The sequence below is a fragment of the Mustelus asterias genome, chromosome 4 (genome assembly GCF_964213995.1).
Source record: "Mustelus asterias chromosome 4, sMusAst1.hap1.1, whole genome shotgun sequence".
Classification (NCBI taxonomy): domain Eukaryota; kingdom Metazoa; phylum Chordata; class Chondrichthyes; order Carcharhiniformes; family Triakidae; genus Mustelus; species Mustelus asterias.
In genome coordinates, this window is record NC_135804.1 from 53345589 (window position 1) to 53417677 (window position 72089).

General features: G+C 47.0%; 1 protein-coding gene across 1 annotated transcript; it reads right to left on the reverse strand.

The window, feature by feature from the left end:
- Window positions 1–6258: 6258 nt before the first annotated feature.
- On the reverse strand, window positions 6259–46375 carry LOC144492288 (Golgi-associated kinase 1A-like). The gene is made up of 4 exons (XM_078210278.1): window positions 46180–46375; window positions 40233–41576; window positions 23140–23216; window positions 6259–7544 (listed from the first exon to the last, which is right to left on the reverse strand). Exons 2-4 carry the CDS (start codon window positions 41283–41285, stop codon window positions 7340–7342), a joined length of 1335 nt encoding a protein of 444 aa, XP_078066404.1. The 5' UTR covers window positions 41286–41576; window positions 46180–46375; the 3' UTR covers window positions 6259–7339.
- Window positions 46376–72089: the final 25714 nt, after the last annotated feature.

Consider the following 72089-nt stretch of genomic DNA (forward strand, 5'->3'; position numbering starts at 1 on the left):
TGCAGGCTTGATGGGCCAAATGGCCTCCTTCTGCACTGTAGGCATTCTATGATCAGATGATTGGACAACCAGGCCTTCTATATGTGCACAGATATTTACAATCCCAGCCTGTTGGCAGCACAACAGAAGAGAGGGATTGTGTACAATTGAACATAAGAACTAGGAGCAGGAGTCGGCCATTCAGCCCATCGAGCCTGTTCCACCATTCAATACCATCATGGCTGATCTCTAATAAAGGAAGGAAATGCACTGGCCACTATGAAAGGAAGGTCTTGGGTCTAAGAAAGGTGCCTCCACAGGACACTTCAAATTACTTTATAACCAAAGGATTACTTTCTGAAGAACAGTTACTCTTGTTATCTAAGCCCAAGTCCAATTTGCCAGTGCCAGTGTTGGTTGAGGGAGAAATGCTGGCCGGCAGAGAATCTCCTGTAGTTTCTGAATCATGCCAGGTTGACGTAAGTAATCAAGACAGGGCTGTGGCTGAACGTCCCATCCAAATAACTGTGCTTCTGACAATACAGAGCACCCTTAATATAGCGCTGAAGCACCAATCTAGATTACTTTGCTCAAATCCATTGTGGGGTTTGAGGCCGTGGCCTGCTGACTCCGAGGCCCCTACAATAGACCTTGTGTTGGAAGATTGACAATTCATTTCTCCTTGAGGGGAAGTCCTAGTGGAAACATCAGTCGGAATTGAACTTGGGTCTTCTAATCCTGCAGCATCAATTGCTAGGCCACCTATTTTAAAGCTGTGCTGAATGTACTTTTAGCAATGTGGCTTCTTTATAACCAGCACCTTCTCTCTTCATACAGCGTTGTTCATACAGGATGGGGAGATTGCAACAAGTGTTGAATTAACTGCTGATCCAGTACATACCTCAGGATACGTTGAATCATGGCACAAGGTAAGTGTGCAAAGCACAAACAGGAAGATCCGCTGCGGCCTTTGAATAATGTAGTGAAAACCTCGTATTTTGAGTTAACCTGCACTAACCCTTTTGAAAAGCATTAATCTGTGACCTATGGGTGCAAATACCATTAGCTTTCGGAGCGCTGCTCCTTCGTCAGATGGAGTGGAAATCTGCAGATTTCCACTCCATCTGACGAAGGAGCAGCGCTCCGAAAGCTAATGGTATTTGCTCCCAAATAAACCTGTTGGACTTTAACCTGGTGTTGTTAAAACTCTTACTGTGTTCACCCCAGTCCAACGCCGGCATCTCCACATCTATGGGTGGCACAGTGGTTGGCACTGCTGTCTCACAGCGCCAGGGACCTGAGTTCAATTCCAGCCTTGGGTAACTATGTGTGTGGAGTTTGCATGTTCTCCCTGTGACTGTGTGGGTTTTCTCCGGGTACTCCGGTTTGCTCCCACAGATGTGCAAGTTAGGTGGATTAGCCATGCTAAATTGCCCCCTAGTGTCCAAAGATGTGTAGGTTAGGTGGATTAGCCAAGGTAAGTGTGTGGGGATTATGGGAGTAGGGTGGGGGAGTGGGCTTTGATAGGCTGTTTTGGAGGGTTGGTACAGACTTAATGGGCCAAATGACCTCCTTCTGCACTGTAGGGATTCTATGGAAACAAAATACTGAAGGGCCACAGATTTAAGGGAATTGGCAAAAAAAATGTGACATGAGGAAAAACCTTTTTACATAAATGGTTAAGATTTTGAATGCATTAACTGATTGGGTGGTGGATACAGATTCAATTGCAGGTTTGAAAAAGCATTAGATAAATACATGAAGGAGAAATTAATTACTGGAATAAAGGGAAGGAGCGGGAAGTGGAACTAACTGGATTGCTCTTTGAAAGAGTTGGCACAGACTCGATGGGCCGAATAGCCACCTTCTGTGCAGTACTATTCTATGATGCGAGAATGTTACCCTTCTTATGGACCAAGTTGATAGATGACAATGAATCTGATCAACAATCAGCGGCATTTTCCTTCGCAACAGCAGAAACTAGGCAACTGACATCAAGAATGATTTAAAATTCCAGTCTTTGCTTTTTAAAAAAATCGGATCAGATGAATATGTTCAGAAAATAGATCAGCTTCAGCTGAGTCACCTTGAATAAAGGCAGCATTGAGTAGAGAAGTCTCTGGATGTCACAGCATAAGAAACAATCTCAGCAGAAATAGCTGAATCCGTGCAAACTGTAACACATGATAGTTCAAAGTGTTTCACAATGTGAGGATAGAGAGACAAAGATATGTTTTTATGTAGATATAGACACACAGAAACAACTTGTTTTTATACAGCATCTGTCATGTTCTCATCCCTCACAGGAAATGCAGTACTTATTGCAGTGTAGTTACTGTTGGAATATAGCAGAGTGGCCAACTGGTGCATTGTAAGCTCCCACAAACAGCAAGGAAATAAATGACCAGGTTATCAATTGTAGGTGCTGCTGGTGGGATGGATGTTGATCAGAATAGGGTTATCCATCCTCTCAGAATTCCCTAGAGCCTCCTGGAATGGGGAATGAGGAGATCTTAGAGCTTCACATTTTGAATCATAGCAGCGCCCTCCAGAACCCTGCTCCACAGAGTCACCAACCAAAGGTGGCACAGTGGCTAGCACTGCTGCCTCACAGCACCAGGGACCTGGGTTTGATTCCGGCCTTGTGTGACTGTCTGTGTGGAGTTTGCACATTCTCCCCGTGTCTGAGTGGGTTTCCTCCGGGTGCTCCGGTTTCCTCCCACACTCCAAAGATATGCGGGTTAGGTGGATTGGTCATGCTAAATTTCCCCTTAATGTCAGGGGGATTAGCAGGGTAAATATGTGGGTTACAGGCCTGGGTGGATTGTGGTTGGTGCAGACTCAATCGGCCACATGGCCTCCTTCTGCACTTAGGGATTCTATGATTCTAATCACCATTGCAGAGAAAACTCCACAGGGGGGCGCACAACTCCAGGACCTCACAATATTCTCAACCCCACCAGCACAGGGAGCTGGAAAGAGTTGGAAGTCAGGAATTTGGGTTGGGAACTTTGCTGGGGAATTGTGAGGTTGTGGAAGTTGTCTAAGACTGCAGAATAGGATTTGGAGGTCAGGGGGGAGAGGATGAGCCAGGGAATGGGATAGACTTATCACAACCTGCAGAGCCAGGAGTATCAGCAGTGAGCAGAGCGGGAAATGGAGGGATTGAGGGGGATTAAGATTCAGGGGTCAGGTCATGAGGAAGACTGGGAAATGGGGATTAGGGAGAAGGCGACTAGGGAATGAAGTCAATAGTTGGGTAATTGGAAGGAGGACAGTAAAAAGGGATTCTGGTCTTGGTCAGGGAGTGGGAGGCTGCAGGATCAGGATGGGAGCGAGGGAGAGTGCGGAATGAGGGTGGGAGAGAGGAGGAGTGCGGAATGAGGGTGGGAGAGAGGGGGAGTGGGGAATGAGGGTGGGAGAGAGGGGGAGTGGGGAATGAGGGTGGGAGAGAGGGGGAGTGGGGAATGAGGGTGGGAGAGAGGGGGAGTGGGGAATGAGGGTGGGAGAGAGGGGGAATGGGGAATGAGGGTGGGAGAGAGGGAGAGTGCAGAATGAGGGTAGGAGAGAGGGAGAGTGAAGAATAAAGTGCGTCCCAGGATCAGCATTTTCTGCAAATCTTGGAGCAGCAACAATGAGATGATGGCAGCAGTGCTGAGAGAGGAGAGGCCAGGAAAGGGAAGTGAAGCCTGGAGGCTGTGGGAGAAGAATGAGTAACGGTCTCCACTGGGAAGCTCATGGAAAAGGAGGGGACAGAGTTTCAAAATTCTCACTAAAAGATACAGTGAGGAAGGGAAAAGGAAAGTTCTTTCATTGAGGCTACTAAGCGATAGGATGTTTTATCACCAATTGCTACTAAGGTGAAGATAACCCCTTTTTTAGCAGGGTATGGGATAAATGTTAAATAAGTGTCCACCATCATTCACGACTGGATGTATCACACTGTTGCTTGACTAGTCTGTGAGACGCCTGTCCAACTTTGGTGCTGGCCTCCAGGTGTTAGTAAGGAGGACTTTGCAGGGCCGACAGGGCTGGGTTTGCCATTGTCATTTTTAGTGCCTAGGTCCATGCCAGGTGGTCCATTCAGTTTCATTCCTTTTTGACTTTTCTGTGGTGGTCTGATACAACCGAGAGCCTTGCTGGCCTATTTCAGGGGGCAGTTAAGTGTGAACCACATTGCTGTTGGTCTGGAGTCAATTGTAAGTCAGGCAGAGTAAGGATGGCAGATTTCCTTCCATATTGATATCACTGAACCATGACGGCTTTTTATGACAATCGATGCAGGTTTCATGGTCAACATTACTATAACTAGCTTTTAATTCCAGATGTATTAATTGATTGAATTTAAATTCCACCATCTGCCACAGTGGGATTTGAACCTGTCTCCCCAGAGAGCAAAAGCTTCGGTCTCTGGATTACTCAGTAAGCGACATTATCTCTATGCAACCACCTTCCTTTAAATCTCCAACGGTGCTAATGTAGATTATTTGTTTGAACCTCTGGATTGGGGTTTGAACCCACAACCTTCTGACTCGATGAGATATTAAACTGAGGCCTCATAGTCCTGGGCAGTACAGACACCATGTCTTAGTTGTACTTGTCAGATCAGAGCTGTTGATGATCTGAAGGGTTGATCACAGTGAACAGGTTAATCTTGCACCATTTGCTCAGTCAGAAGTCAAGGTAATGAACAAAGTTAGCAGCAGAATTTCAATGGATCCATCCATCTATTGTTGGCTCCTTCATCTGTATATTGGATATTTCACCTGGGACTATTGTGATACGATGTGCATGCACCTTTAAGGATGTGAATCTTAAATTGTTGTATTTAACTACTCCCACTGACACAGGATATGAATCAGTAGACGCATAACTGCAGCAGGGTGGAGATTAGATGGACAATATTTTAGGTGCATAATGACGCTATCTGTATATAATTTTACCTTCAAATAAAGAACCTATGTTAATGTGCCACCAATTCTTGTGTATGATTGGTACATTTTGGAAAAAGTGAAGAACGTACTAGGGGTCAATCTCTCAATTGGTATAAAAAAGAAAGACTTGTATTGATATAGCACCTGTCATTTCGAACAAAGCTCGGCACAACATCGAGGGCCGAAGGGCCTGTACTGTGCTGTACAGGCATAGTACAGCACAGTAATATGGCCGCATGACATTCCAAAGCCAATGAAGTTCTGAAGCCAATGAGGGTGGCACAGTGATTAGCACTGCTGCTTCATAGTGCCAGGGACCCGAGTTCAATTCTGGCCTTCAGTGACTGTCTGTGTGGAGTTTGCACGTTCTCCCAGTGTCTGCGTGGGTTTCCTCCGGGTGCTCCATTTTCTCCCACAGTCCAAAGATGTGCAGGTTAGGTGGATTGGCCATGCTAAATTGCACCTTAGAGTCCCAAGATGTGTAGGTAGGTGGATTAGCCATAGGAAATGTGCGGGTTTATGGGGATAGGGTGGGGGAAAAGGGCCTGGATAAGATACTTGGTCAGAAAGTCGGTGAAGACTCAACAGGCTGAATGGCCTCTTTATGCACTATAGGGATTCTATGATGCTTTTGACATGTAGTCACTGTTGTAGTGTAGGAAACACAGCAGCCTATTAGTGCAGAGCAAGGTCCCACAAACAGCAATGTCATAATGATTAGCTAACCTGTTTTTTGTGAATAATATTGATAAAAGGATAAATATTGAGCTGGGCACCAGGGAGTGCTATGGGATCGATTATGTCCACCTGGGAGGGCAAACGGCATCTTGGTTTAGCATCACATCTGAAAGGTGGCACCTCCGACAGTGTAGCTCTCCCTCCGTACTATATTGAAGTGTTAGCCTAGATTTTTGTGCTCAAGTGCTGGAGTGGGACTTTATACAATGGTGCAGTACTGTTTGCAATAAGGCAGTCAGTAAACTGCTATATAAGGGCATGAACATTGATGTAGAAATCAGTCTTGGGCAGTACCATGACATGGGAGGTTCAATGGTGCGGTAACGTCCCTGACTCTGAGTCAGAAGCTCCAGGTTCAAGTCCGACCCAGGACTTGATGGCCAAGGAAAGTGTGTGCATAACGCAGTCAAACAGGTTGACTATCAACCTGAAAATCTTTCCGAACATGCCAATGGCTGCTGGTGAGAGCGGGAGAGACTCCTGGTCAGCCATGTTTGATGTGGAGTGGAACCCTCAAGCTATAAGCCTCTGGCGACAGGCTAGTGACCTGTTCTAGGAAAAAAATCCTCGGTACGGGAAGAGAAAACATGACTGCGGCATGGTTGATATGGTGAATCAGCATAAAATTTGGGCGATTTTATTAGATCCTATAACGGACAATAAATTCGCCCGATACTTAAATGTTTATGGTTTGCTTTAAGACATTTACATTCTTGAAGTCATTAGTCAAGGTCATGTACAGATCTGACTGATTTTCTCTCTTTTATCAAATATTAAAGAGCGCAACATCTAACTATTACATAACCAGGCTAGGATTATTCAACTAAAAAGAGAAAATGCTGGAAAATCTCAGCAGGTCTGACAGCATCTGTAGGGAGAGAATAGAGCCAATGTTTTGAGTCTAGATGACCCTTTGAAGGGGTTTCAGATTCCAAGCTTCCGCAGTATTTTGCTTTTATCGAAGATTATTCAAAATTGGGAGATTAGTGGGAATGCATTCCCCTTTTTACTGAGATCCGAACAAAATAAGAAAACAAATGTTTTGTAAACAACATGGTATCTATCTCTAAACGACACAGGTGATTATGTTTAAATATTGGGAAAGCTGGAATTCTGTTGGGGGAAGACACTGAGTGACAGACCTTTACTCTGGTGGAATTCACATTATCTTTACTCTCAAACAAGGCTCAATGACTATTATCAAATTCAGCAGGATTTTCCATCTTGTTCGAGTTTTGCGATGTGAGGTATTTCTCTGCCGGTAGCCAACTGAGGTCAGAGGACTTGCGTGTTCCCCTGCCCAGGTAAAGAGCAGGATATTTTATTGATAAAAATCTTCACACTACATTCTCTCTTTCATATGATATCTTCCCCTTCAGCCCTGAGGGAGTCCTTGATATCTCCGCCAGGTCTGGCTCTCCAGAATGATGGCAAAAACAACCTCTAGGTTTCAAACTCCAACTCAGTGCATGTAAACTTGTATCTCACCCCGGAACGCTTTGTTCAGTTTTGTAAAAATTGACTGCAATTTGCTTAGTCCCGCGGCGTTTACTGAGTGTTTGACATGAAGGTAAAATAAATCCTCTTTACCATTGAGATCACCACTTCAATGTGATGGGTTTCACTCCATGAAATCAACCAATTAGTAATTAACCACAAGTTCAGGTGGAGTTTTTTCCTGTTAAATTTCACACCAATGTCTTTTTAGGTTTTGGTCGGTCTTCTCGGATGTACTTTAACAAAGCCTGAGCTCTTTTATTGACTTGCTCCACCAGTTTCAATATTGCACTCAGTCCCTTGCTTTGCCAGTATTCATGGTCTTCATACAACGAACATAAGAGCATCTCGGGCAAACACTGTGAGGCAATGGTCTTCATTGTGCTGGGAGGTAACCTAAAGCCAACCAAAAGTACATTGCATGCCCATTAAAATACGTATGTTGATGTATAAAAGCCATTCTGATCACAACAACTTGCATTTATGTAACACATAAAATGTCCCACAGAAATCTCACAAAAAGGACATGGGCGGAATTTCCGGCCACGCTCACCCCAACGCCGAGATCCACAGACCTTTGCATGGTGCGTGGCAGGCAGCAGGGAACATTCCGCCCATAGAGTCAAAGAGGGAGACCCCAGGACAGGTGACATAAAGCTGGCTCAAAGAGGTAAGATTTAAGTTGAGCATTAAAGGAGGAGGGACAGGGAGGGGTGGAGAGGGATTTGCAGAGCTTGCAGCTCAGACGCTTAAGGCACGGCCATCATTGGGGGAGCAAGGGAAGTGGAGGATTCACAAGAGGTCAGAGTTGGAGGAGTGTAGAGTTCTCAGAGGGATGTAGAACTGGGAGAGGGCTGCAGAAATAGGAAGGAGTGAGACCTCGGCGGGCTTTGAGAATGAGGATTTTAATATCAAGGGTATAAATTAAAATTATTGATAGGAATGAACACCATCCGTGTGGAGTTTACACATTCTCCACGTGCCTGCGTGGGTTTCCTCCGGGTGCTCCTGTTTCCTCCCACAGTCCAAAGATGTGCGGGTTAGGTGGATTGGCCATGCTAAATTGACCCTAGTGTCAGGGGGATTAGCAAGGTAAATGTGTGGGGTTATGGGAATAGGCCTGGGTGGGATTGTGGTTGGTACAGACGCGATGGGCTGAATGGCTTCCTTCTGTACTGTAGCGATTCTATGAATGCAACTAATTTCTAAAAATCAATTTCAACTACATAAAGGGAGAAATTCATTCAGCTGCAGAATGACTTTAATTTCCCAGGGACAGGCAGTACCCTGGGTTTGTACCTACACAGGCCAAGCAGCGCTCTTCAAATGATATCGATGAAGAAAGTCGCGTGGGAGTCACACAGCTAGTGGTCTGTAGTGCTACCTGTCTCTGGGGAATCCAAAAATCTCAGCCCCATAGTTTTCAACTTCTTTCCATTAAGCATCAACCAATAAAAATGTATAGATATGAAACATGAGCATGATGAAGTATGACTATAAAAATGTCATAACATTAAATTCCCTCTAATGTTCTCAACTATTCTGCCAGATATGGAGACCCTCTTTTCTCAGTTAAGTTCCCAAACTTCTGCAGGGAGTCTAATTATTTAATGTTATGGTAACCTGGATAGAATCATAGAATCCTACAGTGCAGAAGGAGGCCATTCAGCCCATCGAGTCTGCACCAACCACAATCCCACCCAGGCCCTATCCCCATAACCAAAAGTATTTACCCCAGCTAGTCCCTCTGATGCTAAGGGCAATTTAGAATGGCCAATCTACCTAACCCGCACATCTTTGGACTGTGGGAGGACACCGGAGCACCCAGAGGAAACCCACGCAGATATGGGAAGAATGTGCAAACTCCACACAGACAATGACCCTGGGAATTGAACCTGGGTCCCTGGTGCTATGAGGCAGCAGTGCTAACCACTGTGCCACCGTGCCGCCCGTGGATTTATATGGAAGATTAAGAGGGACATCTCAGCTCTGCCCAACCACCTTACTTTCTATGTCATTCATTAATCTCAAAATGCTGTGGTTTCCAACCTAACCCTTCTAATTTCAGCACAGCTGAGATATACAAGCTGGGAGCATGGGGTAAGATTTCCAATTCTCGGAAGATCAGAGTGATGAAAAGTTCCACAATCTTTTCCAGCTCCATTTGTGAGTGTGTTTGATGACACAACCCTCGTGAGCTCTCCTCCATATGAAGATCACACTTCAGAGCAGCATCATTGTCAGACTGGATTCAGACACCATTCTAGTCGATAAGAGAAAAATACTGCAGGTACTGGAATCTGAAACAAAACCAGAAAATGCTGGAGAATCTCAGCAGGTCTGACAGCATCTGTGGGGAGAGAATAGAGCCAACGTTTCAAGTCTGGATGGCCCTTTGTCTAAGTTCCTCTAAGGTCCTCAGTACAAGTGACACTTTTAACCTGCCATTAAAAACAAAAAATGCTGGAAGCAATCAGCAGATTGGACAGCACCTATAAGGAGAGGAAGTTAGTTTAACCGCTTCATGTCAGTGATGTTCCAGAAGAAAAGTTCTAATGAAAGATCATCAAGCTCCAAAGATTTCTACTATCTGCAGCATTTCACTTCTTATTGGTGCTCACCACCACCAGCCCTTATCCATCGTAATCACATCGAGAGGGCAAGGTAACAAGTTATATATAAATTTGAATAATATCATAAAATTATTTACTACATTTTTCTTTCAGCCGTCTCAAAAACAACTTATCCTCTGCCACATCAGGACAGAAAAGCCAGAGGTAAGCGCTGCCTTCAGTTGAACGCAGGGGAGTTGATCCTAGCCGGGGTTTTCTGCTTCTATTTGCATCGAGTGGGTTTGGCAACAGGAGTGGAAAATATTGTGAGAAGTGCAAAGTCTCATGTTACGTTGGCATGAAAGCTTACCATGATTGTCCCCTCCCTTGTCAGTTGGCAGACTTCTCGCTGTTCAACACCGGAACCTCATCAGAATACATTAGCATCTCATTATCAAACCCAGAACTGGGTAAGACTTGAGGGAGACCAGGTTAAGATTCAAGGGAGACCGTGGTAAGACTCGAGGGAGAACAGGGTAAGATTCGAAGGAGACCAGGGTAAGACTCGAAGGAGAACAGGTTACGACTTGAGGGAGACCGGGGTAAAACTCGAGGGAGAACTGGGTAAGGCTCGAGGGAGATCTGGGTAAAGCTCGAGGGAGATCTGGGTAAAGCTCGAGGGAGATCTGGGTAAAGCTCGAGGGAGAACTGGGTAAGGCTCGAGGGAGATCTGGGTAAAGCTCGAGGGAGAACTGGGTAAAGCTTGAGGGAGAACTGGGTAAGAAATGAGAGAGAACTGGGTAAAGCTTGAGGGAGAACTGGGTAAGGCTTGAGGGAGACCGGGGTAAGGCTCGAGGGAGAACTGGGCAAGACTCAAAGGGACTGATGGTTTACAGACTGATGGTTCCACTCAAATCCTGGGGAGGCGCTGGGGTGGGGGGAGGCAGTGGGAGTGGCTTCTGGAGGCAGCATGTTGCCAAGGGAATGGCTAATGGAAAACCTGTCATTCATCAGTACCTCATTACAGCTGAGGTCATTCAGCTGTAAGTCAATTAACATACCTGGAGTCAAACTAGTCACACAATTATTACCATTCAAGCATCACTTACGTGTGTGAGTGTCACTGATTGCTGTTCAGCATTTAACCCTTGGTGGACTCACTCCCAAAATCGATGATTGCCATGGTGTGCCTGTTCCATTGGCCCACTGGGTAAGCAATGATATCCTCTTACAGAATTGGCAATGGTACACTACCCAAGGAGAATGCTCCTAATCCTTGGCTGTGTGCTGATGTGCATATTGAAAAGTGCCCTCATGGAACAGGTTCAGTGCAAGGCCTTGGACTGAAGCTTGGGACAATCCTGCACCTGAGATGAAAGCTCAGGATTCTGTAAAGCAGCTAAAGCTGTGACCACTCGGTCATTTGGTGTGGGGCAAGGCTGGTGTGGGGCATGGGTGGTGTGGGGCATGGGTGGTGTGGGCTGTTGTCAAAGCAGAATATGAAGTAATGGCTGAGCATCAAAATTGCAGCCAGGCAGGAATAAGTGGGCTTTGAGAGATAGCTTCCAATGGGTGGTCCTTAGCAGACACATGCTAACTGTCATGTTTCTTTCTTTGATACTGCAGTGAGGACGCTATCAGGAACATGGAGTCTGGCGATCTTGTGGCATTCTTCTCACTCATAGGCAGGAGAGAGGAAGAAGAAGAAGATGTCAACTGAAGCACCTGGCTTGCCAAAGGCAGGAGCAGAAGTGTAAAGAGGAAGGGGTGGCACGGAGAGGATGAACCTTATAGAGAGCTGTTGCTCGGAGGCACCTCTCTAGAGCCAGGGCCTACAGACGGCACCTAACATATCCACAGATGTCCGGGAGCCAGTGCCATCAAAGATGGCGCATAACCTGGGAACTGGTTGGTCACACCTGCCACCTTCTGCAGGACTTGGCGCCACAGGGACTTGGGAGGACATCCACTGCCAGTGTCACTGAAAGTTACAGCGGCACTCCATTTTTATGCCAGTGACTCCTTCCAGAGCTCTACAGGTGATCCCTGCAGCATTTTGCAAGCCTCTGCACACAAGTGCACCCAGGATGTGACAGACGCAATCTTCACAAAAGCACATGACTTCATCCATTTCGCCCAGGATTAGTCAAACCAGGTGCAAAAGTGATGGGCTTTGCGCAGATACCTGACTTTCCACAGGTGCACGGTGCCATCAACTGCATTCACATGGTGCTCAGATCTCTGGGGCATCAAGCTGTCAATTATGTGAACCACAAGGCCTTCCACTCACTGAATGTTCAGCTGCTCTTTGACCACACTAAATACACCCTGCAGGTGTGTGTTCGATTCCCAGTGAGTGTACACTCCTACAGCCTGAGCCAATCTCAGATCCCTGACATGTTTCAGGACATCATGTTTCAGGATCCACAGAGGCTGCAGGTTTGGCTTCTCAGGGACAGGGGATACCCACTGAGGATGTGGCTGATAAAGTCTGTGTGACAAAAACGGTTGATGAAGGAAGGGCCGTGGATGTCGTATATATGGATTTCAGTAAGGCATTTGACAAAGTCCCACATGGCAGGTTGGTTAAGAAGGTTAAGGCTCATGGGATACAAGGAGAAGTGGCTAGATGGGTGGAGAACTGGCTTGGCCATAGGAGACAGAGGGTAGTGGTCGAAGGGTCTTTTTCCGGCTGGAGGTCTGTGACCAGTGGTGTTCCGCAGGGCTCTGTACTGGGATCTCTGCTATTTGTGATATATATAAATGATTTGGAAGAAGGTGTAACTGGTGTAATCAGCAAGTTTGCGGATGGCACGAAGATGGCTGGAATTGCGGATAGCGAAGAGCATTGTCGGGCAATACAGCAGGATATAGATAGGCTGGAAAATTGGGCGGAGAGGTGGCAGATGGAGTTTAATCCGGATAAATGCGAAGTGATGCATTTTGGAAGGAATAATGTAGGGAGGAGTTATACAATAAATGGCAGAGTCATCAGGAGTATAGAAACACAGAGGGACCTAGGTGTGCAAGTCCACAAATCCTTGAAGGTGGCAACACAGGTGGAGAAGGTGGTGAAGAAGGCATATGGTATGCTTGCCTTTATAGGACGGGGTATAGAGTATAAAAGCTGGAGTCTGATGATGCAGCTGTATAGAACGCTGGTTAGGCCACATTTGGAGTACTGCGTCCAGTTCTGGTCGCCGCACTACCAGAAGGACGTGGAGGCATTGGAGAGAGTGCAGAGAAGGTTTACCAGGATGTTGCCTGGTATGGAGGGTCTTAGCTATGAGGAGAGATTGGGTAGACTGGGGTTGTTCTCCTTGGAAAGACGGAGAATGAGGGGAGATCTAATAGAGGTATACAAGATTATGAAGGGTATAGATAGGGTAAACAGTGGGAAGCTTTTTCCCAGGTCGGAGGTGACGATCACGAGGGGTCACGGGCTCAAGCTGAGAGGGGCGAAGTATAACTCAGACATCAGAGGGACGTTTTTTACACAGAGGGTGGTGGGGGCCTGGAATGCGCTGCCAAGTAGGGTGGTGGAGGCAGGCACGCTGACATCGTTTAAGACTTACCTGGATAGTCACATGAGCAGCCTGGGAATGGAGGGATACAAACGATTGGTCTAGTTGGACCAAGGAGCGGCACAGGCTTGGAGGGCTGAAGGGCCTGTTTCCTGTGCTGTACTGTTCTTTGTTCTTTGTTCTTTGTGTGGAGGCCACAGAGAGCAGCTTAGAGCAGATATAGTGAGGCTCCTACTGCAACCAAAGGAATGCTGAAGATGAGTTTCCAGTGCCTGGACTGGTCTGGTGGAGTCCTGCAGCATAGTCCGCAGAGGGTATCACGCATCGTGGTCACCTGCTGCACCCTGCATAACCTGGCGCTGCAACAGGAGGAGGAACTGCCTGAGGAGAAGATGGAAGAGTGGCATGTTTCCTCTGATGAGGTGAACATCGAAGGAGCCGAGATTGAGAAGGTCCTTGAGAGAGGATGAGGCAATGTCCAGACGGGGCAGACAAGTTTGAGATGTGCTCACTGCTGCTGGATTCATGGAGAGTGATGAGGACATCCAGTGAGGCCATCCCATCATCTCCACATGGTATCTGTGAGCATTGCTCTCCCATGGGACTGCTGGGAGTGTACACCCTCGCTGACACAGCTTGTGTCGTGCTAATGCAGTTGCCCATAGTCCCTACGTTGCAGGAGGATGATGATTACTTGCAGTGGGAACATTGCATTGGTCCTCAAAGAGTTACTGTGAATGTCTGACTCCTAAAACAAAAAAACAGAAAATGCTGGAAAATCTCAGCAGGTCTGACAGCATCTGTGGGGAGAGAATGGAGCTAACGTTTCGAGTCTGGATGACCCTTTTATTTTACTTTTATCTTAACGTCTGACTGATGGCAGCTCACTTACTCTCAATGACCAGGTCACATCATGGCGATGCCACAGGGAAAGTTTCACCTCTCTTGATCTTTCTTCATCCTTTGCGAGTTGTACCTTTGAGGTTCAGTGTCACTGGAGGCTGAGGGATAAGGGATGGGGGGACCATCCAGAGCTCCAAGGTGCAGAGAGCAGACATTGACAATGACTGGAGTGAGTCATGCTCACACTTTACATTGTGGGAGACATCCTCATTCCCTACGAGAAACAGGCATGTTACCATGAGGGGACACTAATGAGCTAGCAAGCACAAATCACATGGAGGGAACCCTGGACTCAGCATCCCGTCTTTACCATGTGCAGGAATCAAGTTTTCAGATCTGAATTACAGGAACAGCTCGTCAGAACAAGAAACCTTAGAGGGTGCAATAAGTGAGAGTTTATTTACAGAGGTGGACACTATCAACTAGTGCCTAACTCTCATACCCACGCCATGCAACGAGACATTTTAACCTTTCTAACACTGCTGCTATGTCTTGGTGCAGCCCCAGCATTCACAGTGGAAGTGGAGGCAGCCTGCCATGTCCTGTTGTCTGTGATACTTAGTGGGTGTCCTCTGGAAGGCTGAGATCTGGAGGGCACCGGACTTTTTTTGGAGTCCTGTGGCAGTGCCACCTTCCTCAGTCTGTGGAGCTGGAGCTGAGGCAGTCACAAGAAGAGGGGATTCGGATGGGCAGGACACTCCCGGAGTCAACCGGGTGAATGGTCCCAGGGTGTGTACCAGCTGATTCTCCTCCCTATGGGTGCCTGAGGTCCCCTGGCCTCCTCATTGGGGGAGCAGGAGTGAGCTTGAGAAGCTCCGCATCCTCTGGCTTTGGCACTCATGGATCCCAACCAGTGCCTGCACTATGGAGTGTGTGTCCTGCAGCAGTGCAGGACAAAGATCTTGTACCAAAGAATCCATGACAGCTGCCACCCTAGCTGTGTTGGTCTCTGAAAAGCAGTGTCGGCACAATCACCTCGGACATGAGGTAGACGGACTCCTCCATGCAGCCTTTCAATCCAATGAGTGTACCAAACATCCCTCCCTGGTTTTCCTGAGTTTACCTTTTGGAGCTCCAGCAACTGAGACATTGACCGCGTCCAGAGACATGTCATCTGACTGCGACTCAGCAGATTCCTGGACTCCGGCAGTCTTCCAACTGCCGGCATCCCGGGATATCCCTGCCTCCGCCTACTGTGGATCCGAAAGTGTGAATACTCACCAGCTTGTGACCCGAAAGCTGTTCTAAAACTAGTGTGTATGTGTCTCTGCACTGGCGGAGGCTGTGGGTGAGCGCTGTGATGTATGTGTGTATGTGTCTCTGCACTGGCGGAGGGTGTGGGTGAGCGCTGTGATGTATGTGTGTATGTGTCTCTGCACTGGCGGAGGGTGTGGGTGAGCGCTGTGATGTATGTGTGTATGTGTCTCTGCACTGGCGGAGGGTGTGGGTGAGCGCTGTGATGTATGTGTGTATGTGTCTCTGTACTGGCGGAGGGTGTGGGTGAGCGCTGTGATGTATGTGTGTATGTGTCTCTGCACTGGCAGAGGGTGTGGGTGAGCGCTGTGATGTATGTGTGTATGTGTGTATGTGTCTCTGCACTGGCAGAGGGTGTGGGTGAGCGCTGTGATGTATGTGTGTATGTGTGTATGTGTCTCTGCACTGGCAGAGGGTGTGGGTGAGCGCTGTGATGTATGTGTGTATGTGTGTATGTGTCTCTGCACTGGCGGAGGGTGTGGGTGAGCGCTGTGATGTATGTGTGTATGTGTGTATGTGTCTCTGCACTGGCGGAGGGTGTGGGTGAGCGCTGTGATGACTTTTCAATGTCGGGTCCTTGAATTCCTCTTCTGCACTGTGCTTGGGCTGGAGTCAAGGGCCTGGCTGGTGGACTCACTGGGCTGCTTCCCAAATCACCATGGACCATAAAAACCCTACAGTGCAGAAGGAGGCCATTCAGCTCATCAAGTCTGCACCGACAACAATCCCACATTTTTACCCCACTAATCCCTCTAACCTATGCATCCCAGGACACTAATGGGCAATTTACCATGGCCAATGCACCTAACCCGCACATCTTAGGACTGTGGGAGGAAACCGGAGCACCCAGAGGAAACCCATGCAGACATGGGGATGTAAGGGGAAAATACAAGGGGGGCACACTTTAAAATGGCAGCACAAGAAAGCACACTCTGAAATGGCTGCCTGGCACACACAGGGTTAACTGTGAAAGAAGCCAGAAAAACAGCCACAGGCTCCCGCTTTTCAGAAATAACGTCAAGCCAGAATCCTGACAGACAAACCACTTACAAAGTACAGACAGTGACTCATAGCAAACAAACACCTCAGGAAGCCAAAGCCAAGGGTCGAAACATCTTTAAGATAAGGAAACCCCTAAACAAAGAGCTTAGATTAATGCTAGAGGAAGGCGGGAAATATGAATGCAAGGGAACCGATTAGCACCCGCACAAGACGAAACTAGCCATTGATAGACCCATTCATAAAATGCTAAATGTCTATACCTGTTTGTATTCTTGTAAATATGGGGAAATGTACCCATTCATGAAATGTTAAATACTTGTAAATGTGATAATCTTCGAATCACCGGTCTAACCCATTGTGTAAAGGGTATAAAATTGAACCGCTCCCGGTATACAATTGAGAAAAAGTGTTCTATGAACATAGCGCTTTTCTCCACGGAGCTCCGTTTAATAAATCGTATTTTCTGAATCTCGAAGTCTGACTACTGGTGGATTTTTCCCACAACAGGGAGAACGTGCAAACTCCACACAGACAGCAACCCAAGCCTGGAATTGAACCCAGATCCCTGGAGCTGTAATGCAGCAGTGCTAACCACTGTGCTACCCATGTGCCTATGACATGGGCATGGCAGGGGCCTTTAGAACCAGGAGACATGACTCACAGCATTGTTGTCTGATGGATGATACAATGCTGAATCCTCACTTGGTTTATCGCTGCCGACCGCACCATCAGCACAGGAGTGGCTAACACCCTCCTGGCCAGCTGGAGGGCTCTGTCCTCAAAGTCCATGAAGACTGTCAGTTCTGGAATCCCTCCTCCCATCTGTAATCTTTCCCTCGTGTGTGACAATTTGTCCTGGGTGAAGAGAGATGGAGAGAATGTGAGCAGGATGTGTGTCAGGGCAGTTGTGGATGGTGAAGTGATGAGGCCATGACGCTCAGAGAGATTATGTGAGGGACAGTGAGTGGTGGTACCCATTGAGCTGGTAGTGAGTGGGATCCCTGTGGATGTGTGGAGGGTGAGTGATGAGAAGAGTCCTGTTCCACAGGACCAGGCTGAGGAGAAGGCAGTTGGTTTGTTCACTACATTTATTTATTTACTTTAAGTTAAATTTGTGTAAAAAATCGGAGGTTTTTTTTAAAACAGGAAGTGGGCCCAGCAGGAGTCTGGGAAGGTTTTTGGAGGGTTTAAAAGTAGGCCGCACTTTTGAGCGGGCAGCATCGTTAGCGGGCAGCAGAGTGAGCAGGAGGCAGAGTGAAAGCTGTAGGGCTTTGGCTCACAGGGCTTGGGCGAGCAGGGGTGAGTTAATTCATTTTTTGCTGTTTCTACCTGGTACTGGCAAGGTATCTAGAGGGGATGGGTGTGAAGGCAGTGCAATGTTCCTCTTGCACTATGTTCGAGGTGAGGGACGACGTCAGTGTCCCTGCTGATTATACCTGTGAGAAGTGCACCCATCTGCAGCTCCTCCAAAACCGTGTAAGGGAACTGGAGCTGGAGTTGGAGGAACTTAGGATCATTAGGGATGCAGAGATGGCCATAGACAGAAGCTTCAGGGATACAGTTACTCCGCGGAATGAAAATAGATGGGTGACGGTGAGAGGGGCTGGGAAGAAGCAGTCGGTGCAGGGATCCCCTGTGGTCGTTCCCCTTAGCAATAAGTATTCCGCTTTGGATACGGTTGAGGGGGACGACATACCAGTGGTGAGCCGCAGTGAGAGGATCTCCGGCACTGAGTCCGTCCCTGTGGCTCAGGAGGGTAAGGAGGAGAGCGGGAGGGCAATAGTTATTGGGGACTCGTTAGTTAGAGGGATAGATAGGAGGTTCTGTGGCAGCAAAAGAGACTCGAGGATGGTTTGTTGCCTACCGGATGCCAGGGTCCGTGACGTCTCGGACCGTGTTTTCCGGATTCTTAAGGGGGAGGGGAAACAGTCACAAGTCGTGGTACACATTGGTACCAACGACATAGGTAAGAGAAGGGACGGGGATTTAAAACAGGAATTTCGGGAGCTCGGCTGGAAGCTGAGAGCAAAGACAAAACATGTGGTCATCTCTGGTACGCTACCGGTGCCACGTGATAGCGAGTTGAGGAACAGGGAGAGAGTGCACTTAAACATGTGGTTGCAGGGATGGTGCAGGAGGGAGGGTTTCAGATACGTGGATAATTGGAACACGTTCTGGGGAAGGTGGGACCTCTACAAACAGGACGGGGTGCACCTGAACCAGAGGGGCACCAATATCCTGGGAGGGAAATTTGCTACGGCTCTTCAGGGGGATTTAAACTAATTTGTCAGGGGAGTGGGAAAAGGAGTTGTAGTCCAGAAGTCAGTGTTGAGGGTGGTGAGGTATTGGGGAAGGTATCAAGGTCAAGGGTGGGTACCGGTAGACAGGAAGATGGGTTGAAGTGTGTCTACTTCAATGCAAGGAGCATCCGGAACAACGTGGATGAACTTGGGGCGTGGATTGCTACTTGGGACTACGATGTTGTGGCCATTACGGAGACGTGGGTAGAACAAGGACAGGAATGGTTGTTGGACGTTCCGGGGTATAGATGTTTTAGTAAGTGTAGGGAAGCTGGTAAAAGAGGTGGAGGAGTAGCATTGTTAATCAAGGATAGTTTAACGGCTGCGGAAAAGCACTTTGAGGGGGATATGCACACTGAGGTAATATGGGCTGCAGTTAGAAACAGGAAAGGAGCGGTCACGTTGCTAGGAGTTTACTATAGGCCCCCAAATAGTAATAGAGATGTGGAGGAAGAAATTGCTAAGCAGATTATGGATACGTGTGGGGGTCACAGGGTAGTTGTCATGGGGGACTTTAACTTTCCAAATATTGATTGGAACCTTTGTAGGTCAAATAGTTTGGATGGGGCACTTTTTGTTCAGTGTGTGCAGGAGGGTTTCCTGACACAATATGTGGATAGGCCGACAAGGGGTGAGGCCACATTGGATTTGGTACTGGGAAATGAACCGGGCCAAGTGTTAGATTTGGTTGTGGGAGAGAACTTTGGAGATAGTGACCACAATTCGGTGTCTTTTGTTATTGCAATGGAGAGGGATAGGGCCGGACGGCAGGGCAAGGCTTACAATTGGGGGAGAGGTAATTATGATGCGATTAGGCAAGAATTAGGGGGCATAAGATGGGAACAGAAACTGTCAGGGAAAGGCACTGATGAAAAGTGGAACTTTTTCAAGGAACAAATACTGGGTGTCCTTGATAGGTATGTCCCTGTCAGGCAGGGAGGAAATGGCCGAGTGAGGGAACCGTGGTTCACAAAAGAGGTGGAATGTCTTGTGAAAAGGAAGAGGGAAGCTTATGTAGGGATGAGGAAACAAGGTTCAGATGGCTCGACTGAGGGTTACAAGTTAGCAAGGAATGAGCTGAAAAAGGGGCTGAGGAGAGCTAGGAGGGGACATGAGAAGTCCTTGGCGGGTCGGATCAAGGAAAACCCCAAGGCTTTTTACTCTTATGTGAGGAATAAAAGAATGACCAGGGTGAGGTTAGGGCCGGTCAAGGACAGTGGTGGGAACTTGTGTATGGAATCAGTAGAGATAGGCGAGGTGATGAATGAATACTTTTCTTCAGTGTTCACCAAGGAGAGGGGCCATGTTTTTCAGGAAGAGAAGGTGTTACAGGCTAATAGGCTGGAGGAAATAGATGTTCGGAGGGAGGATGTCTTGGCAGTTTTGAATAAACTGAAGGTCGATAAGTCCCCTGGGCCTGATGAAATGTATCCTAGGATTCTTTGGGAGGCGAGGGATGAGATTGCACAGCCTTTGGCTTTGATCTTTGGGTCCTCACTGTCCACGGGGATGGTGCCAGAGGACTGGAGAGTGGCAAATGTTGTTCCTCTGTTTAAGAAAGGGAATAGAAATGACCCTGGTAATTATAGACCGGTTAGTCTGACTTCGGTGGTTGGTAAATTGATGGAAAAGGTCCTTGGGGTGGGATTTACGACCATTTAGAAAGATGCGGATTAATCCGGGATAGTCAGCACGGATTTGTGAAGGGCAAATTGTGCCTCACAAATTTGATAGAATTTTTTGAGGAGGTAACTAGGTGTGTTGATGAAGGTAGGGCGGTTGATGTCATATACATGGATTTTAGTAAGGCGTTTGATAAGGTCCCCCATGGTCGGCTTATGATGAAAGTAAGGAGGTGTGGGATAGAGGGAAAGTTGGCCGATTGGATAGGTAACTGGCTGTCTGATCGAAGACAGAGGGTGGTGGTGGATGGAAAATTTTCGGACTGGAGGCAGGTTGCTAGCGGAGTGCCGCAGGGATTGGTGCTTGGTCCTCTGCTCTTTGTGATTTTTATTAATGACTTAGAGGAGGGGGCTGAAGGGTGGATCAGTAAATTTGCTGATGACACCAAGATTGGTGGAGTAGTGGATGAGGTGGAGGGGTGTTGTAGGCTGCAAAGAGACATAGATAGGATGCAAAGCTGGGCTGAAAAATGGCAAATGGAGTTTAACCCTGATAAATGTGAGGTGATTCATTTTGGTAGGACTAATTTAAATGTGGATTACAGGGTCAAAGGTAGGGTTCTGAAGACTGTGGAGGAACAGAGAGATCTTGGGGTACATATCCACAGATCTCTAAAGGTTGCCACTCAAGTGGATAGAGCTGTGAAGAAGGCATATAGTGTGTTAGCTTTTATTAACAGGGGGTTGGAGTTTAAGAGCCGTGGGGTTATGCTGCAACTGTACAGGACCTTGGTGAGACCGCATTTGGAATATTGCGTGCAGTTCTGGTCACCTCACTATAAGAAGGATGTGGAAGCGCTGGAAAGAGTGCAGAGGAGATTTACCAGGATGCTGCCTGGTTTGGAGTGTCGGTCTTATGAGGAAAGGTTGAGGGAGCTGGGGCTGTTCTCTCTGGAGCGGAGGAGATTGAGGGGAGACTTAATAGAGGTTTATAAAATGATGAAGGGGATAGATCGAGTGAACGTTCAAAGACTATTTCCTCGGGTGGATGGAGCTATTACGAGGGGGCATAACTATAGGGTTCATGGTGGGAGATATAGGAAGGATATCAGAGGTAGGTTCTTCACGCAGAGAGTGGTTGGGGTGTGGAATGGACTGCCTGCAGTGATAGTGGAGTCAGACACTTTAGGAACATTTAAGCGGTTATTGGATAGGCACATGGAGCACACCAGGATGGTAGGGAGTGGGATAGCTTGATCTTGGTTTCAGATGAAGGTCGGCACAACATCGTGGGCTGAAGGGCCTGTTCTGTGCTGTACTGTTCTATGTTCTGTGTTCTATGTAAGAGTGACTTGCATGGCAGGACGTAATCATTCGTTAGAGCACCGGATGGTGCCCTCTTCTGCGAGGTGTTAGCGCTGATCTCCGCCACCACTGCTCACGCTGGGTTGGTGATCTTGCTGGCAGAGCACAGGTATAGCACACCGCTGGGCCTCCACTGCGTCCAGCCGCTGCTCCAGGTAGATGTCAGTGAATTTCAGGCAGTGTGCTTTTTAACTTTCACAGCCATGACTTCCCAGCGGTAAGTGTGCCAGCTGTGTGCAGGGGTGTCTTTTAAATGTGGCACCCCCATCATTGAAGCACTGAGGTGATAGCGGGGTGAGTGAATCAGAGGCCACCCACCAGCGAGATGGCATACAACCCCTGACGGGAATTTTTTCTTCCACTATACGGTGGAAAAAGCCACTATTATCGTGTGTGAACATAGAACATAGAAAGCCACAGCACAAACAGGCCCTTCAGCCCACAAGTTGCGCTGATCATATCCCTACCTCTAGGCCTATCTATAGCCCTCAATCCCATTAAATCCCATGTACTCATCCAGAAGTCTCTTAAAAGACCCCAACGAGTTTGCCTCCACCACCACCGACGTCAGCCGATTCCACTCACCCACCACCCTCTGGTGGGTGAGTGGAATCGGCCGCATTTCCCACACAGTATTGGCTTTTCCCAATATCGGAAAAAGGCTTGGCTCTTGTCTTCACACGACAGTGTAAGATGGATGATAATAAATCAGCAACCCTTTTTACATCTCTCCCCACTGATTTGACTTGATTTGATTTATTATCGTCATATGTATTAACATACAGTGAAAAGTATTGTTTCTTGCGTGCTATAAGACAAAACATACCGTTCATAGAGAAAGAACTGAGAGAATGCAGAATATAGTGTTACAGTCATAGCTAGAGTGTAGGGAAAGATCAACTTAATGCAAGGTAAGCCCATTTAAAAGTCTGACAGCAGCAGGGAAGAAGCTGTTCTTGAGTCGGTTGGTACATGACTTTTGTATCTTTTTCCTGGTGGAAAAGAGAATATGTCCGGGGTGCGTGGGGTCCTTGATTATGCTGGCTACTTTTCCGAGGCAGCGGGAAGTGTAGACGGAGTCAATGGATGGGAGGCTGGTTTGAGTGATGGACTGGGCTACATTCACGACCTTTCACTGACTTCAATGGAAAGAGAGATTGGGATCGCTGAGTTACTGTCACCCATTTTACATTGTTGGACAAGATCAACTCCTTGCAGTTGTGTGGGAGAAGCTTAGGGTTCCTTTCAAACTGATCTCTTTACCACCAATCCTCGATTGTGGTCATTTGGAAATGCCAAACAGCAAATGACGGGCACAAACTCTGCCAATCTTTCTGTAGCAACAACAAACCCGTGCCACTCAGTATTAACTGAGTATGAACTGGCTGGGCCAAATAGCCTCTTTCAGTGCTGTATCTTCTATGTATTATTTGACATTTTAAATTAACACAGACATTCTGCGCACTCACCAATTTAAATCTTTGAAATTAATTGCACGTCGATTCCTGTCTCTGCCGAAGCTATCCAGATTTAGCTTCATATCCACCTGGAAAAAGACAGAAGTTTTAAAGAGCATTCAATGAATATAAGTCAATGCCAAAAGCACCAAGACTTCCAGCAAACATGAGTCCAAAATGCACAAGCACAGTGTGATAAGGATAAAAACAGAGGCACTCTAAACGCCAGGGACCCGGGTTCGATTCCCGGCTGGAGTCACTGTCTGTGTGGAGTTTGCACGTTCTCCCCGTATCTGTGTGGGTTTCCTCCGGGTGCTCTGGTTTCCTCCCACAGTCCAAAGATGTGCAGGTTAGGTGGATTGGCCATGCTAAATTTCCCCTTAGTGTCAGGGGGACTAGCTAGGGTAAATGCATGGGGTTACAGGGATAGGACCTGGTTGGGATTGCGATCGGTGCAGACTCGGTCCGAATGGCCTCCTTCTGCACTGTAGGATTCTATGATTCTTTAACAGGCGACATCTGTGGAGAGAAAGAGTTAATGTTTCAGCTTGATTACCAGAGCTACAACTGCTGTTTAATCTTCCCTTGTGTCCAGATGTTTTCAATGTTCAGTAAGAGATGCAGCATCCAGCTGTTGAAATGGGGCCATTATCTCTTCCATGTAGGTTAGTAATCAGGTGACACGGAAAGGCACTGCGGCCTCCACCCGTGATCCAGCTGCTGTTCGACACAGGTGGAAGCAATGTTCCAGATTTGCTATTCCGGGAAACAGATGGAGCATTCCAGCCGTGTTCATTGTTAAATTGGTCTGTGGGATTCACCGCCTGTGATTTGGCTCCAAACCACTTTGCTGAGAACAGACCCGTTTCTGGAAGGGAGCTGTGCTGAGATATAGTCCTCAGAAATATTCAGACTGGCTTTTATGACACTACTTCTAAGATAATAGCCCAGCGGGGAGTAGAAACCAGTTTAATGCCAACCACTGGGATTAAGGCCAACACTTCTGTTATCCAAAACTTCTGTGAAGCCATTAAATTGTTGCATTTTTAAAAAAATTGTCACTGTTCACACGGAAGCTCAGACTGTGAGGTTTCTAAGTTTGAAATGCTGTACTATTTAAAATATACCGTGTGGTCTCTTTGTGTGTGAACTCTGACATTGACAAATACTGCAATGTGCTTATCTCAGTAATTATCGCATGGTCTCAGTGTCCTTCCCTCACAACCTCTGCACTGCCTACCTGCAGCAGGGTAGTGTGGGCTGTGGGCCTTCCGCAAGGGCATCACCACTGCTGTCTCCTATCAGCTGACAGGATCAACCCCGCACTGACTGATAATCCAAGATTTCATTGTGAGAACATGACTAATGTCTGCCGCGCACCAGCCTGAACAACACAGAGGTTATCCGTTCAGCATACCGAACAAAAATTGGTCATGTCCCCCCTCGCTGTCAATCAAACAATGTTTTAAGTAAACATCTTGAACTATTTTAAATGCAAAATACAAATGCGTATTCTGTTCAAAAAACAGAAAATGCTGGAGAAACTCAGCAGGTCTGACAGCATCTGTGGAGAGAGAGTAGAACGGGGGCTCTATTCACTCTCCGCAGATGCTGTCAGACCTGCTGAGATTTTCCACCATCTTTAACTCTTTCACTGCTTCAGATTAATCAAGATGGCCTGAGTGAAACACAGTTTTTCCTCTGACTATCTGCATTGTTTTTGTGTATTGTGGAATTTTGATAGTTATGTGCGCTGCCCCCCCACCCCCCTCCTTATTCCTTCTCGGTCCCAGCCCCAGGTCCTTAGATCAGTCTTTGGTCCTCTCCAGCAGGGTTTGTCTGCAACGTAGGATGATTGCACACCTTGTTCAAACTAAATAGTGTACTAGAGTGACTGGAGCAAAGTCTACAGACTTTAGCGGCACGGTGGCACAATGGTTAGCACTGCTGCCTCTCAGCGCCAGGGACCCGGGTTCAATTCTGGCCTCAGGTCACTGTGTGTGTGGAGTTTGCACGTTCTTCCTGTGTCTGTGTGGGTTTCCTCCGGGTGCTCCACTTTCCTCCCACAGTCCAAAGATGTGTGGGTTAGGTTGATTAGCCATGTAAAATTGGCCCTACTGTCAGGGTGATTAGCAGGGTAAATATTGTGGGGTTACGGGAATAGGGCCTGGGTGGGATTGTGGTCAGTGCACACCTGATGGGCCAAATGGCCTCCTTCTGCACTGTAGGGATTGTAAGTACAGGTGACCTATATTTTTGCCACAAGACAGAGATGTTTTCCTCTTCTATCAGTTATTCTCCTGAGGAGAAATTCCTAAGAAAATCTCCTGGGGAGATGATGCTGTAGTGGTAATGTTGCTGGGTTAGTTATCCAGAGGCCCGAGTTAATATTCTGGAGACATGGGTTCAAATCTCACCCTGGCAATTAGTGGAGTCTAAATTCTGCCCCATAAATCTGGAATATAAAGCTATCTCAGTAATAGTGACCACAAAGCTTGTTGTAAAAACCCATTCGATTCACTGATGTCCTTTAGGGAAGGAAATCTGCCGTCCTCACCTGGTCTGGCCTACATGTGACTCCAGAGCCAAGGCAATGTGGTTGACTCCTAACTGCCTTCTGACGAAGGGTCATCAAGACTCAAAATGTTGGCTCTATTCTCTCTCCATGGATGCTGTCAGACGTGCTGAGATTTTCCAGCATTTTCTGTTTTTGTGCCCTCTAAAATGGTCTAGCAAGCCACTCAGTCCAAGGATAATTAGGGATGCGCAACAAATGCCGGCCCAGCCACTGATGCTCACATCCCGTGAAAGAATTTTTAAAAACACTGAAATATCAACAATTGGCATTGGATTAGCCATGTTTAGGATAAAGATTTGAAACTGCCAGGCGAAGAATAACTATTGGTTTTTTGTATAATTTTCATATTCTAGTTATATATGAGAGCCAGGCTTCCTTACATTACTACGTCTCATTGTCAGGGCATCGAGTACCTACCCATTGCCTGATTTCATCCACCATGAAAAGCTACACTAAGGGAATGGAGATGGGCTCTGGTTAGTTACATTGTGATTTGGGAGCTGGTTTCTGCTGGGCCAGGATGTGTGTGGCAGACACAGGAATGACAGAAAAGTCCTCCTGGGAAAACATAGCCCCTGCTGTATTAGAGCATGGACGGATAATTGTCTCACATCAGAGACTATTGGAGATGAGCCAGTTTCACATCATGTAAACGCCTGAAGCCTTTTCTTTCCCATAAATGTTGTCTCCATAAATATTTGCAAATCAGCATCAGGACCTTAGTGCATTTAAAGTCGCAGTAGTCTGTACCTGCGTTCTCCATGTTTAATTTTGACATCAATCTTTGTCACAGTATTTCCCAATATTTCCTGGTCTTTGCCAGGCAAAATGCAAAGGCTGCTGCTTTTCTACCATGCGGTTCACCAGGCCCCATTTAATCTTACACAGCTGAGGATGCAGTCAAATGCAGAGAGGATCCCAATACCACTCTTTAAAGGGGCCATCAAACACTTTCAAGTTAGTTGCTGATTAATTTTTGCTCGGAATCAGGAGAGCTGCTGAAGGTTTGTGGTGTTACAGTTTGAGAAGTCTACAAGGCACCTGGTGAAAGCCTTGGTTCACACTTCAAGGGTTCTGCACCTGACACTTACATAAAATCCATTGAATCCCTACAGTGCAGAAGGAGGCCATCCAGCCCATTGAGTCTGCACCGAACCTCTGACATATCACCCTACCCAGGCCCTAATCTGGTAGCCTTATGTATTTACCACACTAATCCCCCTAACCTACACGTGGGGTGGCACGGTGGCACAGTGGTTAGCACTGCTGCCTCACAACTCCAGGGACCCGGGTTCAATTCCGGCCTCGGGTGAGTGACTGTGTGAAGTTTGCACATTCTTCCTGTGTCTGCGTCGGTTTCCTCCCAGACTCCAAAGACATGCGGGTTAGGTTGATTGGCCATGCTAAATTGCCCCTTAGTGTCCCGGGATGCATAGGTTAGAGGGATTAGAAGGGTAAATAATGTGGGGTGACGGCGGATGGGGCCTGTGTGGGATTGTTGTCGGTGCAGACTCGATGTGCCAAATGGCCTCCTTCTGCACTGTAGGATTTCTATGATTCTATGATTTTTGGATTCTAAGGGGCATCCACACAGTCATCCGAGGCCGGTATTGAACCCAGGTTCCTGGCGCTGTGACGCAGCAGTGCTTACCACTTGCTCTCAGTCATGGATGCTGTAGTTACCACTCCCCTTGGCCTGCAGCCTGAGCCTGAGAATGAGCAGAGTCAGCACAGAGCAGGTCATGCTGCTTAAAGAGGGAGGAGGAAGAGGAGGGGGGAGAAAGGCTTACAGTGGGTGGCTATATCTATCCAGAGACCAATTCACTCGCCTCAGTTTAAGCCAGGAAGACTGTACAATGTCTCCATTTCACTGATGAGGTTCTCCCAGAAACTGGCCACCTCTTGCAGACAGACCTGCAAACTCAGAGCAGGGGGAAAGATGGCACTGCCAGTTGTGGGAAAAGTGAGCATGGATTTGAAAGTCCTCACATCGGGCTCCTTCAGGTTGGAGCAAGCAACATTTTCAACATCTCACAGTTCACTGTCCGCTGTTGTGTGAGGGGGGTGACTGACACTCTGTACGGAAATAAAAGGGAATGCCACTCACTCTCTCAATACACAGAGTAGCAGGCTGGGTGAATGTACAGCATCACCGGGAGAGCTGGTTTCCCCATGGTGCCCGGTCACATTAACTGCACACACGTGGCTTTGCACACAGAAATGTACCAGAATTATAAAATAATTCCACTCCCTCAACACCCAACTGGAATGCAACTTTCCTCCACACACCATTCAGGTCAATGCCCGGTAACCAGGTTGCAGCATTGGTGCTGGCATTGTGTGCCAGTCCAGTGTACCATCAACATTAAAGCCACTGACAGAGGGATACATCTGGCAACCAGGGCTATCCGCTGCTCATCAGTTCATGGCACCAGTGTGCAACTCTCACAGACACCATGTATTTAATAACAGCCAAACTGCCATACAAAGAGCACTGGTGTTTAAACAACACCTCCACTGTTTCAGAGCTGCTCTGGGAGGGCTCACTGTCTGGGCTGCTCTGGGAGAGCTCACTGTCTGGGCTGCTCTGGGAGAGCTCACTGTCTGGGCTGCTCTGGGAGAGCTCACTGTCTGGGCTGCTCTGGGAGAGCTCACTGTCTGGGCTGCTCTGGGAGAGCTCACTGTCTGGGCTGCTCTGGGAGAGCTCACTGTCTGGGCTGCTCTGGGAGAGCTCACTGTCTGGGCTGCTCTGGGAGAGCTCACTGTCTGGGCTGCTCTGGGAGAGCTCACTGTCTGGGCTGCTCTGGGAGAGCTCACTGTCTGGGCTGCTCTGGGAGAGCTCACTGTCTGGGCTGCTCTGGGAGAGCTCACTGTCTGGGCTGCTCTGGGAGAGCTCACTGTCTGGGCTGCTCTGGGAGAGCTCACTGTCTGGGCTGCTCTGGGAGAGCTCACTGTCTGGGCTGCTCTGGGAGAGCTCACTGTCTGGGCTGCTCTGGGAGAGCTCACTGGGCTGCTCTGGGAGGGCTCTGCAGAGTTTGGCATTGGGGTGTCATGATTGATTGTGTTCTATTCACAATCCCACCTTCACCTTGGTCACCAGTTATCTGATGAACAGTTGACAAGGGGGAGGAGGAAGGTCGGATACAATCAACACATTCCTTACTCCAGCCGGACTGTCTGTGACTGTCTATCTGACTCTGCCACAGTGAACACAACCCCAATTTCCCATTCACCCGCTTCACCATCCTCTGTGACTGATCATCCTGTTCCTTTGGCCATAATGCTGACAGAAATGAAACATCTCAAAACAACCACTGCTAACAAACCATCCTGTATTCCCTACAAAACTCAACTAATCCCTCTTTATTCTCCGGGTGGATTTCCCTGCCTCCATGCTCCTATACCTTGCAACCTGAAGCACAAGTGGCTGACATTCAGTGGGGAGACACTAGATGGTTTCAGGGGATGACATTTTGTAGCTATGTTCCTGGAAGGCTTGACTTCAAACTGTACCAATACTGCATGGGCAACACCAGCCTGGTGCCAGCTGGCTGATGGGCAGTGGCGAGAGGATGAATATGATCATCCTGAGTGAGGATGGTGGGTTCATACTCCCCGGAGCCACTCCCGGGGCAGCGAGCGGAGGGGAGGCAACACAACACTTCAGCAATGCTGGCAATGCATCAGACAGGTTGCTGGAATGCTGTGACACTCTGCAAGTCCCTTTGATCCCTGTGTTAGTGCTCATGGTAGCAAACTGAGCCTTTGTGAGCTCAGTGAGAGAGTCCCCGGGAGTTTACTATCCCTGTGCTTGGGAGTAAGATTTGACAATAGCAGGTGTGAAGTTGCACACAGACTGCTGCTTAGGTGTGTCCATTCGAGGGAGACTCCTGCCCAATTTGGCTCCAAATTTCAATTCAATGTGGAACGTTCCAGAAAGCTAGGCTGCTGAAGTCACAGTATTTCAGTCCATATTTGTTGCCCATCACTAATTGCCCCCTTTGAACTGAGTGTCTCGCTCGGGCCATTTCAGAGGGGGGGGGGTCATGTGACACCCCCCCCCCCTCCTTCCACCCCCCCCCCCTCCCCCCTCCCCCCTCCTTCCACCCCCCCACCCCCACCGGCAAGGCAGCCATCTTCCAGTTTACAAGGGTCCATTTTAAAAGGCATACAAATTTTCCTCTAACTGTAATGTCTTCACGGACTGGCGTGGCACTCTACAGTACACGGACTGTCAGTATCTGAGTTGGGCTAAAACTCGAAGGTGTTTGGCAAAACAGGACCATGAGGATTTCTGAGAGTGGAACAAGAGCAGAAAATGCTGGAAAATCTGAGTGGGTCGGACAGTCTGAGCGGAAGGAGAACAGAGCCAATATTTGTTTCCGATTCCGACAGCTGCAGTATTTTGCCTTTATTGACGCGAGTGGTTTGGGTGGGGAATTCACTGCCGGAGAGTGTAACAGAAACAGGTTCAAACATGGCTTTCAAAAGAAATTTGGACAATGATCTGAAGGGAACTGCATTTTCAGGGAAAAGCTTGGGAGTGGGATGAGTGGCTACTGCAGAGAGCCAGCGTGAACACGACGGGACAAATGGGCTCCTTCACTTTCTCACTCTATGATCAGTGGCTGTGAGTGTGAGAACCAGTGTTTTTTCTTCATCGCTGTCTTCAGATCCCACCGTGGCAGCTGGTGGAATTTAAAATTCAGTGAATGAATCTGGAATGAAAGACTGGTCTCGGTAATTGTGAGCATGAAACTATTGTCGATTGTCATAAAGATCCATCTGGTTCTCTAATGCCCTCGAGCAATGGGAATCAGGACTCCGAGCGGACAACAATATGGTCGACTTTTTAAAAAGTGCCCTCTGCAATGGGCTAGCGAGCCACGCAGTTGTATCAACCCGCTATCGAGAAGTCAAAAAGGGATTAAACTGAACTGATCGCCTGGCATCAAGTTAGGCACCGGAAGCAACGTCGGCCAGCACCTTGTTGATACTGCAAAGTCCTCCTTACTAACATGTGGGGACTTGTGCTAAAATTGGGAGAGCTGTCACATAAACCAGTCAAGCAACAAAGACATACTCGCTGAATCATACCTTACAGAGGCCCCAGACACCACCATCAGATAGTATCACACCGAGTATCACATCAAGTCTGCACTGACACACAAGAAACACTTGAACTCCCACCTAATCCCATTTATCAGCACTTGGCCCATAGCCCTGAATGTTTTTTTAAAGTTAAGTTTATTTATTAGTCACAAGTAAGGTTACATTCACGCTGCAATGAAGTTACTGTGAAATTCCCCTATGTGCCAGGTGCACATTCAGGTACTTTTTAAAGGATGTGAGGCAACCCGCCTCTACCACACTCCCAGGCAGCGCATTCCAGACCGTCACCACATGAGCAAAGAAACTTCCAGCTGATCATCACTATCTGCACCCCAGCTCCCTCAGCTAATGAGTCAGTGCTCCTCCATGTTGAACACCATTTGGAAGAAGCACTGAGGGTGGTAAGACATGAAATATACTTCAATGTCCATCACCACAAGAGTGGTTCAGTAACAGCACTACTGACCAAGCTGACCAAGTCCTAAAGAACATGGCTGCTAGTCTGTGGCAGGTGGTGAGGGAGCCAATAAGAGGGGAAAACCTACTTGACTTTGTCCTCACCAATCTGCCTGCTGCAGATGTATCTGTCAATTACAGCACTGGTAGGAGTGACCACTGCACAGTCCTTGTGGTGTTAAAGTCCTATCTTCACACTATCATCTTGTGTGGCATTACCACTGTGCTACAGAGAAGAGATTCTGAAGATCTAGCAATTCAAAATTGGGCATCCTTGAGGTGATGTAGGCCACCAGCAGCAGCAGAATTGTATTCAAACACAGTCTGTAACCTCATGGCCTGGCATATCCCCCATTATCATCCAGCCAGGGGTCAACCCCGATTCAAAGAGGTCAGGAGGGCATGCCACGAGCAGCACCAGGCAGACCTAAAAGTGAGGTGTCAACCTGGCGAAGCTACCAAACAGGACTACTTGCTTGCTAAATAGCATGAGATAAACAGAGCTAATTAATCCCACAACTAACGAATCGGATGCACAGTCTGCAGACCTGCTACATCCAGCCGTGAATGGTGGTGGACAATTAAACAACTCAGTGGAAGAGGAGGCTCCACAATGATGGAGGAGCCCAGCACATCCGTGCAAAAGATACAACAATCGCAACAATCTTCAGCAAGAAGTGCCGAGTGGATGATCCATCTCGGCCTCCTTTGGAGGTCCCCAGCATCACAGATGTCAGTCTTCAGCCAATTCAATTCACTCCATGTGACATTAAGAAATGTTTGAAAGAATTGGTCAAGGCTATGGGCACTGAAAATATTCTGGCAATCGTACTTGTGCTACAAAACTAACTGCACCCCTAGCCTGTTCCAGGACAGCTACAACACTGGCATTACCCAGCAATGTGGAAAATTCTCCAGGTATGTCTTATCCATAAAAAGCAGGAAATATCCAGCCTGACCGATTACTGCCCCATCAGTCTACTCTCAATCCTCGGTATCAACAGTGCCATCGAGTGGCACTTACAAAGCAATAACCTGCTCAGTGACGCCTAGGTCGCTCAGCTCCTGATCTCATTACAGCCTTGGTCCAAACATGGACAAGAGAGCTATATTCCAGAGGTGAGGTGAGAATGACAGCCCTTGACATCAAGGCCACATTCGACCGAGTGTGGCATCAAGGAGCCCTAGCAAAACTGGAGTTAATGGGAATCAGGGCGAAAGCACTCCGCTGGTTAAAGTCATACTTGGCACAAAGTAGGATGGTTGTGGTGATTGGAGATAATCAACTCAGCTCCAGGACATAACTCAGGAATTCCTCAGGATAGTGTCCTGGGCCCAACCACCTTCAGGTGTTTCATCAATGACCTTCCCTCCATCATAGGGTCAGAAGTGGGGTTGTTTGCTGATGACTGCACAATGAACAGCACCATTCATGACTACTGAAGCAGTCCATGTCCAAATGCAGCAAGACCTGGACAGTATCCAGGTTTGGGTTGTTAAGTGGCAAGCAACATTCATGTTACAAGTGCCAGGCAATGACCATCTCCAACATGAGGGGATCCAACTATCATCCCTTGACATTCAATGGCATTACCATCGCTGAATCCCCCATTATAAACATCCTGGGGATTTCCCTTCACCAGAAGTTAAACTGGAATAACCGTATGAATACAGTGGCTACAAGAGCAGGTCAGACGCTGGGAATTATGTGGCGAGTAATTCATCTCCTGACTCCCAAAGCCTGTCCACCATCCACAAAGTACAAGTCAGAAGTGTGATGGAATACTCCCCACTTGCCTGGATGAGTGCAGCTCCAACATTCGAGAAACTAAACGTTATCCAAGACAAAGCAGCCCGATTGATTGGCACCCCATCCACTAACATTCACTCCCTCCACCACCAACACATGGGGGCAGCCGTGTGTACCATCTACAAGATACACTGCAGGAATCCACCAAGGCTCCTTCATCAGCAAACCCACGATCTCTATCATCTAGGAGAACAAGGCTGACAGACACATGGGAACACCACCACCTGCAAGTTCCCCCCCCAAGTCCCCTCCATGGATTAATAGGGACAGTAGCAACGTGGATACAAAACTGATTGATTAATAGGAAGCAGCGAATAACGGTCAAAGGATATTTTTCAAGTTGTAGGAAGGTTTGTAGTGATGTTCGCCAGGGATCAGTATTGGAAACCTTCCTTTCAAGTAAAGTAAAGTTTATTTATTACTCACAAGTCGGCTTACATTAATACTGCAATGAAGCTACTGTGAAAATCCCCTAGTTGCCACACTCCGGCGCCTGTTCGGACACACTGAGGGAGAATTTATCATGGCCAATGCATCTATCCAGCACGTCTTTCAGACTGTGAGAGGAAACCAGAGCACCCGGAGGAAACCCACACAGACAGGAAGAATGTGCAAATTCCACACAGACAGTGACCCAAGCCGGGAATCGAACCCAGATCCCTGGCGCTGTGAAGCAGCAGTGCTAACCACTGTACCAATATATTAATCATCTAAATTTTGGTGTGCAGGAGACAGTTTCAAACCTTGCAGATGACACAAAACTTGGATTTATTGTAAACTGTGAGGAGGACAGCGAGGAACCTGGGGTGTGAACCCTGCCAGACTGAGCCAGCACAGGCACTGAGTGTAGCATCAGATCACACCCCTGGTTTCACTCTGTAGTCTCCCCTCTCCTCTTTGAGGATGCAGCACGGAGGTGGGGAATGTCTCCACAGGGAGCAGGAAAGAGAGAGAGGTGAGGACTGGGAAAAGGGAGAACAGGAAATCTCCACCTTAGTCTGAAATGTGGAGGCAGGCGGGAGTCTCAGATGGTGGTCTGCCTCCCTGGGGCCGGGATCCAGGGTGTCACTGGTCGACTCCCAGAAATCCTGAGGGGGGAGGGAGAGGAGCCAGAGGTAACGGTACATATTGGTACCGCTGATGTGGGAAGGAAGGGGGAAGGGGTCATGAAAAGAGAGTAGAGGGAATTAGGGAGACAGCTGAGAAGGAGGAAAGCAAAGGTAGTAATCTCAGGATTGCTGCCTGTGCCATGGGAAGGTGAGGACAGGAATGGAGTGAGGTGGAGGATGAATGTGTGGCTGAAGGACTGGTGCAGGGGGCAGGGATTCAGGTTCCTGGACCATTGGGACCTCTTTAGGGGCAGGTGTGACCTGTACACAAAAAGCGGGTGGCACTTGAATTCCAGGGGGACCAATATCCTGGCGGGAAGGTTGGCTAAGGCTACTGGGGAGAGTTTAAACTTGATAGGTTGGGGGGAGGGGATCGAGACGAGGTGACTGGGAGCGAGGAAGTTAGCTCACAAACAGAGAAGGGTTATAGACATGGCAAGAGGGATGATGGACGGGGGATAGAGAAGGAGAGAGCTCAGACCAAAGGATTGAGATGTGTTTACTTTAATACCAGGAGTATAGTAAAGGGGATGAGCTCAGAGCGTGGATCGATGCCTGGAAGTGTGATGTGGTGGCCATTACAGAGACTTGGATGTCTCAGGGACAGGACTGGATACTCCAGGTGCCGGGATTCAGATGTTTCAGGAAGGACAGGGAGGGAGGCAAGAGAGGGGGTGGAGTGGCACTGCTGATCAGGGATAGTGTCACAGCTGTAGAGAAGGTGTATGCTGTGGAGGGATTGTCTACAGAGTCTCTGTGGGTGGAAGTTCGGAGTGGGAAGAGGTCGATCACTTTGCTGGGAGTTTTTTATAGGCTGCCCAATAGTAACTGGGAGGTGGAGGAGCAGATAGGAAAACAGATCCTGGAGAGTTGCAATAATAGCAGAGTTGTTGTGATGGGAGACTTTAATTTCCCAAACATAGATTGGAATATCCCTAGGGTAAGGGGATTGGATGGGGAAGAGTTCATTAGGTGTGTTCAGGAGGGTTTCCTGACACAGCATGTGGACAAGCCTACAAGAGGAGAGGCTGTACTTGATCTGATACTGACCAATGAACCTGGACAGGTGTCAGATCTCTCAGTGGGAGAGCATCTTGGGGATAGCGATCATAACACTATCTCCTTTATGCTTGCATTGGAAAAAGAAATGATCAGGCAAGCTAGGAAAGCGTTTATATGGAGTAAGGGGAAATATGAAGACCTAAGGCAGCAAATTAGAGGAGTAAATTGGAAGGAGGTATTCTCGGGGAAATGTACTGAAGAGAGGTGGCAGTTTTTCAAGGAATGTCTGTCTAGAGTTCTACAGGACAACGTTCCAAGCAGACAGGGAGGAGTTGGTAGGTTAAAGGAACCGTGGTGCACGAAAGCTGTGCGGGACCTAGTCGAGAAGAAAAGGAAAGCGTACAAAAGGTTCAGAGAGCTTGGCGAAGATAGGGATCTAGATGAGCATACGGCTTGTAGGAAGGGGCTAAAGAAGGAAATTAGGAGAGCCAGAAGGGGTCACGAGAAGGCCTTGGCAGGTAGGATTAAGGAAAACCCGAAGGCGTTCTATAAATATGTGCAGAGTAAAAGGATGAGACATGAAGGAATAGGGTCTCGGGAAAGTCTGTACGGAACCAGTAGAAATGGCAGAGGTGCTTTATGAGCATTTTGCCTCGGTTTTCACAGAGGAGAAGGACCTGGGTGGATGTACTGTGGGCTTGCGGTGGACTGAAAAGATTGAGTATGTGGACTTTAACAAAGAGGTTGTGCTGGAAGCTTTGAATGGCATCAAGATAGATAAGTCGCCGGGTCCGGATGGGATGTACCCCAGGTTACTGTGGGAGGTGAGGGAAGAGATTGCACAGCCTCTGGTGATGATCTTTGCGTCGTCGATGGAGATGGGAGAGGTGCCGGAGGATTGGAGGATTGCGGATGTGGTTCCTATTTTCAAGAAGGGGAATAGGGATAGCCCAGGAAATTACCGACCGGTGAGTCTAACCTCAGTGGTTGGTAAGCTGATGGAGAAGATCCTGAGGGACAAGATTTATGAGCATTTGGAGAGGTTTAGTATGCTCAAGAATACTCAGCATGGCTTTGTCAAAGGCAGATCGTGCCTTACGAGCCTGGTGGAGTTCTTCGAAAATGTGACTAAACACATTGACGAAAGGAAAGCGGTAGATGTGGTTTATATGGATTTTAGCAAGGCGTTCGATAAAGTCCCCCATGCAAGGCTTCTAGAAAAAGTGAGGGCATGGGATCCAAGGGGCTGCTGCCCTGTGGATCCAGAACTGGCTTGCCCAAAGGAGGCAGAGAGTGGGTATAGATGGGTCTTTTTCTAAATGGAGGTCGGTCACCAGTGGTGTGCCCCAGGGATCTGTTCTGGGACCCTTGCTGTTTGTCATTTTCATCAATGACCTGGATGAGGAAGTGGAGGGATGGGTTGGTAAGTTTGCCGACGACATGTAGGTTGGTGGGGTTGTGGATAGTCTGGAGGGATGTCAGAAGTTACAGAGGGACATAGATAGGATGCAAGACTGGGCGGAGAAGTGGCAGATGGACTTCAACCCAGATAAATGCGTAGTGGTCCATTTTGGCAGGTCAAATGGGATGAAGGAGTACAATATAAAGGGAAAGACTCTTAGCACGGTAGAGGATCAGAAGGACCTTGGGGTCTGGGTCCATAGGACTCTAAAATCGGCCCCACAGGTGGAGGAGGTGGTTAAGAAGGCGTATGGTGTGCTGGCCTTTATCAATCGAGGGATTGAGTTTAGGAGTCCGGGGATAATGATGCAGCTATGTAAGACCCTCGTCAGACCCCACTTGGAGTACTGTGCTCAGTTCTGGTCGCCTCATTACAGGAAGGATGTGGAAAAGATTGAAAGGGTGCAGAGGAGATTTACAAGCATGTTGCCTGGATTGAGTGGCATGCCTTATGAGGATAGGCTGAGGGAGGTCAGTCTTTTCTCCTTGGAGAGACGTAGGATGAGAGGAGACCTAATAGAGGTATATAAGATGTTGAGAGGCATAGATCGGGTGGACTCTCAGAGGCTTTTTCCCAGTGTGGGAATGGCTGCTACGAGAGGACACAGGTTTAGGTGCTGGGGTGTAGGTACAGGGGAAATGTTAGGGGGAAGTTTCTCACACAGGGTGGTGGGCGAGTGGAATCGGCTGCCGTCAGTGGTGGTGGAGGCAAACTCAATAGGGTCTTTTAAGACACTCCTGGATGAGTACATGGGACTTAATAGGATGGAGGGTTATAGGTAGGCCTAAAAGGTAGGGATATGTTCGGCACAACTTGTGGGGCCGAAGGGCCTGTTTTGTGCTGTAGTTTTTCTATGTTCTATGATAGAGAGAGCCCTAGGTGAACATTGTAGCAAGTCCAACCTCCACAGGAGGTGATTCCCCCTGCGGAGGGCATTTCATGAGCATTTCATGCGCGCCATGGCTTCTGCACATCTCCCAGCTGAAGATTTACAGAGTAATCAGCTCTGCACCAGAAATCAGCACGGAGCTGATTACAATATGGAAATCTCCATTTACATTTCATTAGCGGGCCCGGGACTGAAACCTTCGGGCCTGCTAGTGTGTGCCCCCCCCCCATGCCCCACCCCCCCCATCCTTCTGGGCTGAAGAGGGGCCATTGAGGCCTTCCCAGGAGGTCAGCAATAAGAGGGGTTGCCCCTTGGGCAGTGTCAGGCCGGCAGTGCCAGCCTGGCAACCTGGCATTGCCCAAGGGGCATCTTGGCACTGCCCACTGGGATTGGGCAGTGCCAAGATGGCAGGGCCAGAGGGGGTGGGGCCTATTGAGGAGTGGGGCCTATTGAAGGGACGATCAGTGGGAGTGGGGGTCTCACTGCCACTCTGCATTGGGGATCGGTGGCAGAGGGAGGGAGGATGGCAATAGGGGCTGGCCATCTGGGTTGGGGGAGGGCCAGTGGGGCTACTGGGAGGAGGGGGGCTGCTGCGGGGTGGTATTGGGAGATTGGGGCTGGCCGGGAGGGGGGGAGGGGGGCGTTGTGGTGGCCGGGGGTGGGGGTGGGGGGTTGTGGTGGCCGGGGGGGGGGGGGGGATATGGGGTTGCCCGGCAAGTTCCGGGAGGCCAGTGATCAGGAGGTGCAGGGCTCTGCAAGGCCAGCAATGGGATGTTGTGCGGCTGGCCAGCGATCTGGAGGTCGGCAATGTGGCACTGACAGATCGGCGCATGCGCAGTGGCCCCCTCAGCCCTCTGCTGCCGGCCTCTCAGACAGGAATAGGCCTCCCCCCCTGAATTTCAGAGGGAATCCCGCCAGCACACTCTGTGATGCATATTGTGTCGGAGATTCACTCTGGAAATTACACTGGAAAAATTGACAGGAATTACTCCCATTTTCAAGTGAATTGGGGACTGGGAATTATTTTGGGAGAATCCTGGCCACTGTGTTTTGAGTGAGTGAATTCTAAATTTCTGTTACCCTTTGTGCGAAAAAGTGCTTCCTGATTTCGACCCTCTGGGCTCCAGCTCAGATTTAAGACACCATCTCGCTGGCTCCTGATTTCCTGTTCCGATGTCCCAGTTTCCCTCTATCTCAACCCAATCAAACCCTTTTAACATTTTAAACACCTCGATCACCTCACCTCTTCCTTCCTCAAGAGATTACAAGCAGCCTATCCTCATAATTCAACCCTCGAAGGAAAATTTGACAAATAAATCATGACAAATATGGCCAGTATTTATTTTCCATCCCTAATTCAGAAGGGGGTGGTGAGCCACCTTCTGAGATTCTGCATGGGTTTTTACGGCCTTGCTCGTCCCAAAACCGTAAAATCCTGCCCAAGGTCAACGGAACTTTCCACGTTCTGCCCTTCACCGCTCCGATTCCCGTGGCGGGTGGGGTGGTAAAATTCTGGCATCTATGTCACCCTGGGAAATCTGCGGTGCGCCCACCTAAAGTTCAGTATATCCTACCCAAGCTGCAGCCGCTAAAACTCAGTTCTCCTGATGCGATACAAACCAAATCTGTGGGCCCCAATTCTCCCATCCCACTGCGCTAATTTTGTGTTGGCCGATTCGCGGGGTTCGCGCCCTGCGAGCGCCTCCAGGCGCCGGATTTCTGCTGGTGTCAGATCCATGCTGGAAATCGGCAGGGAGGCACAAAGACTATTTAAATGGTCATTTGTATATAACTTAAGTGTGATTAGTGGGCCTGGGGCTGAAGTCTCCGGGCCCACTAGCATCCTCCCACCATCACCCCAAAAGTGGTTCACTCCAGCGGGGTTTTGGGTCGCTCTCCAATAACGAGGAACTAGCAGCCCGACCCCTCTGGAGTGAAGGGGGGAAATCGGGGCCCCCCAGAGGGTTGGCGGGGGGTGCCCCTTGGACATTGGCACCCTGACAGTGCCAGCCTGGGCCCCCGGCACTGCCCAACGGGCAAAATGACAATGCCCAGGGGCAACTTGGGACTGCCCATTGGGCATACGGCAGGGGCCGGGACATATGGGGTGGGCTCTAGGAGCAGGGCCTGATGGGGCGGGTCCTCGGGATGATTGGTGGGGGTGTGCGGTCCCTCTGCCACTCTGCCAGGGGATCGGTGGGGGAAGAAGAGAGGCCAGCGATTGGGGCTGGCCGAGGTGTGGGGGTGGGGGAGAGGGGGTTAGCCGGGGGAGGGGTGGTCAACCTGCTGTGGGGGGCTGGCCCGGGAGGGCCAGCGATCTGGCCATGGGGCGGGGGGGCGCAGAGGGCCAGCGTTGTGGGGGATTACAGGGTTGACCAGCAATTGGGAGGCCACCAGTGCGGGGCCAGTGCGCATAAACTGATCTCGGCGTTGACAGTCGGTGTATGCACTGTAGCCTCTCTCAGGGCACTGGTTTCGGCCTCTCCAGCGGAATTAGATCTCACCCACTTGTTTTTAATGATATTCATGCTGGCGGCCTCTGTCGTGCAGAGTGTGGGAGATTCTTCTCTGAACTCCTGCTGAAAAAAACATGAATGACTCCAGCGTTCCTGCGAATTGGACGCTTAGAATTTTCTTGGAAGAATTCCGCCTGTGAAAATCTAAAGGTACCCCTCTCCCGAAATTACCTGGAAGAAATAATCCAACAATTTCAGCTTTTCCAACTCTGGGCTGTTGTCCCGGAAACACACTTTGCCTTTCTCTTCCCCGCACTGCCTGAAGACAGATGGAAACTGTGCCAGGTGGAAGAGATAGGTGTCAAGGTGCAGGCTGGCACCTTGAGGCAGAGAGATCTGCGGATCCCACCACACGGCAGGCCTTGCCAATCCGTCCCTGTAAGTGGAGGGCAGCAGGGGGGACTGCAATCGACGCGCCACCACCGGCTGACTGACATGAAGGCCCAGAATTCTATCCAGGTGGAAAGCAGCCACTTCCTGCAGCTCACCGAACTCTTTCACAACTCCACAAGCTCCTGCTCTGCACAGGTCTCTGCTGCCCTCTGCAGGAAGGGTACGGTTAATGCCCAGGACAACACGGGCCATCTGCTTCCCCCTGCTGAGATGGTCAATCTTCTGAACATATCCTCCAGTGAGGAGCTTTACCAGCTGCCGGTCTCTCTGACTGAACCAAGTGATGGGTTTGTTTGGGGGGGACCCCCCAAGTGAATCCAGCGAGTGGAACCTGCTAAATCGTGGGCATTGCAAGCTGGTTTTTGCTGATTTCTTTGCTTCTTTCCTCTTCTTCACTTCTGGTCTCATTGGGGAATCCGCATTATTCTTCCTGGCAGATTTCTGAGTGGTGTCCTTATCCGAACCGTCTTGTGAAGCACCCACTATTTCATTGTCCTCTCCCAACCACTTCATACCACCTTTGCTTTTTGGCTTCCTGACGGACCTGGCTTTGTTGGACTTTTCATTGAGGTTTGACTCCAATATCTGCACAGAATCCAGAACAAAAACCTCCTTCCATTTGTATTTACCCCGTGGCTGGAATCCGCTCTGACGGACACCTCTGCCCTTGACTCCATTTGCTCTTGTATAAGGCTGCACAGCTGGCTGAATATGGGACGTCCTGCCCATTGCCATTGAGTTGACACCCAGTGTTTGCACTGTGCAAAGCAGAAGATACACAGATCCAAGGAAGCTGGCACATAAAAGCATTTTCTTCTTGTTCAGCCTCATATTTTTCGTTCTTGAGCAAACCTCAGGCACAAAGAAAATGGGGAACTTTAAAATTCCAGTACAGTTTCAAGAACCCTTCAGGACTCACTTCAGTCCTGCTTGCTGTTCCATCGCACTCTTCATTGGTTCAACGTAACCCCTGGATCCAATATAGAGCATTGGATATTTGGGAATTTTTAAAAAGGCGGTAACGTATTGAAGGAGCTCAGATATTTTTATATATAGAATAATGAATGGTTGGGAGCTTCATGCAGATGAAATGTCATCAAGGGGTTCAGAGGATGATGAAATCTATAAAGATAAAATTCACATGTTATATGATTCATGTTCCAAAAGTAGATTGCAGCCTTGATTTAATTGTGGGTAAATCTGTAACTCTGGACAGCAATTCATATTTAGGCAAGAGTTTACTCTTTCATTAAAATATTTTACAGTATTTTAAACCAGTGAGATTCATTCCATTTCTTACAGTATTTTACATCAGTGTGGAATATACACTGTTTTATGGTATTTTATATCAGTGTGGTGTATACACTGTTTTATGGTATTGTCTATCAGTGCGGAGTATACATGTTTTATGGTATTTTATATCAGAGTGGAGTCTTAGAGTCATAGAGGTTTACAGCATGGAAACAGGCCCTTCGGCCCAACTTGTCCATGCCGCCCTTTTTTTTTAAAAAACCCCTAAACTAATCCCAATTGCCCGTATTTGGCCCATATCCCTCTATACCCATTGTACCCATGTAACTATCTAAATGCTTTTTAAAAGATAAAATTGTACCCGCCTCTACTACTACCTCTGGCAGCTTGTTCCAGACACTCACCACCCTCTGTGTGAAAAAATTGCCCCTCTGGAAACTTTTGTATCTCTCCCCTCTCACCTTAAACCTATGCCCTCTAGTTTTATACTCCTCTACATTTGGGAAAAGATATTGACTATCTACCTTGTCTATGCCCCTCATAATAGTATACACTGTTTTATGGTATTTTATATCAGTGTGTTGTATACACTGTTTTATGGTATTTGATATAAGTGTGTTGTATACATTGTTTAATGGTATTGTATATCAGTATGGAGTATACACTGTTTTATGGTATTTTATATCAATGTAGAGTATACACTGTTTTGTGGTATTTTATATCAATGTGGAGTATACACTGTTTTGTGGTATTTTATATCAATGTGGAGTATACACTGTTTTGTGGTATTTTATATCAATGTGGAGTATACACTGTTTTGTGGTATTTTATATCAATGTGGAGTATACACTGTTTTATGGTATTTTATATCAATGTAGAGATACACTGTTTTGTGGTATTTTATATCAATATGGAGTATACACTGTTTTGTGGTATTTTATATCAATGTGGAGTATACACTGTTTTGTGGTATTTTATATCAATGTGGAGTATACACTGTTTTGTGGTATTTTATATCAATGTGGAGTATACACTGTTTTGTGGTATTTTATATCAATGTGGAGTATACACTGTTTTGTGGTATTTTATATCAATGTGGAGTATACACTGTTTTGTGGTATTTTATATCAACGTGGAGTATACACTGTTTTATAGGATTGTAAAAACTGGCAATGTTTACAACTGCTCTATAAATGTCGGGACGTGGTATGGCAGCACTGAAGAGGAGGAAGGAGTTGAGTGTTATGGAGCTACAGCCCCCGGAGTGCAGGGCTGGTGGAGACCAGCGATGTCTGGGTCAGTGGGGGCTAGTGGAGGTCAGCGATGTCGGGTTTGGGGGGGGGGGTGGTGGTGGTAGTACGGCTGCAGGTGGATGAGAGGCCAGCGATGTCTGGGTCAGTGGGGGTTGGTGGAGGTCAGTGATGTCGGGTTTGGGGGGGGGGCGAGGGGGTGGGGAGCAGGGGGGGCTGGTGGTACGGCTGCAGGTGGATGAGAGGCCAGCGATGTCTGTGCTGTCGGAACGGGGTGGTGAGAGGCTGGCAATGAGACCAGCAATGTCCGTGGGTGGTGAGTGGTGCGAGCCCAGCGATTTCAATGCTGGGAGGATGTGTGTACCGATCTCCCAGAGATGGGCGCATGCGCAGTGTCCCGCTCAGTGCATTGATTCCAGCCTCTTCAGTGGGAATCGGCCCCATCCACCATTTTTCAGAGTGATTCCTGCTCGGGCACTCTGCAGTTCACAGAGTGTCGGAGGTTCAAGGTGCAATTCTCCCAGATACCATTTATCGACTCCCCGCTGGGCACCATGGCCTCATCCCGTCTCCGGGAACAGGGTTTCCGACGTCGACTGCTTTGCGCTGGGAATCAGCACAGAGCTGATTTCAATATTATAATCACCTTTTAAATCCCATTAGCAGGCCCGCTACCTCTCCCCCCTGCTAGGAGTGGTTTACTCCAGTGGGGTTTAAAACAGCTCCCCTCTAACGGGGAACTGGCGGCCGACCCTGCTGGAGGGAACAGAGTAAGAAGTCTCACAACACCAGGTTAAAGTCCAACAGGTTTATTTGGCAGCACTAGCTTTCGGAGTCTCAGGCTCCTTCATCAGGTGAGTGAGGACTTGTGTTTACAAACAAGGCATAGAGAGACACAAACTCAATTTACAAGACAATGGTTGGAATGTGAGTCTTTACAGGTAATCAAGTCTTAAAGGTACAGGCAATGTGAGTGGAGAGAGGGCCAAGCACAGGTAAAAGAGGTGTGTATTGTCTCCAGCCAGGACTCCAGGAGGGAACAGAGGTCATGGAGGCCCTCCAGGAGGTCGGTGGTAAGGGAGGTGCCCCCTGGGCATTATCCCCGGGCAGTGCCAGCCTGGCCCTGACACTGCCCAAGGGGCAAACTGGCCTCAGTGACACCTTGGCACTGCCCACTGGGCATCAGGCAATGCCAAGGAGAGGGGCATGTGGGGACAGGGCCAGAGGGTCGGGACCTAAAGGGGGCGACCGGTGGGGTGGGGGTTCCCACTGCCACTCTGCAGTCGGGATTAGTGGCAAAGGGAGGGAAGGGGCTGACCGGGGCTGGCCATCAGGGTGGGGGGGGGGGGGGGGGGCAGGGGGTTGTCAGGGACATCGGGGCTGGCACAGAGACATCTGGGAGGCCAGCAATCGGGGGGGTGGAGGGATCGGAGGGGCAAATCTGTGGGGTCACGGGGACTGACCGGGGGCTACTACGCATATGCCGATCTCAGTGCTGACAGATCAGCGCATGCTCAGTGGCCCACTCAGCGCTATGCTGCCGGCCTCTCCAGCGGGAATAGGTCCTGCCTACAGATTTCCAGCGTGAATCTCTCTGAGACACTCTGTGATGCAGAGTGTGGGAGATTCATTTTGAAAATCCCGCTGAAAAAAAAATCGGCAGGAGTCACTCCTGTTTTCACGCAAATTGGGAACTTCGAATTTTTTTGGGAGAATCCCACCACTATCTTCTGTGGTAAATTGCTTTGATGTATATGCTGTTGCACAGTATGTTATAATGGTGTGATTATTATGCTGTTTAATGGTTTTCATATGGGTGTGATATATACACTGCTTTATGAGTCTCTGAACTGCTCACTGCAATGAAATGGGAAATATAATGATGCTGTACAAAAACTAATCAAGCAGAAACTGGCTGCAGTTTGCAATGTCAATTAGTGTGCGTGCTGCCCATTTCTTTCTAACCACAATTGTCTCAATCCACTTGGTATCTGAAGCGATAAAGCATTATTCCGATCCAAAGTGGGCTCCTTCACAGGTGTTCAAAATAAAAATTATCTCCTTCCAAAATAATAAACAGCACTCATGAAACTGAAAGAACACAGAGGTCTCCTTGTGTTATCCAGACTGCTTCAAACTCACTGCCTCATACTCAGGACAGGTTCTTCTCTCTCTACTGCAGACCAAATGTTTCCCTGGGTGGGGCAATCTAGAACAAGAGGTCACAGGTATAGGTTGAGAGGCGGAATATTTAAAACTGAGATGAGGAGGAACTACTTCTCACAGAGGGTGGTGAATTTGTGGAACTCGCTGCCCCATCGCGCGGTGGAGTCTGAATCATTGGCTGGAATTTTACCATCCCGCTCACCACGGGAATCGGAGCGGGTGAGGGGCGGACCATGGAAAGGTCCATTGACTTCAGGCAGGATTTTCCAGTTTTGGGGCAAGCAAAGCCAGAAAATCCCCACCCATTGAATGGTTTCAGGAAGGAGATAGATATATTTCCGGTTAAAAACAAAATGGGTTAAAGGGATATCGGGAACAGGTAGGAGGTGGATTTGACACCAGGAAGAGATCAGCCATGATCTGATTGAATGGCGGAGCTGGCTTGAAGGGCTGAACTGCCACATGGCACAGTGGTTAGCACTGCTACCTCACAGCACCAGGGACCTGGGTTCGATTCCCGGTTTGGGTCACTGTCTGTGCAGAGTTTGCACATTCTTCCTGTGTCTGCGTGTGTTTCCTCCGGGTGGTCCGGTTTCCTCCCACAGTCAAAAGATGTGCTGGTTCGGTGCATTGACCCGAACAGGTGCCGGAGTGCGGCGACTAGGGGATTTTCACAGTAACTTCATTGCAGTGTTAATGTAAGCCTACTTGTGACTAATAAATAAACTTTTCAGCTCCTAATTCCTATGTTCCTTGGTCTCATCTCACAATTACTCGAAGTAAAACCAAAGGCAGGTGTGTAAGAAATCATCCCTTTGGACTGTCTGTTCAATAGTTCGAAGCTAACTTTATATTTGTAACAGTTACTTTATATAAGCCTTAAGTGAGACTTGCTGCACTATTGGGCTTCAGAAAGCTTGCACAGAGACAAGGAGCCGAATAGCCTTCTGTGCTGTAAATTACTCTGTCGCCTCCCCGACAATCTCAGTAGGGCCGGGGAAAACGCTTCCTCTCGCACCAAACACTCAAAACCAAATTGAGAGGGAGATTTATCTCACCTGCGAATAGATGAGTTACGTCGTCTTCAGGCTTATGAATTGAGAGCTCCATATTCTTCCTGACACCGTGAGTTACACTCAGTCTGTTGACAGTAATGAGCTCTGGCTGTCATCTCCTGAGAGCTGAGCTTGAAGTGTTCAGTAGTCAGCCGTGGGCAATCTTGTTCCTATCTAATATCGTTCCATTGCATCTGACAGCGCAGTGCGTGAAAACTCCTGCAAACTGAAACAGTTCGCAGGATAAAGGGGGGGAGGGGCTCACTTTCTGTTTATACACTTGAACCCCGTCCAATTGCAAGGATCCATTAGAAATAACACAACATGTTCGAACTTGAGACGATAATGGAGAAACACTGGGAGGAATTAACAGTTCGTTAGATATTCCAAGGGTACACTCGATTAAGAATGTTAAAAAGCAGCGCCACATCTCTTGAGAGAAAAGTGAAATTATTTATTGAGTCTGTAACGACTGATGACATGCTTCAGAGAGTTGTGGAAAATGCAGGAAAAAAGGATAGTATTCATGGATATCAACTTCCTGAATATTAAATGCGATCAGGTACAAACTCACTCAGGGGAACATTTCAGCCAATATGCAGCAAGCCCAACGAGTGAAGAGGCAGCTCTGGACTCAGTTTTGAATCCGGGCAGGTGGGGAGGGTTATCAGTGGGAAAGTATTTTAGTGGCCGGGATCACCAATTCAGTTAGATTTAGCGTTGTTGTGGAAAAAACATAAAGATAGACTTAAAGGGTAAAGATTTTAAACTGAGGTTAGACTCATTTTACTAAACCAGGATGTAATTTTGGCACAAAGTGGATTGGGAGCAGCTATTGGGAAGTAAATGTGAGGCAGAGCAGTGGGAGGAACTAAAGAGGGTTCGGAACAAGTAAGTTCCCACAAAGGAAAAAGGGTGGGACTATCACAAAGCGACACTCTCCTGGGTGTCAAAGAACATGCGGATTAGGATAAGGCAAAAAAAAGATAGCTTTTTGTCAAATATCTGCTGTTCAATTCAACAGAAAGCCCGGAGGAGTGTAGAAAATGCTGGGGTGAAATTGTAAAGGAAATTAGGAAAGCAACGAGAGGGATTAAAATAAAACTGACAGGTTAAAATCAAGGGAAACCAAAAGACATCTTATAAATACATAAAGAACAAGAGGAAAAGCAGGGCCAATTGGAGACCAAACAGGTAACTTGAGTGGAGGTGTGAAGGGCATGGCATGCTTCTTAATAAATACTTTGCATCTTCTTTCACAGAAGAGAGGGATCAAGTAGACATTGGGAGGGGAGGGTTCTCTGGTCTCCCTACAGTGTGTTTCTTGTGGCGGGTTGGGGGAGGGGGCGGTGGTTGGCACGCCGTTGGCTGGCAGCAGAATCTTCTGGTCCCGCTGCTGTCAATGGGATTTCCCCTGCTGTCGGGAAACCTGCGATGGGGATATGCCGTAAGTGGGACTAGAAGTCCCCGCAGACATACAATGGCCGGAATTCTCTGGCTGTTTAATTCAGCAGAAGCTTGAAATATTGAAAGGGGAATATTAATACACTTGAAAGGGGATAAATCAGCACACCCAATTGAAATGTATTCCAGCCAGCTATTGAAAGTAAGGGAAGAAATAGCAAAGATACAGACCATCTTTTCCCAACTCACTGATTGCAGGCATGGTAAGAAGTTTAACAACACCAGGTTAAAGTCCAACAGGTTTATTTGGTAGCAAAAGCCACACAAGCTTTCGGAGCCTTAAGCCCCTTCTTCAGGTGACAGGGGCTGAAGGTTCCGAAAGCTTGTGTGGCTTTTGCTACCAAATAAACCTCATAGAAATCATAGAAACCCTACAGTACAGAAAGAGGCCATTCGGCCCATCAAGTCTGCACCGACCACAATCCCACCCAGGCCCTACCCCCATATCCCTACATATTTTACCCGCTAATCCTTCTAATCTACGCATCCCAGGACACTTAAGGGGCAATTTTAGCATGGCGAATCAACCTAACCCACACATCTTTGGAGTGTGGGAGGAAACCGGAGCACCCGGAGGAAACCCACGCAGACACGAGGAGAATGTGCAAACTCCACACAGACAGTGACCCAAGCCGGGAATCGAACCCAGGTCCCTGGAGCTGTGAAGCAGCAGTGCTAACCACTGTGCTACCGTGCCATCCATGTTGGACCTGTTGGACTTTAACCTGGTGTTGTTAAACTTCTTACTGTGTTTACCCCAGTCCAACGCCGGCATCTCCACATCATGACTACAGGCATGGTGCCACAGGACTGCAGGAAAATTGGATCAGCCATTAAAAAGGAAGGAAGGGATAGTCTGAGTAATAAAAGCAAATTACTGCGGATACTGGAATCTGAAACCAAAAGAGACATTTTCCAGCATTTTCTCTTTTAGTCTGAGTAATTACAGGCCAGTCCTCCCAACCTTAGTGGTGGACAAATTATTGGAAACCACTCTGAGGGACTGTGTATATCATTGAGAGAGGCACAGATTAATCAAGTACAGGTTTATGAAGGAATGGTCATGTCTGAATAATGATTGGGATTATTGAGGAGGTAACAAGGAGGGTCAATGAGGGTAGTGTGTTTGATGTAAAATGCATGGATTTTAGCAAGGATTTTGATAAGGTTCGACATAGAACATAGAACATAGAACATTACAGCGCAGAACAGGCCCTTCGGCCCACGATGTTGCACCGACCAGTTAAAAAAAAAACTGTGACCCTCCAACCTAAACCAATTTCTTTTCGTCCATGAACCTATCTACGGATCTCTTAAACGCCCCCAAACTAGGCGCATTTACTACTGATGCTGGCAGGGCATTCCAATCCCTCACCACCCTCTGGGTAAAGAACCTACCCCTGACATCGGTTCTATAACTACCCCCCCTCAATTTAAAGCCATGCCCCCTCGTGCTGGATTTCTCCATCAGAGGAAAAAGGCTATCACTATCCACCCTATCTAAACCTCTAATCATCTTATATGTTTCAATAAGATCCCCTCTTAGCCGCCGCCTTTCCAGCGAAAACAATCCCAAATCCCTCAGCCTCTCCTCATAGGATCTCCCCTCCATACCAGGCAACATCCTGGTAAACCTCCTCTGCACCCTCTCCAAAGCCTCCACATCCTTCCTGTAATGTGGGGACCAGAACTGCACACAGTACTCCAAGTGCGGCCGCACCAGAGTTGTGTACAGTTGCAACATAACGCTACGACTCCTAAATTCAATCCCCCTACCAATAAACGCCAAGACACCATATGCCTTCTTAACAACCTTATCTACTTGATTCCCAACTTTCAGGGATCTATGCACACATATACCTAGATCCCTCTGCTCCTCCACACTATTCAAAGTCCTCCCGTTAGCCCTATACTCAACACATCTGTTATTCCTACCAAAGTGAATTACCTCACACTTCTCCGCATTAAACTCCATCCGCCACCTCTCGGCCCAACTTTGCAACCTGTCTAAGTCTTCCTGCAAACTACGACACCCTTCCTCACTGTCTACCACACCACCGACTTTGGTGTCATCAGCAAATTTGCTAATCCACCCAACTATACCCTCATCCAGATCATTAATAAATATTACAAACAGCAGTGGCCCCAAAACAGATCCCTGAGGTACACCACTTGTAACCGCACTCCATGATGAATATTTACTATCAACCACCACCCTCTGTTTCCTATCCGCTAGCCAATTCCTGATCCAATTTCCTAGATCACCCCCAATCCCATACATCTGCATTTTCTGCAGAAGCCTACCATGGTGAACCTTATCAAACGCCTTACTAAAATCCATATATACCACGTCCACTGCCCTGCCCCCATCCACCTCCTTGGTCACTTTCTCAAAAAACTCAATAAGGTTAGTAAGGCACGACCTACCTGCCACAAAACCATGCTGACTATCACCTATCAATTCATTACTCTCCAAATAACTATAAATCCTATCCCTTATAATTTTTTCCAACATCTTGCCGACAACAGAAGTGAGACTCACCGGTCTATAATTCCCGGGGAAGTCTCTGTTCCCCTTCTTAAACAATGGGACAACATTCGCTAACCTCCAATCTTCTGGTACTATACCAGAGGCCAACGACGACCTGAAGATCAGAGCCAGAGGCTCTGCAATCACTTCTCTTGCCTCCCAGAGAATCCTTGGATAAATCCCATCCGGACCAGGGGATTTATCTATTTTCAGACCCTCCAGAATATCCTGCACATCCTCCTTATCAACTGTAATACTGTCTATTCTACTCCCTTGCAACCCAGTGTCCTCCTCAGCTATATTCATGTCCCCTTGCGTGAACACCGAAGAGAAATATTGGTTCAATGCTTCACCAATCTCCTCCGGTTCCACACATAACTTCCCTCTGCCATCTATAACTGGCCCTAAACTTGCCCTAACCAACCTTCTGTTCTTGACATACCTATAGAACGCCTTAGGATTCTCTTTAACCCTATCCGCCAAAGTCTTCTCATGTCCCCTTTTAGCCCTTCTAAGCTCGCTCTTCAACTCCCTCTTAGCCAATCTAAAGCTTTCTAGTGCACTACCCGAGTGCTCACGTCTCATCCGAACATAAGCCTCCTTTTTCTTTTTAACCAACAAAGAAACTTTTTTGGTGCACCACGGTTCCCTAGCCCTACCAATTCCTCCTTGCCTGACAGGGACATACCTATCACAGACTCGCAGTAGCTGCTCCTTGAAAAAACTCCACATGTCGGACGTTCCCAGTCCCTGTAATCTCCTAGTCCAACCTATGTTTCCTAATTCTCTCCTAATAGCCTCATAATTACCCTTCCCCCAGCTAAAACCACTGGCCCGAGGTTCATGCCTATCCCTTTCCATCACTAAGGTGAACGTAACCGAATTGTGGTCACTATCACCAAAATGCACACCAACTTCCAAGTCTAGCACCTGGTCTGGCTCATTTCCCAGCACCAGATCCAATATAGCCTCACCTCTAGTTGGCCTGTCTACATACTGAGTCAAAAAACCTTCCTGCACGCTTTGAACAAAAACTGACCCCTCTAACGAGCTAGAGCTATAACAATTCCAGTCAATATTAGTCAAGTTAAAATCCCCCATAACAATTGCCCTATTACTATCACTCCTAAGCAGGATTGACTCCGCAATCCTTTCCTCAACCTCTCTAGAACTTTTAGGAGGTCTATAAAAGACTCCCAACAGGGTGACCTCTCCTCTCCTATTTCTAATCTCCGCCCATACTACCTCAACAGATAAGTCCTCATCAAACCTCCTCTCTGACACTGTGATACAATCTCTGACCAATAATGCTACCCCTCCCCCTCTTCTACCTCCTTCCCTACTTCGACTAAAACATTTGAACCCCGGGACCTGCAGCATCCATTCCTGCCCCTGCTCTATCCATGTCTCTGAAATAGCCACAACATCGAAGTCCCAGGTACTGATCCACGCTGCAAGTTCACCCACTTTATTGCGAATACTCCTGGCATTGAAGTATACACATTTCAAACCCTGCTCCACCCCACCTCTGCAATGCCGTGCATTGCAGTCCCCATCCATGCATCCCTCACTTTCAGCCCCACTACTCAGGATCCCTCCCCCCCCCCCGAATCAGTTTAAACCTCCCTGCATGGCCTTAGCAAATTTACCCCCCAGGATATTGGTCCCCTTCTGATTAAGGTGTAGACCATCCTTCTCATAGAGGTCACACCTTCCCCAGTACGAGCCCCAATTGCTTAAGTACCTGAACCCCTCCCTCCTGCACCATCCCCTCAGCCATGAATTCAAACCTTCCCTCTCCCTATTCCTCTCTAAACTATCCCGTGGTACAGGCAAGAGTCCAGAGATAACCACTCTGTCAGTCTTGGCCTTTAGTTTCCACCCCAACTCCATAAATCCCTGCCTAATATCCCCTTCCCCTATCCTCCCTATGTCGTGTGTCCCCACATGTACAATAACTTGTGGTTTATCTCCCTCCCCCCTAAGAGTCCTGAATACCCTGTCAGACACATCCCGGACCCCAGCCCCTGGTAGGCAACACACCAACCCTGAGTCCCTACCTTTAGTTCCGACCCTCCTATCTGTCCCCTTAATTGTGGAGTCCCCAATCACAAGGCCCAGTCTTTTACAGCCCCTAACCACCTGAGCTTTCTCACTCGGCTCACCCCCAGAGATCTGCTCTCTATGCTCAGTTGATTCCTCCTCAACTGTAGCCTCCAGCACCGAAAACCTATTATGGAGGGGAACCGCCCCAGGGGATTGTCTTCCCGATTGCTTCTTACCCCTCCTCCTGGCATTGACCCAAGCCTCATTTCTAGGAGTTACTATTTCTCTATAACTCCTATCAACTTCCACCTCCGCCTCCTGAATTATGCGGAGTTCCTCTACCTCCCCCTCCAGCTCCTTTACACGCTCCTCCAGAAGCTGCAATCTAATGCACTTCTTACAACTAAAATCTCCTGAAACACTACTGGATTTCCTCACCACATACATCCCACAGGAGATGCAGCATACTGCCTGAACTGCCATCCCTGAAGCCATTACCAGCAAGAAAAAAAGAAAACAAAAAACTTCCCCACACTTATAATTAGGTTAGAGGAGGATGGAAGGGTGGGATCCTCTACCAGTGTAGAGGATCGGGTATCTCCTCTGCACCAATTTATAGGGCTAGGGGCCCGAGAGAAAAAAAAAAACTACTACTGAGGGGGAACCACCCAGGTAACTGACTTTTAAAGTTAAAATAAAAACCCTTCCCAGACTCCTTTGCTGCCCACTTCTAGTTTTCACTTTAAACTTGAAAAACTGCTGTTAAAGTAAAGGCCAAAAAAATACACACACTAGCTGACTAATTAAATAAATAAACAATTCAATTAATCCAATTAATCTCTTACCAGCACTGCTGCTTTTCAATCACCCCTCTCAGCTTGCTCCAGTGGATCAATGAGGGGGAACCTCCCAGGTAACTGACTTTTAAAGTTAAAATAAAAACCCTTCCCAGACTCCTTTGCTGCCCACTTCTAGTTTTCACTTTAAACTTGAAAAACTGCTGTTAAAGTAAAGGCCAAAAAAATACACACACTAGCTGACTAATTAAATAAATAAACAATTCAATTAATCCAATTAATCTCTTACCAGCACTGCTGCTTTTCAATCACCCCTCTCAGCTTGCTCCAGTGGATCAATGAGGGGGAACCTCCCAGGTAACTGACTTTTAAAGTTAAAATAAAAACCCTTCCCAGACTCCTTTGCTGCCCACTTCTAGTTTTCACTTTAAACTTGAAAAACTGCTGTTAAAGTAAAGGCCAAAAAAATACACACACTAGCTGACTAATTAAATAAATAAACAATTCAATTAATCCAATTAATCTCTTACCAGCACTGCTGCTTTTCAATCACCCCTCTCAGCTTGCTCCAGTGGATCAATGAGGGGGAACCTCCCAGGTAACTGACTTTTAAAGTTAAAATAAAAACCCTTCCCAGACTCCTTTGCTGCCCACTTCTAGTTTTCACTTTAAACTTGAAAAACTGCTGTTAAAGTAAAGGCCAAAAAAATACACACACTAGCTGACTAATTAAATAAATAAACAATTCAATTAATCCAATTAATCTCTTACCAGCACTGCTGCTTTTCAATCACCCCTCTCAGCTTGCTCCAGTGGATCAATGAGGGGGAACCTCCCAGGTAACTGACTTTTAAAGTTAAAATAAAAACCCTTCCCAGACTCCTTTGCTGCCCACTTCTAGTTTTCACTTTAAACTTGAAAAACTGCTGTTAAAGTAAAGGCCAAAAAAATACACACACTAGCTGACTAATTAAATAAATAAACAATTCAATTAATCCAATTAATCTCTTACCAGCACTGCTGCTTTTCAATCACCCCTCTCAGCTTGCTCCAGTGGATCAATGAGGGGGAACCTCCCAGGTAACTGACTTTTAAAGTTAAAATAAAAACCCTTCCCAGACTCCTTTGCTGCCCACTTCTAGTTTTCACTTTAAACTTGAAAAACTGCTGTTAAAGTAAAGGCCAAAAAAATACACACACTAGCTGACTAATTAAATAAATAAACAATTCAATTAATCCAATTAATCTCTTACCAGCACTGCTGCTTTTCAATCACCCCTCTCAGCTTGCTCCAGTGGATCAATGAGGGGGAACCTCCCAGGTAACTGACTTTTAAAGTTAAAATAAAAACCCTTCCCAGACTCCTTTGCTGCCCACTTCTAGTTTTCACTTTAAACTTGAAAAACTGCTGTTAAAGTAAAGGCCAAAAAAATACACACACTAGCTGACTAATTAAATAAATAAACAATTCAATTAATCCAATTAATCTCTTACCAGCACTGCTGCTTTTCAATCACCCCTCTCAGCTTGCTCCAGTGGATCAATGAGGGGGAACCTCCCAGGTAACTGACTTTTAAAGTTAAAATAAAAACCCTTCCCAGACTCCTTTGCTGCCCACTTCTAGTTTTCACTTTAAACTTGAAAAACTGCTGTTAAAGTAAAGGCCAAAAAAATACACACACTAGCTGACTAATTAAATAAATAAACAATTCAATTAATCCAATTAATCTCTTACCAGCACTGCTGCTTTTCAATCACCCCTCTCAGCTTGCTCCAGTGGATCAATGAGGGGGAACCTCCCAGGTAACTGACTTTTAAAGTTAAAATAAAAACCCTTCCCAGACTCCTTTGCTGCCCACTTCTAGTTTTCACTTTAAACTTGAAAAACTGCTGTTAAAGTAAAGGCCAAAAAAATACACACACTAGCTGACTAATTAAATAAATAAACAATTCAATTAATCCAATTAATCTCTTACCAGCACTGCTGCTTTTCAATCACCCCTCTCAGCTTGCTCCAGTGGATCAATGAGGGGGAACCTCCCAGGTAACTGACTTTTAAAGTTAAAATAAAAACCCTTCCCAGACTCCTTTGCTGCCCACTTCTAGTTTTCACTTTAAACTTGAAAAACTGCTGTTAAAGTAAAGGCCAAAAAAATACACACACTAGCTGACTAATTAAATAAATAAACAATTCAATTAATCCAATTAATCTCTTACCAGCACTGCTGCTTTTCAATCACCCCTCTCAGCTTGCTCCAGTGGATCAATGAGGGGGAACCTCCCAGGTAACTGACTTTTAAAGTTAAAATAAAAACCCTTCCCAGACTCCTTTGCTGCCCACTTCTAGTTTTCACTTTAAACTTGAAAAACTGCTGTTAAAGTAAAGGCCAAAAAAATACACACACTAGCTGACTAATTAAATAAATAAACAATTCAATTAATCCAATTAATCTCTTACCAGCACTGCTGCTTTTCAATCACCCCTCTCAGCTTGCTCCAGTGGATCAATGAGGGGGAACCTCCCAGGTAACTGACTTTTAAAGTTAAAATAAAAACCCTTCCCAGACTCCTTTGCTGCCCACTTCTAGTTTTCACTTTAAACTTGAAAAACTGCTGTTAAAGTAAAGGCCAAAAAAAGACACACACTAGCTGACTAATTAAATAAATAAACAATTCAATTAATCCAATTAATCTCTTACCAGCACTGCTGCTTTTCAATCACCCCTCTCAGCTTGCTCCAGTGGATCAATGAGGGGGAACCTCCCAGGTAACTGACTTTTAAAGTTAAAATAAAAACCCTTCCCAGACTCCTTTGCTGCCCACTTCTAGTTTTCACTTTAAACTTGAAAAACTGCTGTTAAAGTAAAGGCCAAAAAAATACACACACTAGCTGACTAATTAAATAAATAAACAATTCAATTAATCCAATTAATCTCTTACCAGCACTGCTGCTTTTCAATCACCCCTCTCAGCTTGCTCCAGTGGATCAATGAGGGGGAACCTCCCAGGTAACTGACTTTTAAAGTTAAAATAAAAACCCTTCCCAGACTCCTTTGCTGCCCACTTCTAGTTTTCACTTTAAACTTGAAAAACTGCTGTTAAAGTAAAGGCCAAAAAAATACACACACTAGCTGACTAATTAAATAAATAAACAATTCAATTAATCCAATTAATCTCTTACCAGCACTGCTGCTTTTCAATCACCCCTCTCAGCTTGCTCCAGTGGATCAATGAGGGGGAACCTCCCAGGTAACTGACTTTTAAAGTTAAAATAAAAACCCTTCCCAGACTCCTTTGCTGCCCACTTCTAGTTTTCACTTTAAACTTGAAAAACTGCTGTTAAAGTAAAGGCCAAAAAAATACACACACTAGCTGACTATTTAAATAAATAAACAATTCAATTAATCCAATTAATCTCTTACCAGCACTGCTGCTTTTCAATCACCCCTCTCAGCTTGCTCCAGTGGATCAATGAGGGGGAACCTCCCAGGTAACTGACTTTTAAAGTTAAAATAAAAACCCTTCCCAGACTCCTTTGCTGCCCACTTCTAGTTTTCACTTTAAACTTGAAAAACTGCTGTTAAAGTAAAGGCCAAAAAAATACACACACTAGCTGACTAATTAAATAAATAAACAATTCAATTAATCCAATTAATCTCTTACCAGCACTGCTGCTTTTCAATCACCCCTCTCAGCTTGCTCCAGTGGATCAATGAGGGGGAACCTCCCAGGTAACTGACTTTTAAAGTTAAAATAAAAACCCTTCCCAGACTCCTTTGCTGCCCACTTCTAGTTTTCACTTTAAACTTGAAAAACTGCTGTTAAAGTAAAGGCCAAAAAAATACACACACTAGCTGACTAATTAAATAAATAAACAATTCAATTAATCCAATTAATCTCTTACCAGCACTACTGCTTTTCAATCACCCCTCTCAGCTTGCTCCAGTGGATCAATGAGGGGGAACCTCCCAGGTAACTGACTTTTAAAGTTAAAATAAAAACCCTTCCCAGACTCCTTTGCTGCCCACTTCTAGTTTTCACTTTAAACTTGAAAAACTGCTGTTAAAGTAAAGGCCAAAAAAATACACACACTAGCTGACTAATTAAATAAATAAACAATTCAATTAATCCAATTAATCTCTTACCAGCACTGCTGCTTTTCAATCACCCCTCTCAGCTTGCTCCAGTGGATCAATGAGGGGGAACCTCCCAGGTAACTGACTTTTAAAGTTAAAATAAAAACCCTTCCCAGACTCCTTTGCTGCCCACTTCTAGTTTTCACTTTAAACTTGAAAAACTGCTGTTAAAGTAAAGGCCAAAAAAATACACACACTAGCTGACTAATTAAATAAATAAACAATTCAATTAATCCAATTAATCTCTTACCAGCACTACTGCTTTTCAATCACCCCTCTCAGCTTGCTCCAGTGGATCAATGAGGGGGAACCTCCCAGGTAACTGACTTTTAAAGTTAAAATAAAAACCCTTCCCAGACTCCTTTGCTGCCCACTTCTAGTTTTCACTTTAAACTTGAAAAACTGCTGTTAAAGTAAAGGCCAAAAAAATACACACACTAGCTGACTAATTAAATAAATAAACAATTCAATTAATCCAATTAATCTCTTACCAGCACTGCTGCTTTTCAATCACCCCTCTCAGCTTGCTCCAGTGGACATGGCATACTGGTCAGGAAGGTAAAAGTTCAGGAAGTCCAAGGGAAGGTGGCAAGGTGGATCCAAACTTGGTTCAGTGGCAGCAAGTAAAGGATAATGGTCAATGGGTATATTTGTGACTGGATGGCAGCTTCCAGTGGGGTTCTGCAGGGTCCTGACTCCTAGACTTTAGTGGTTTATATCAATGATTTAGTCTTCAGTATAGGGGGCATGATGAAAATGTTTTCAAATGGTACAAAAACTGGCTGTGCGTCTGACAGTGAGGAAGAAAGGTATAAACTGCAGGGAGCTATCAATGGACTGCTCAAGGGGAACATCGGTAGCAAATGGAATTCAATCCAGAGAAGTGTGGGGTAATCATAGAATCCTTACGTTCCTGATGGAGACCATTCTGCCTATCAAGTCTGCACTGACTCTCCAACAGAACATCTTACCCAGGCCGCCCGCCCCCCATATCCCCATGACACTGTGCATTTACCATGGCTAATTCTTCCTAATCTACACATTTTGGGACAGTAAGAGACAATTTAGCGTGGCCAATCCATCTAACCTGAACATTTTTGGACTGTGGGAGGAAACTGGAGCACCCGGAGCAAACCCATGCAGACACGGGGAGAACGTGCAAACTCCACACAGACAGTGACCCAAGGGTGGAATTGAACATGGGTCCCTGGCGCTGTAAGACAGCAGTGCCAACCACTGTGCCACCGTGCTGCCCTATTCATTTGGGGAAGGCAAACGGGGCAAGGGGATAAATGGTAGGATTGTGAAAAATGTTAGACTGCAGCTAGTGTAGTGTGTAGAGTTCTGGTCATCTCACTGCAGGAAGAATGTTTTCACACTGGAGAAGATATTGGGCGGAATTCTCCCAAAACATTTCTAAGTATCAAAAGGTGAGAATAATGGAGTGGCCCACACCGGTCTCTCAGGATGCTCTTCACTGCAATCCTACCACACACAGTCACTTTTTTGGATGGTTGGGAGTTTTGTGCCGGTCCTTGGAGAGGTAGGGGGGAGGGAAGGGAAGGACAAGGCCTAAACAGGCCGATGAGCCCAGCTTCAGAGCGCTCGGGTGCCATTTCGCAATAGTGCCCCGATCACACAGTGTACTGGGATCCCCATCCCTCCTCCCACAGACATCGGCCTCCGATCCCTCCAGCATGACCATTGCATCAGGTCTCCACTAGTGATTCTCGCCTTTATCATGCGCCCAACGGCCGGTGAATTCCGTGTGCTGGGATTTGAACGGGCTCTGCATATTTAAACACTATTTTAAATATGCTAATCAGACCCATGCCCTTAGGAAGGGGCCAGGAGACTTGGAAACTGTTTGCCACCAGGTGCAAAACAGATTTTTAGACCCACACGCTATTCTGCGGGACGGCACGATCTACTAACAGCGCAATGAGGTCAGAGAACCGCCCCTGTATAGCAGAATGTTGACGGGAAAGTTGAATTTTAGCTATGGATGGTCTGGGATTGTTTCCTCTGGAATAAGAGGGCAGAGGGAAGATTGAATTGAGGTGAATAAAGTTATGAGGGGCCCACACAGAGTGGATATTTCCCTTTGCAGACAGGTCAAGAACCAGGAGGAATGGTCTTCAAGTGGAAGCATTCGCAGGAAGTTGAGGATTTTTGTCACCCAGCAGTTGGTGGGAGATCTGGAGCTCACAGTCTGATGGGATCATAGAAACCCTACAGTACAGAAAGAGGCCATTCGGCCCATCGAGTCTGCACTGACCACAACCCCACCCAGGCCCTATCCCCATATCCCAACATATTTTGCCCACTAATCCCTCTAACTTACGCATCTCAGGATGCTAAGGGGCAATTTTTTAGCATGGCCAATCAACCTAACCCGCACATCTTTGGACTGTGGGAGGAAACCGGAGCACCCGGAGGAAACCCACACAGACACGGGGAGAATGTGCAGACTCCGCACAGACTGTGACCTGAGGTTGTAATCGAACCCGGATCCCTGGTGCTGTGAGACTGCAGTGCTAACCACTGTGCCACCGTGCTGTCCAGTCAAATGGGCTCTTTCTCTGTTTCTGTTATAAACCTCCCTTCCTGGTCAGTGACCTGTAGGAGTGGATTATCTGTCCTTCAGAGAACCCCAGGGGTTCCAGAGGTCATGCTCGCACCTGCAATCCAAAACACCAGCTGTGACCTCAGGAGGTCAGTGCCAGTGTGAGAGATAGATGAGGAACCAAGTCTCTCTGCAAAGTGTCTGCCCATCAATGGCGCAAAGGGAGGTCCAGACGTACCTCACGCTGGTGGATGAGCGGCCTGAAATCTCTGTGGGTTCCTCTCAGGGCACTCCAGAGGAGGGCACTAGCCCCTCTGCCCCTCTTCCAATGTCCACAGAATCTGACAATGCCATGACGACTGAGGAATGTCCAGCCATGGGGCTGGACGCACCCTGCCAGACAGAGACTACTTTGGCTCCGGGGGCTAGAAAATGACTGGTGAGGTCACCAAGGTCATTGGGACAGCAGAGTCAGCGGGCTGCCTCCAATGGCACTGCCAGCAAGGAGTGGCACCAAGACACAGCACCCACAGACGTAGCTTGCAGGCTCCGTCACAGGTGACATTATTTGTGTTCATTATTTTGAAATGTGTGTACAGTTCAGCCACATTCTTTCTTTGCTGCATTGAAAATGACATAAACATTGACTTTGTGTTAATGAGCTGTGTTGGATTGATGGTTGCAGTGTCAGATATAGCACAGGCTTGTAACTGTATGGTATTGTGTGCAGCTGCAGTTTGGGGTTGGTCGATTATAATTTTTTGTAAAAGAGAAAGTGCCACTGGCAGGAGGAAGAATCAATGTCTTGGAGACCCAGCTGAAGGTTCACAAGATCAAGGATTCCCTGCTGTCCCCGCCTCCCTGAAGATTCCTCTCATCTGCCTCCAGCCTCATCCCGTATCACCCCTGGCTTCTCATCAGTTCCATCACAGGAATCAAGTTCCTGCGCCTGTGGAGCTGCCTCGCTCTCCTCACCGCCCCTGGTTCCCCCAATGCCAGAGCCAGGTTGTGCAGGATGCAGCATGCCAAGACTATAAGGGAGACACGCTCTGGAGGATACGGCAATGCTCCCCCGGTCAGTCCAGATATCTGAAACACATTGCGAGCAGCCGAGGGTCCTCTCCGCCACCGCCACCACTTCCTGTTGTTTTTCTCCTCGGCCTCTGTTCCTGGGTGTTGGAGTGGGGATATGAGCCACCTTTTCACGGGATAACCCTCGTCACCCCGGAGTCACCCATCCAATTGTGCAGGAGCCATGAACAGCCTTGGTACCTGTGACTGCCACAAGATGTAAGCATCGTGTGAGCTGCCAGGGTAATGGGCACAAACTTGGAGAATCGGTGTCCTGTGGTCACAGACGATCTGAACGTTCATTCAGTGGAAACCCTTTCGGTTCACAAAAGCACCCAGCTGGTGCCTCAATGGGTATATGAGTGCAATCTATTCCAGCCTGTGTGCAGGGGAACCCAGAAATCACTGCAAAGCCTTTGGCTCTCTCTGACTTGGTCTGTAAACATGGATAAACGTGAGGATGTGTCTGAAGAAAACGTCAATGTCAGTTTGATGCAAGTGTGAGCAGCTGATTGGGACACACCACACAGATCTCCCACTGAGCCCTGGAACGAACCAGCAGAGTCAAAGTTGAGGCCACTGCAACTGTTAAAGCCATTGGCATGGGGTGTCCACCCAGACAGTTTGAGGCTATTTCCAGCCCCATCAGCTAATGTTTGCTGTCATTATGTCTCTAGAGAGGAGGAGCTTCCTGCCGTACCAGAGTTCGGACATTTGGAGGTAGTTGGAGTGCTGTCTGTAGACTCTAGCCACTGGGTAATGGATCTTTGTGGCGCCTAATGCCCTGACCTCTCTGCTGACCCTGCACCAACTGAGCCCATGCCTCTCCTCTCAAAGGTCTCTGTCTGGGGAATTACCCCGCTCACCTGGCCTCCTCTCCCTCCTGTCCCTCTCTTCCTCTGCAGAGGAAGACCCCAGCTGAGTACAACCCCCTCTCCATTGGAGCAGATGCACAAGGACATTTGCTTTGTAACTAAGAGTGCACTGTGCTGCGATCATCAGCAACAAACTCATAAATGAACTGATGTTGCTTGAACTCTGGGGGAATTTTATCGTGCCCTTGGATGACAAGTAGATGAAAATGAGCCTGTGCAGTGAATGAAAAATTGCTTGGGCAACATAAAATAATGTACAATAGACTTCTTAATGGCCTTAATTGGCCCTTTAATTGTTGGTGAGCTCAGATCTGACTCCCACGCATGGCTGCCAATGTCAATATTGCATCTGTACACAATAACTTCAGGACGCATGCCCGATGGTATTTTACCGACTTCTCATGCTTTCGGTCAAGGGAAAGTAAAATCCAAGTTTTTGTGTACTTATGGAGAGATTATCTTCGATAGAGCACCAAGATTCCTCATCAGAAATGTATAAGATTACTCTTCTAGATTAGTGGTGGTTCCAATAGTCAACATTCTCCTCTCTGAATCAAAAGGTCATGGATTCAAGTCCCACTCCAAATTTGGAGACAAAAATTTGACATTCCAGTGCTTGTAGCTGCCCTTTCTCGGAAATAGCGCTTAGGCCAAGCCCTGTCTGCTGGACCCAAGTTCCCAGGTCACCAATTCAAAGGGAGCTCTCCTGCAAATATCTGCCCCTCAGCCTCAATCGGTAAAACAGATGATCTGGCCGTTACCACATTGCTGTTGTGGGATCTTGCTGTGTGTAAATTAGCTGCTGCATTTCCTACCTTGTAACAGTGACAACACTTCAAAAAATTGGCTATTAAGTGCTTTGTGATCATAGAATAGAATCCTTACAGTGCAGGAGGAGGCCATTCGGCCCATCGAGTCTGCACTGACCACAATCCCATCCAGCCCCTATCCCCGTAACCCCACGTATTTACCCTGCTATTTCCCCTGACACCGAGGGGCAATTTACCATGGCCGATCAAGCTGACCAGCACATTTTTGGAGTGTGGGAGGAAACTGGAGCACCCGGAGGAAAACCCACGCAGACACGGGGAGAATGTGCAAATTCCACACCGACAGTAACCCAAGCTGGGAATCGAATCCACGTCCCTGGCACTGTGAGGCATCAGTGCTAACCACGCCCTAAGATTGTGAGAGGGGCTGTACATTAGTGAGTCTTCCTTTCCTTTATGCTGACTTTCCACATGACTAACATTGAGTGATAAAGACAAACTATAATGAATTATTTCACTAATGGTGCAGTACCCAGGGCCAGCTAATCCTCAAACTGGCAAAACAACGCAAGCCGGATTCACTCTGTTACATTTCACCTCCTGCCATGCTGCCTTGTGACTTGGTGAGTGCGCCAACAAACTAATCAAAGGCAGATTCCCACCTGCATATTTTTGGCAGTTGCTCTGAATTAATTTACCCACATCAATTTTCACAAAGAATGTGGATCACACACAATCAGGCAAGTTCAAACCAGTAAAACAGACCCATCCAAACGACCAGCGTGATTTATTCCTCCACTAATGATATATCTTTACCCTGTAATAGTCATTCTAACATTAACCATCACTGTATTATTGCTCAGACACAGCTTTAAATGTGGGATAAACATCATCTGAAGAAGAAACAGCCTCTGAACTGGTGCATAACCCTCAATCTTCTCAAAATGGAATGTACTCACCCATATTCTGGAGCCTCAATCGCACCCAGGCCTCAAACTACCTACAGGACAGATTAAATTCTAACTTGCTGCAGTCACTCACCATTCCAGAATCACAATTTTGAGGTGTTGAAAGTGGCTGTGAGGATATCTAAAGGGATGTTTTATATCACTCTGCAATGTTATATTGATAAGAGATTAATTGGTTCAAACTTGAAGGTATCACAATTTTGTTTAAGGTTGGCATTTGCAACTCATGCCTACTAATTACTGCCATAAATGTTTAAAGTTTATTTATTAGTCACAAGTAGGCTTACATTAACACTGCAATGAAGTTTCTGTGGAAATCCCCTACACTCCGGCACCTGTTTGGGTAGACTGAGGGAGAATTCAGCATGGCCAATGCACCTAATGAAGGATGTGGAAGCATTGGACAGAGTGCAAAGGAGATTTACCCCAGGATGCTGCCTGGTTTGGAGGGTAGGTCTTATGAGGAAAGGTTGAGGGAGCTAGGGCTTTTCTCTTTAGAGCGGAGGAGGTTGAGAGGCGACTTAATAGAGGTTTATAAGATGATGAGGGGGATAGATAGAGGGGACGATCAGAGACTATTTCCTCGGGTGGATGTAGCTGTTACTAGGGGGCATAACTATAAGGTTCGTGGTGGAAGATATAGGAGGGATATACGAGGTAGGTTCTTTACTCAGAGAGTGGTTGGGGTGTGGAATGGACTGCCTGCTGTGATAGTGGAGTCGGACACTTTAGGAACTTTCAAGCGGTTATTGGATAGGCACATGGAGCACACTAGAATGATGGGGAATGGGATAGCTTGATCTTGGTTTCGGAAAAGGTTCGGCACAACATCATGGGCTGAAGGGCCTGTACTGTGCTGTACTGTTCTATGTTCTAATCCGCACATCTTCCAGACTGTGGGAGGAAACCGGAGCACCCGGAGGAGAACGTGTAGACTCCACACAGGCAATCACCCAAGCCAGGAATCGAACCCTGGCGCTGTGAGGTAGCAGTGCCAACCACTGTGCCACCATGCCACCCAAACAAATGGGTTGATTCCTGGCAATTTCCCACTCTTCCCAGTGATATCTGTGATAGATGCCATGCAGAGGTGAGGTGGGCAGCCTTGTCTATAGTACCAAAATCGATTAGAATGCTAACTTTGGCCCAACGCAATAATCATTAAATTCTGTTTTCCAAATTTAATAATGATTGTTGTTCCATCTTTAGATCTGCTCACAACACCGAGCAGATGGGCAGTCTTCTTCCAGGTCTCTGTTGAGACAACAGATGGACAGGCTGTTTCCATGGCTCTGCCCAGGCTCCGGCTGCCAGGAGACAACTTCTGGCACAGCAATGATTGGGATTTCCCTATGGAAAGAGGACAGGCGGTCTCACACCTTGCCTCCTTAGTTGACTGATTAAAGCACTTTTAATATATACAGACACATACAAGCTGACAAATACACACATGTATATACAAACACAGACACAAATGTACATATATATATATACACACACACAAACATACATAGATACATACAAATACATATACACACAAACATATATACATACGCACACACAAACATACGTAGATACATGCACACACAATCATATACATGCACAAATGTATATACATACGCACACACAAACAAACATATAGACACACAAACATACATGCACATACATGTGTAAACGCATATGTGCTGAAAAGAATTAGTAGTTACCTTCTGGACTTCTTCAAAAATAGATTGTATTTAACTCAAAATATAAAGACAATTATTTCCTTTCATGTTCTGAGGCAGCTACTTTTAATCAACATGTACTTTGGCCTTTTACACAATCATGCTTTGAAGTTCCACAATAAAATCCTGATAGGTGGGCATGATTGGACTTCAATCCATAATTGGGATGGAACTCCAATTCAGCAACTTGGAATTGCTTATCTTACATTATACAATATGCGCAGTTACACCTATTTATATATAACCAGCATTGAATGCTACAGAGATGGAATGGGGGACTGGCACTGACTGGCAATGAGTGTTACGGAGATGGAGTGGAGGATTGGCACTGAATGTTACAGAGAGGGAGTGAGGACTGGCACTGAGTGTTACAGAGATGGAGTGCGAGATTGGCACTGACTGGCACTGAATGTTAAAGAGATGGAGTGGGGGACTGGCACTGAGTGTTAAAGAGATGGAGTGAGGGTCTGGCACTGACTGGCACCAAGTGTTACAGAGATGGAGTGGGGGACTGGCACTGACTGGCACTGAGTGCTAAAGAGATGGAGTGGGGGACTGGCACTGACTGGCACCAAGTGTTAAAGAGATGGAGTGGGGGACTGGCACTGAGTGTTACAGAGATGGAGTGGGGGACTGGCACCGAGTGTTAAAGAGATGGAGTGGGGAACTGGCACTGACTGGCACCGAGTGTTAAAGAGATGGAGTGGGGGACGGGCACTGACTGGCTCTGGATGTTACGGTGATGAAGTGGAGGATTGACACTGACTGGTTTACTCCTTGGGGAGAAGGAGTAGTCTCCTTCTTAACATAAATAACTCTATGATTCGCTGAGCACTATGACTGCTCGACATGCAATACAAACTATTGTACCATCCAATAGCAAAAGGTTATTTCAACAGAAAATGGAACATTACTTCTTTCAACTCACCCCACTTTCACTAATTGCTCTCTCAAAACCTCTGCTGGAACCCTTTCAACTGTGAGAAGAAAACAATTTACCTGAACTTTGCTTCATAACTGTGACCGCTCGTTCCTTGGGATTTACTGAATCGTTGCTGCCTGCCTCGATTAAGTCTCCTATAATTGGTTGGTCAAAACCACAGTCAATGTGGTGAATTTCCACTTTACCTAGCAGATTTGAAACAAGCAGTCGGGGACTGGTCACACATTATTGTACAGACCATTGCCCATTTCCCTTTTGTATTTCAGTCAGTGTGAAACAAGATGCGGTGGGTTGGGGGGTTGTTAAATGGGAGATGGGTCAGATGCTGCCTGACAGTAACAGCAAAGATTCAGACCAATATTTCAACTCAAGCCTAACCAGTGTCTTGTGCAACTGTAATCTCACCTGTTTGTTCCATATTCAGTGTTCCTGTGTAAACTCCAGAAAAGATTGGTGAAGTTGCACAGGTGTCATCCTTTTCCCCTATATCTCATGAAAGATCTTGTCTTCCGGCCATATTTCTTTCCACTACTCTTTTACAAAAAGATGTGCTACCATGTTTTGTTCTGCAATGATCTGTATCTGTCCACTCCACTAACTTCTCTGGCAATTCCCACAATTCCCTGAGATTTTGTTTGCGATTATCATGTCCTCATAATTGGCATTAGCAAGCTTTGAGAGCTCTTGTGTCTACTTCGAGATACTTTATATAAATAGGAAACAAGGCAGCACAGTTCCCTGCCATTCACCATTGCTACTTCCTCTGCTATTTCCTCTGTTATCTCCTCTAATTTGTCTGCTGCTCTCCCTTCTGTTACCTCCTCTACTTTCTCCTGTGATACCTTCTCTAATTTCTCTTCTGATATCTCGTCTACTGTCTCTTCAAAATCCTCTTCTACTACCTCCTCTGATACCTCCTCTAGTTTCTCCTCTGTTACCTCCTCTGCTATCTTCTTCACTTATCTCCTCTGCTATCTCCTCTCCATCCTCTTACCATATTCCAGATTTGGGTTGAGGAATGTTTCCGGTGTTCATTCCTTTTTTCGTCGCAGTGTTCTTTTATTCTGGAAGTGATCTCTTTGTCGGTTTCTTCAGGCTGCTGACAAAATAGGTGAGCGTGCAGGGCAGTGAAAAAACCACCAGATCTGAGCTGAGATCCGGCACAGAGAAAAGGCACTGGAAAGACTTCAACAAAAAACACAGACAGTGCATGGGTTACAAGAGTAGCCAAGCATAAGTTCAGCAATCTAATAAGAGGAAATTGAAATGATTAGCACTTAAATTAATGGCTCAAAACCATATATAAATTCTGGCTATTATAACTGTTATGCATAATGACTCTTACAAATGGTAAGGATGTATTTGTCGTAATGATTAAATGCCAATAAGAATTCATTAACTGTGTCATACAAGAGCAGAAGATATTATGATGGCAATAAAGATAATTTTGGATATGCTGTACTTACATGCATACAAGTTCTAAAGATTCTGCTTTTTAACATTAACACTTTGGGTGGGGTTTTCTGCCCCCCCCCCCCCCCCCCCCCCCGCCCCCGGCACATTTTCCAGCAGTGGATGTGACTTGCCATTGGCCAGTGGTGGGATTTTCCAGTGCCAACAGTGTCTATGGGGTTTTGCATAGTTGTCCATCCTGCCACCATAACCCACTGCTGGGGGTCTACTTCGTTGGAACTGGATGATCCACCAGCAGGAAGGGCTGGAAAATCTCACCCTTAGTTTTAGTCCATCCCTGTTTGGATGATATCTCAATCCTTTTCTTTTACTCATTCATGGGCAAGACCACAATTGTTGCCCATCTCAAGATGTTCTCGAGAAGCTGATGGTTAAGTCACCTTCTTGAACCACTGAAGTCCATGTGGTGTAGGTACACCCACAATGCTGTTAGGGAAGGAAATCCAGGATTCTGACCTTGTGATGGTTAAGCAATGGCGATGTAAGTCAGGATGGTGTATGACTTGATGGGGAAATTATTGGCGGTGGTGCTCCATGTGTCTGCTGCCCTTGTCCTTCTAGGTTGTTGAACTCATGAGATTGGAGGTGCTGTCAAAGGAGGTTTGGTGAGTTGCTGCAGCATATCTTGTACATGGTACACATGGCTGCCACTGTGCCAGTGCTAGAGGGACTGAATATTTAAGATGGTAGATGAAGCCAATCAAGCGGATTGCTTTGTCCTGGATGGTGTTGAGCTTCTTGAGTGTTGTTGGAGCTGCACTCAACCAAGCAACTGGAGAACATTCCATCACACTCCTGACTTGTGCCTTGTAGATGGTGGACTGGCTTTGGGGAGTCAGGAGGTGAGTTACTTGCTGCAAGAATCCTAGTTGCAGACGAGCTCTGGTAGCCACAGTATTTATATAGCTGGTCCCCCAATTGTCAATGATAACCCCCAGAATGTTGATGATGTGGTTTCAACGATGGTAGTGCCATTGAGTGTCAAGGGGACAAATCCAAGGGGTGATGTTAATGTACCTTTAATAGATTTTTTAAAAAAATCATGCTCTCTGCGGCTCACAGCCTTGGCTGATGTCGTTGTTGCCGGCTTGACTGGAGATGTCCTTTTATTGCTGCTTCAATGGGGGTTTGTTTATTTTTACTGGGATGTTTATGACTCTGCATTGTTAGGAGAAAAACCGGTTGGCAGGTCAGGTGACAGGAATTTTTTCATTTTCAGTTTGGAGCTGCAGGTTTTAGTTTTGGAAGGGGCATCAAGCTGAAAAGAAGTCTCCCTCTCTCCCTGGTTTTGGAAATTCTGCTGGTCATCAGGAAGCAAGTTCTTGCCTTTCTGAAATAGAAAATCTGCTGTCGGTGACTTGCCTAGAACCCCTGGTGTTTTGGGAAGCTGTTCTGACTTCAAAGTGTTCTGGGTCTATCCAGAGAACTGCAGACTTCATCCAAAGGACTCAAATCCAGATTCATGTGAGCATTAGTCCATGCTGTATTAAACCTGTTTGAAGGGCCTTGTTTATGGGCTGGGTTTGATTGGGACAGCTCTTATATTCGTTAAGGATTACACACTATCATGGTTGTTTTGGAGTTGTTTGTAATTGATAGAAGCTATTGCTAATATTCTTACTATACATGTTAACTATATTCTTAACTAAACTTTGTTTGATAAAAGCTCCCTCATAGGTCATTTGAATCATACCTGAAATGAAATATATCATGCTTATCATAGCCAAATTCAAGGTGCAAAACTTATGATCCAGGCAGGCTCCGTAAAACACTTTGGAGTTTCTGACCTGAAGCATAACAAAGGGCAATTAGGGATGGGCAATAAATCCAGGCCTAGCCAGGGAAGCCTACATTCCTAGATTGGATTTTTAAAAATATTGGTGAAATAGGATAGATAAAAACTTCCAATAGGTTATTTAGGCTTAAAGAAAACATAAAAGACAAGTGAAAGTGCTTAAGGAGATAAGAGAGGAAATTGGGAAATATTTAGAAAGTATGAGGGAAATTTTCCATTCTCTGCACGGAGTGCTGGCTGAGACGGGAAACTCACCGACCACACGGCTGGCTTTCCTCGCCACATTTTGCAGCACTCTGCAGAAACAATCTGTCAGAATGGCCCATGCCCTGTCAGGGTGGGGCTAGAAAAAGCTGCAACCGAGAATCCCGAAACTGGGGAGCCCTGATCTCCAATAGAAAACACGGGAACACCCGCCCTGCACACGGAGGCCCAACCCAAGGAAACGTGGGGGAACCCCCCCACCCACACAGACATGGCAGACACCCCCCTCCATCAACAGGGGGTACAGGGGGTACACCATAACCTCCACCTCCCCACCCCCCCAACATGCACAGAGCAAACCACCCTCCCAACCGACAAGGAGTACTATTCTCAATTGAGCCTCCCAGAGGACCCCATCAGCACTGCCTGGGGGCAGTGCCATTGTGCCAATGGGCAGTGCCAGGGGGCATATCCCTCCCCCCTCCCCCGGGGACTATACTTGTCTGTTCCCTTCCCCTGGCTCAAAAAGCAGCTGATGGGGGAGTTTCTATTGCAGGGGGACTGATACAGCTGGGAAGCCCGCTGATTATATGTAGATGTATTAAAATGAGAGGTTCCCGACCTTCTTGGGCAAAATGAAATCTCGCCAGTTAGATTCTTGTTTTCTGAGCCTCGTGATATTTTGCACCCATGTTGCCGTTTGCGCTCATGGCGAACGTAGACACAAAATTGCAGCAATTTCAGAGCAGAATTGAGTGTGGATTGAGCAGGATTGCAGCATGACCAACAAGGTATCGATTTTTAAAACTGGAGATGAGCTAATTCAGGTAAATACAAAGCAGTTGGTTTAACCAGTGAGACAGGAAGTTATAGGGTCTGCTCTGCCATTATAGAGTCTGCTCTGCCATTCAATCATGGCTGATATTTTTCTCACCCCCATTCTCTTGCCTTTTCCCCATAACCCCTGATCCCCTTATTAATCAAGAACCTATCTATCTCTGTCTTAAAGACACTCAATAACCTGGCCTCCACAGCCTCCTGCGGCAAAGAGTTCCACAGATTCACCACTCTCTGGCTGAAGAAATTCCTGCTCATCTCTGTTTTAAAGGATCGTCCCTTCAGCCTGAGGTTATGCCCTCTGGTTCTAGTTTTTCCTACTAGTGGAAACATCCTCTCCACGTCCACTCTATCCAGGCCTCGCAGTATCCTGTAAGTTTCAATAAGATCCCCCCTCATCCTTCTAAACTCCAACGAATTCAGACCCAGAGTCCTCAACCGTTCCTCATACGACAAGCTCTTCATTCCAGGGATCATTCTTGTGAACCTCCTCTGGACCCTTTCCAAAGCCAGCACATCCTTCCTTAGATACGGGGACCAAAACTGCTCACAGTACTCCAAATGGGGTGTGACCAGAGCCTTATACAGCCTCAGAAGTACATCCCTGCTCTTGTATTCTAGCCTTCTCGATATAAATGCTAACATTGCATTTGCCTTCTTAACTGCCGACTGAACCTGCACATTAACCTGAAGAGAATCTTGAACAATGACGCCCAAGTCTCTTTGTGTTTCTGATTTCCTAAGCATTTTCCCATTTAGAAAATCGTCTATGCCTCCATTCCTCCTTCCAAAGTGCATAACCTCACACTTTTCCACATTGTATTCCATCTGCTACTTCTTTGCCCACCCTCCTAACCTGTTCAAGTTCTTCTACAGCCCCCCTGTTTTGTAAAAGAACCAGCGGTAATTATACTCTAAATGATATTGTCTACATGGACTTTAGCAAGGCCTTTGACAAGGTACCGCATGGTAGGTTGTTGCATAAAGTTAAATCTCATGGGATCCAGGGTGAGGTATCTAAATGGATACAAAATTGGCTTCTTGACAGAAGCCAGAGGGTGGTTGTAGAGAGTTGTTTTTCAAACTGGAGGCCCGTGACCAGTGGTGTGCCTCAGGGATCAGTGCTGGGTCCACTGTTATTTATCATTTATATTAATGATTTGGATGAGAATATAGGAGGCATGGTTAGTAAGTTTGCAGATAACACCAAGATTGGTGGCATAGTGGACAGTGAAGAACGTTATCTCCAATTGCAGCGGGATCTTGATCAATTGGGCCAGTGGGCTGACGAATGGCAGATGGAGTTTAATTTAGACAAATGCGAGGTAATGCATTTTGGTAGATTGAACCAGGGCAGGACTTACTCAGTTAATGGTAAGGCATAGGGGAGAGTTATAGAACAAAGAGATCGAGGGATACATGTTCATAGCTCCTTGAAAGTGGAGTCACAGGTGGACAGAATGGTGAAGAAGGCATTTGGCATGCTTAGTTTCATCGGTCCGAACATTGAATACAGGAGTTGGGACGTCTTGTTGAAGTTGTACAAGACATTGGTAAGGCCACACTTATGCACATAGAATCACAGTGCAGAGGGAGGCCATTCAGCCCATCAAGCCCGCACCGACAACAATCCCACCCAGGTCCCATCCCCATAATCCCACATATTTCCCCTGCCAATCATCCTGGCACTAAGGGTAAATTTATAATGGCCAAT

Coding starts and splice junctions, on each gene's coding strand:
- LOC144492288 (XM_078210278.1), bottom strand. CDS start 41,285: ATGAGGCTGAACAAGAAGAAAATGCTTTTATGTGCCAGCTTCCTTGGA. Junction 23,217..40,232: donor TGTTGGATTATTTCTTCCAG/GTAATTTCGGGA, acceptor GTCTTTTTCCAG/GTGGATATGAAGCTAAATCT. Junction 7,545..23,139: donor AATTTCAAAGATTTAAATTG/GTGAGTGCGCAG, acceptor GGTTGGCTTTAG/GTTACCTCCCAGCACAATGA.